The sequence below is a fragment of the Plectropomus leopardus genome, chromosome 19 (assembly GCF_026936395.1).
Source record: "Plectropomus leopardus strain MGB_pleo_1.0 chromosome 19, ASM2693639v1, whole genome shotgun sequence".
Classification (NCBI taxonomy): Eukaryota; Metazoa; Chordata; class Actinopteri; order Perciformes; family Serranidae; genus Plectropomus; species Plectropomus leopardus.
Window position 1 is genome coordinate 21361687 of NC_142194.1, and position 56937 is coordinate 21418623.

Consider the following 56937-nt stretch of genomic DNA (forward strand, 5'->3'; position numbering starts at 1 on the left):
CTCAGTAACAGCGTTTGGCCATTTTTAGTCGGCAGGTGGCTCGTTGTTCTTCGTCCAAACAAACTGTTGAAACAATCTTCCATCTTCACTCGGAGAGAGTGGGAGTCCGGTCGGTGGTAGTGTGAAGAAGGAGTATTGTGGGTAAATGTCACAGAAAGCCTTCTGTTCCAAATCTGACTAAGTGAACGAAAAAAAAAATCCACGGGCAAATCCACGACTCAAACTACAGTCTGAAAGAAGAAGACTGAAGAGCTGCAGGATTTCTGCAGAGTGATGACCGTCAGTCTCACCTGACACATGCGTGCAACTATTAAATCATTTTCTAAATGTTTATGCTCCAAACATGGATACTTTTTTGGGATTTACATTCCAGATTTCATAAAATTTTACGACATTTCTAGGATTTCCAAAAAATTCTGGGACTTTAGAACATTAAGGATCTTTGAACGTTTATAGGATTTTGGGAATTTTTTTGGGATTTCAAAAGAATTCTAGGATTTTAGGACAGTTCAAGGATTTTCAAACATTTCTAGCATTTCAGGACATTTCTCAGATTTCAAAACATTTCTAAGATTTCGGGACATTATTAGAATTTTAGAACATTAAGGGCTTAGCTAGGATGAGGCGTGCAGGGGACCCTCCACTGGCATTTTTTAAAACTTTCATGCTATTTTATGCCCTCTGGCACCTTATACTAAAAGTAGGGGGTCTGCAGGCTGGCTATCGGGGGCCAGATTTGTTTTTGAGTATCACTGTTGGCTGACAGACCTAATCCACATTGACATTGCTGCAAGTCCTCACAAGCAGAGCCACTGCATAGCTAAAAAAGTTGGACACATGAAACAATCCAAAGGTCAAAAAACTCACCTGAGCTTTGTCGGATCAACATTCAGTTTAGTGTCTGTTGTGTCTGCAGGCCGTCCTCCTGCAGTTCAGCGTTCGGCCAGAGAAGACGTCTCCAGCCTGGTGGGCAGCGTGATGTCATGAATGCTAAAAGGCACTTCCTCCATGGGATGCTCTCTGCTTCAGCGTGACATTTTAGCTGAAAACTTTTCCCTGGAATTCAGATGAGGACAAAAAAAAAAAAGCTTTCAGTTCAAGCAAGAAGACAATTATCATTTTAATTTTCTCATCACAGCCGGTCTCCACCTCTCAATTATTATCCAGTGAACTCACTAAGTTATGTGCATGTACTTTTCTGTCAACCATGATTAGTGTAGCCAGAGGGGTTTTAAACTCTCCTGCATGTAGTGTCTCCTCGCTATCATCGCCGCCTCACCCTCCAAGAAAAAAAATGTCTCAAAAACACAGGAGAACTGTGATCACAGGTCAGTCAAAAAAGTGCACAGACAAATCATGACTACGTTCTATCGACATATGCATATTTATGTGAAAATATGACGGGTTATTTAATGCAACAGTCTGGATACATCTGTGACCAGTCAGACTGCGTGGCTGAAACCAACCCGTCGCTTTAAATAAAGTGACTCATGCACATCTTGACCCCACTGAATGCTGGAATCATCAAAACATGCTCCATCTTGGCGAGCGAGCGAGGAGCGCTGATCCCCGCCAGCTCTCCCAGTCTGTCTCGCTGGCTGCTGGCCCAGAGGGCAGGGCACAGCAATGGATGGGCCTGTCGCCGGCTCTCTGCTGCCCAGATGGCTCGCTCTGTCAGCGGGCTCACTACCAGGAGGGGTGGCGCCCTGACGTCAAGCCGTGATTGGATACGCCAACTTTCATTTGCTTCCCCCCAACACCTGTGGATGGCGTGGAGAAATGGAGGGGTAGCGGTGCTGGAGCCGGGCCAAGTGTGTGTGCATGTTCTACTTCTGTCCTTTTGAAAGCCAATTTGAGTTTGATACTTGCAGACGAGCATATTTATTAAAAGCCATTTTGGCTGAATTTACGGTGGCCACGAGGGTCGAAACACAACAGCAACAACAAAATAGCAACTGGGAAATTCTGTGTTTTCTGAAATGTAGTGTTTTGGGAAGAGTTGTAGTGTTTTTATAAATGTTGTAATATTTAGTGAAATGTTTTGATTTGTGAAATGTTGTAGTGTTTTAGATGTTAGTGTTTTGTGATTTTTTTGTTTTGTTTTGTGAATGTTTTTTTTGTTTTGTGAAATATTGTAGTGTTTTCTAAAATGTAGTAAAGTTGTAGGTTTTATTTTCTTCCTATTTTTGTTCTGTGAAATATTTTTGTGAAATGTTGTAGTGTTTTGGGTAATATTGTAGTGTTTTGACCCTCAGGGCCACTGTATATTTAAATGAATGCTAGTTTATTTTTAACAGAAGCTAAAAAAATAATCATCGAAAGGGCCATTAATTGGCCATTCTGCAGCTTTTGACTATAGAACACCATCTTCTTCAGGAGATGGCATTTATTCAGATGTCACAATATGATAGAGTTCAAATTTCCATTTCTCTTAGCACTTTAAATCTGCTGTGATAAACATTTTTATACCAATAAAAGATTAAGTCAATACCACCTGCCTCTGCACTTCACCTTAGTTTTACATTTCGTTCTACTGTCGTTCAGCTCATTGTTTTGGTTTGACACCCTCAACTTTAATGTTTGGTAAAAACTAACCATAAACTTCCTGCTTGGCGTCAAACTGCAGACTGACAAAGTTAGTTGGTGAACAAAATGGAGCATATAGCAATTAAAGCAACTTGTTCTTAATCCAGACTTGTCAAATAATGACACTTGGTTAGTGGCGCTACACGTCAAACTGATGCTCTAAGTACTCCTATAGAGTCAATTTTGGATGCTCAGGGACAGCAGGGTCAGTCAATTTCCCCTCGTTACATAGCGAATTTCGAGTTTCGAGTTTCATGGTGAATCTCAGGCCAGACAATAGTGAGGCGTACTGATGTTTTCAAAAGTCTTTAAATGTGTTCAGCTTTCATCTATGTTTGAGCATTTTTTGAGCTTTTCTTCATAAACACTGTAAGACCCAGAAAATACACAAGCAAATAAAATGAGCTTTTCACAAATGAAACAAAAAAGCTAGTATCACCATAGCAAATGTCTGCATGTCTGCTATGACAGTGATAGTCTTGAATAAATTAAAACACATATCTCCGCACATAATCACAAAGCATTTTAACTGACACGGTACCTTGCTCCCATTGCAGCCAGGCGCTTAAATGTAGAAATCCCAAGAGCTTGGTATTGCAGAGAAAAGCAGTCCTCCCTCCTTTGTACTCAAACTTTTTGTGTCAATATCCTGTTTCCTGCAGGAGAAGATGTCAAAATAAAGGTTCCATCAGAGTAATGCACTAGAATAAACAAAAAAGGGCTCTGCATCAGAGTAAAAAAAGGAAAGACCACTACCAAAATAAAGGCCCACATGAAGTAATTCACCTTATTAGGCTGTTTTCGACACCGTTCACTCTTTCACTCACTCACCGTTCTCTATGCAGTGTGTATTAAATAGCAAACTATATATAATAGGGAATAACTGAATGAGATTTGGGACACTATGCTGCAATTTTCTTCCTCTGGAAATACACAACTTAATCGCATTGTGGTATACATGAGTAAAATGTATGGTATATGGTATGCATCCTCAAATTTGCTGTGCATTGTGGGTATTTTATAGTGCACCTTATAGTGGATAAAATTAACTGCTGAGAATTGGTATACTACTACGAAATGTCAAACACACTATATAGTGCACTATTTCCATGATAGCTCTTCACTTACCTTTTAGAGTCATTTACATTACATGCATAGTGTCTTTTCAAAATAAACTTCAGTGTTCACAGGAAATGTGCCATTTTCACTCATCAAATGTATACAGTCTCTTTCACAATAAGCTCCCAATGTAGGCTTACCTTGTTTTTCTGTTTAGGCAACAAAAGTAAAAGGTTAGGTTTTAAAAATGATCATGTTTTGGTTAAAATAAGAATGCAACTTAATGCACGTGAAATGCATCATATGTGTCAGATAAAACTCTGCATTATGTCAATGTATTATGTTATTTTAAGAACATATACATTTTTAAAATGCTGTTGCTTTCTGTTTCACACGGAACACTAACAGTGGTCTCCTGAACAGCGGATCTTTCACTAACAGACTGTCCGTGGCAAAAAAAAAGCACGACCCCCACATGAATGCTTATGTTGCTGTGTATCTGCTGGGAATGTAAAAAAAAAACAAATTCTTAGCATGTCCACCATATTATTTTGTTAAAACTTGTTTTGCTGCCGCAAAGAAGCCAAAATGTTACTGTTGACACACTCTACACACACTCCTAATGTTGTCTTTGGGTTGACCATCACTGTGAAGACACATGGTCAATCACAGTTAATCATAAGACTGTATATCACTAAAACAACTAGTAAGTTATTCATTTGGCCTCTCTCTTCCTCACCTAACTTCTCTTGGGTCTCAGTCAATGATCTTGTGGATAATTTAGAATTATATTATTCTCCTTGCCCCCACTAAGTTGAAGGGAGTGTCTGGTGAGAAAAAAAGCACCATGCTAGCAAAAATTAATAAAAGAATGTGTCAAAAAGCTGAACATGGGTGCTGAAAAATAGGGTTTATTATAAGATCTATGAAAAGAGACTTCACACTTTTAATTTAGAAATGCCACGCGGCCCTTCTTTGACATCATTGCCAAAAACAAGTATAACGCATGTGCCTTATCTGCTGACAAACCCTGAACTTTTCTTCACTAAGTCATGCAGTGAATTTATCTCATTCTGCACAAACAAAGTCAGAAAATTAGACCATCTGTCAGTTCCTCTGTACAGGGACTGGGGTCTGCATTGTTTCCACTTAAAATAAAACTTAATAAACGAAATACAATTTGATTGTGTTGACTATAAAACATTGGAAATTCTCCTCTTGCTGCCCTCATGTTCGCCTTACTATTTTTAAGTCATTTCATGCATCAGATCTGCTGTAAACAGATCTCTACTCTCAAACTTTTTCCCACAGGCCCATGCAGAGGATAGGTGCTACACTTTCGTGACAATGCCCAACCCACAATGGCGGGCCAGTGATATTAGGAGTAACCACAGTGTGTGCGCAGTGCAGATAAGCTAGCCACTGAGACAGACTCACAGGGATTTGCGTGCACATGTGGCCCGACTGTCTACGAGAACAAACAACAGAGAAGCTCAGCTGACATCAGACACAGAGGGAATGTGACTGCATTCTCTTCTCAGGATGCCATCAACTCCATGAAACCTTTGCATAGAGAGAAATGATTTGCAACTTTATCAAAGCTATAAATGTCAGATAAAGCTCCTTTAAGAATACGTCCATAATTTCACAATGCTTGCAACAGTTAACATAAAATCAGCCAATCTCTCTGAAGAATCTCTGAATTCTGCGTGACCTTGCAATTTTGTCCAACCGCTGCAACTTTACAGCAAATCTGACTATTTAAAACAGATACAATCTAAAACTTTATAAATATCACTGTCCTCATACTTCTACGCGTCCTTTATGTTTCTATAAATACAGCCAGTAGATGGGGCTAGAGGGCAGAGTCAAAAGTTTCACACAACAACAAATGAGGCAACAGTGGAGGAGGTCGTAATAGTGTACTTTTTAAGAGAGGTGGTTTTGTAGACAGGGGTGATCTGTGAGGCCATTAAATACATCTCCACATGTGGACAGAAAATTCTTATACTATAAAAGTATTTTACTTGAACTCTGCTACACTGCCCCAACAGTCTTCGGTGGTTCTGCTCCTTTATGTCTGTATCTGTAAGGTTTCAGAAAACGTGCACAAATACGGAATAAATGAACGCATTAACATTGCAACATGCATCACAATGTTTTCAAATAGCTGCTGTGAAATCGGGTTTGTCAGGCTTTAACAATCTCAAAAACAGCCGCCGAAATCCCAGAGGGACAGAATATAACCGTAATACTTACTTAATGTTGATACAATAATAATAGTTTTAATACAATAATAATAGTTAATAAATTTCCAATCTTGTGCCCCACTTCAGATCATGTGAGACTGATGCTTACTGTCCTAAAAAAATCAAACACAGAAAATCACCATTCAGTTTTTAGTCACTGCTGGCTTTTATAAAATCAACCTTGGGATGGCTTATTTACAGCTTGCAATGCATTCTGACTGCTGTTTTTATTCACATGTCCTCCTCTCTTTTACCAGATTTTTAACTTCTTTCATCTTTTATTTTACTCTTTTGAATCCTATTTAAATGGTTCTTTATGTATTGCCTCCTGTTTCTCTTCTGTCTCATGTAAAACTCTCTGAATTGTTGTTGAAAGGTGTGATACAAATAAAGTTGCTTCGCCTCAACTCCAGCATGAGGCCATCTGAGAGAACCACACAAAAGTGAATTTAAGTCCTGGGGCATTATACTGCGGAAGATTTGTGTTGTGAAATTACTTTCTCTGCTCCAACAATAGGAATGGGAATCCTAACTCACGGAGCATGTAATTTTACTGCCTCAGCTGTCATTACTCTGAAAACTTTGATGAAACCTGGATGAAACTTTTTCATCAAGTTCAAGTTTCATCAGATGGCGAACACCACGGAGCCAAAAATATCTGATGGACAAATCGATGTAATGATCATATCTTGGACTCCACTAGGAAGCAAAACACTCGGCAAACATGAAACAAGCTCCTGTCTGTGTCTCTGGTGGAAATGTTCCTTTCGTATGTTTAAAAGCAGGTGACCTGTAACCCGAGTCGCCTCTACACGCAGGCAGCTGATGAAAGCGTCGCAGAGAGGCGCATGTCTTTCATGTGTGTGTGGAGCATCTTTATGTACATGCATCTTTACCTTTGTGAGCACTCGGAGACACTGCGTCAGGATCAATAAACAGGAAGTAGCTTTCATCTGTCACAGCAGAATATATCTGCAGGAGCAGAGCACAGAGCAAAGGTCACAACGCTGCCCTCAGGTCTGTTCAGAGGGCTGTCATCATATGAGGACATTTTTGTGTTTGCGACTCAACCATTTACCTGCAAATTGCAATTCTCAGAGACTCAGTTTCACAGCAGAGTAGCTCTAAATGTGAATGTGGATTTGTTAATGAATGACTGTCCTGTAAGCATCCGGTTGCACATTCAGTCTCTGCCGCTGTGTCCAATAACAGCCGTTTGTTGGACTGTAGAGTCCTCCAGCAAACAGTCCCCACCCGCTGACTCCTCTCCGGCTGCTTCGGAGTCAGCTAATCCCTGATTTAACAAAGACAGAGGAGAAATATGAATGCAAAATGTAGTGAGAAAGCATGATTTAGTTGAATTTACATCTTCACATTTGTGTCAGAATTGACAAGACAGATTTTTTAATCTGAAATAACTGATGCACGTCAAAATCATCATTCTTGTAGCAAACAGAATAAAGGAGGCTGTTTTTTGAAGCCAGACGCGGTTCTGCATTCTGAGGAGGATACACAACCTGTATTGCATGAATAATAAAACAAACAGACAAAAGGCCACATCTCCAAAATACTGAGTCGCTACAAAGTCCCCTCCTAAAGCCTCCTTTGCATTTTTACACAGTACCAAATAACAGCGGCATCATATCGATTCAGTGGGAGATTTTAGATAGCATGCCGGCACCGCACAATCAAGAGACGTGATGAAATTTCACATACACCTCAGCAGCACTTTGTAAACAATAACAATGAAATAATGTGCCAATAACAATCATTTAGTGTCACCGTTATATGGCGGCTAATCTCAACCTCTGCTCAGAGAATAAGGAGCTCCTCATTGTTTTCACAATTTATGGACATTTACAGCTGCTGCTCTTTTTATTTGAGTTAGTTGCTAACTGCTTTTTAATTCTCCTGCAGTGGAACCTAAAGCAAAACATGCTATCAAAACATGCCATCAAAACACCCATCCTGCCAACTTAAAAAGTAAGACATCTCTGTCCCTCTATTCTGTGATGGTACCTTTTATACAGAAGGGCAAGGTGACATAATGGTGCAATATTTCCGCTTGAACAGTATTAAAAGTTGCTAATAATTTTACCAACTCCATGACTTTTCTAGTCCTGAAATGAATGTGCTTATGAACTTCTCAACTTGTCACATGTTGCCGCTTTGCAGCGGACACCAGCGTCTACATATTACGCTCTAGGTATCCTTCTGCGTCTGCCATTTATTTTCCGGGTTGCCGCTACTGTGACGTCAACACAAGCACATGGTGGGATTAAGCTGCATGTGGTTATGATTGGGCAACAACAGGACACGGAAATCAACGCTGGGATGTCATCAAACACATGCTGGCACAGACGTGAGGAAAAAGAGGCACATGGTTAAGTGTGGAAAAAAACATAATGCTAAGACAGTGAGTGAATCCAGGACTCCCGCATGAACGGCCGTATTTTACGTTGTTACTGCCAGTGTTTCAACCTGACGCTGTTTAGCGGCATATCATGTGGTGGCGTTCTCAATTGACACCAACTGTTCTCTGATCATGCTGCTGTGGCAGGTGCCGTCCAGCTGTGTATCATTCTTAACTGATGACATTCAGCGGCGTACCATACAGCTGGGTAAGGTGGCTATTGGCATCAGGATCTTTACGCTTAAAGCACTGCAAAAGCGGTAATATTTGAAGACTTCAGAGTGAGAACGGGCTGGATGTTCCATGACTTTTCCAGGTTTTCCATCACAGTCTGAACCCTGGTTATCCTCTGGCACAAGTGACATAACAGAGCAAACTTAAGCTAAACATAAGCAGCAAGTGCAATTTAATGTTGTCATTCTTCAGGAGAGTTCAGAAAGTTTCCAGAAAAGTCTCACGACTGTTTAGAAAGACATGCACAAGACGTTGTTTGTGCAAGTCAAGTTTTTAAACAACGGCAAACACGCAACATAATAAACACAGTAACACACACTGTCATTAGATAAAATCAACATTTATTATAAAAAATACAACCAATTGTGTCACAGTCGTGGCGTCCCGTACGGTCCCTCATTAGAATTCAACACAGGAACAAGTCAAAGCATGTGCGGTTCCCTGATTCATTCACACACACACACACACACACACACACACACACACACACACACACACACACACAGATAAAGAACAATGTGATTGAGCTCGGCTACCATGAGGATATAAAAATAGATAAGGACATAAGGTTCCTCCTCAGACAGGAAATGAAGGAGATGGACTGAGTCGTCTTTCACACATCACACTCATTACCCGCTCCTCTCAGACGCCCCCTCCCCTTCCTCTGTCACATGCTGACTTTTTGGAAAAGAGACAGAATCCGTCAGTGTGAAATGAGGTCAGCGATCGCGACGCTGATGGAAAATCACCTACAGTACCCTCCAGACCACCACCAACACACACACACACACACACACACACACACACACACACACACACACACACACACACAGACAGAGAGAGAGAGAGACAGAGAGAGAGATGTGTTGCTAAAGGGTTGCCATGACAACTCTTAAATTCCCAGTCGTTCAGAGCGAGTGTGTGTGTGTGTGTATGTGTGTGCCTGTAATGGAGTCGAGTCATTTAGGGCTCACAGAAACTCATTTTGTTGCAGAAATGTCCGTCTTAAAGACAATTTCAGGACTGGGAGCTTCTGAATAAGAAACACTGCCAGTCAGGAAATACCGAGCTCCACCCACCAATAATCACATGACTGTCACTACGTTTATCAGCATGACACCACTCCTTTAGTTTGGCATTTAACACAATCACACGTCATTCATTTTATTTACCGAGTCAAGATCAGAAACAGTTTAACCTGATTCAATCAATAAGTGTTCCTTCACAGATTTCTGATTTAATCCTGGGTCCAATGATCAAATACTTTCATCGCAGTTCATCGCATCGGATCAATGCCTTGATAAAGAAGAAGCCGGAGCAAGCCAGGGAACTTTGCTGACGGTCTAATTCTGTAGTTAACACAGTCTTTCAAAGTAGTTACATTCTGTACCTTTTGAAATAATAGTTTTCCTTGTTAGTGGCGGGGTCTGCCATTCCTGTGCAGGATTTAAATCCCCTTCACACACACAGGGGATTATATTACAGTAGTCAGCCTCACTACTTTCTATCCGAACTTTGTATAAGAGTTGCAACACCTGAGCAGAAGTTTCTTTCAAAAACGTGGGAAGAAGGCAACGAGCAACAAAAGAAGATATGATCCAAATTTAGTAAAAAGGTAAAAGGAAATTACCTGAAAATTAGCGAGAAAAAATGAAAAAGAACATTTAAAAATGAGTTAATGACCTGTAAAACATGCTTAAAATATTATTTTCATTTTGTTACATAATTTTGAATATGTAATTACGATAATTATGAATATAGTTTTCCCTACCTTTTCTTAAATTAAAAACAAATAATTAAAATAATTTTCTAAATCTATGTACTTGTAATTTGCGCAACAGTTCTTTCCGCCTTGCTTATTGCCTTTTTTCATGTTCTTGAAAGAAATCGCACCAACTTGCTCAGAGGGTTAAGTTGCTGTTACTGTGAATTCAAACCGAACATTTTCTGCTGTTTTATTGTGAAGCAATCACAGGAAATAGTGTGTTTTGTTAATTATAGTAGATCAATTATAATTTTTACTTCAGGTATCACCCATAGAAAAATTCTTTATCAACCATGTTTGAATCCTTGCCAAAACTTAACATACATTCATGTTTTAGTCATTTCAGTCAAAAATGATTTGGATAAAGATTAATCTCACAACATCTATCAAAAGACGATCTAAAACAGTATATCGGTTGGACAGTTAAAAAAAAAAAAAAGCCTCTCAGTTTCTAAGTTTTACCTTCAGGGCAGTGTTAGAGGTTATATACAGACATCGCAAATCTGATCAGAGGTCAGCTCCACATCTTAAAAATCGCACCACATTTAACATAGAAAACACACAATATGTTGATGTGTACAGTTTGCATAGGAGAGCCAATGAGGCATCAGACTGAAGCAACAGCAAGTGGAGCAGAGACAACAGCTGGATACTGAAAGATCATTAAAGGAACATTCCACCCTTTAATTACAAATCACAAATTGTAATAGACTTTTTCCACAATTTGTGGACATTTACAGCTGCTTTTTTGAGTTAGTTGCTAACTGCTCCTAGCAGATTTTTAAATCTCTCATGTGAGTTGCACGCATAACAAGTGGTCAAAACATCAAACCCCCACATCCTGCCAGCTGTCCCTTTTACAGACCTTGTTTCATGCCGTAACTACCTCTTCTTCTGGCTTAAAAGCTAGACAACTCTTTTAACCCATTCAGTGACTATACCTTTTATACAGAACAACAAGGCCGAATAACAGCTTGATATTCCAGCCTTGAATAGGCAGAGTGAAAGAGACTGGTGTTTAAGTCAATGTTATTTAACATGGTTGACCAAAACATATTACTAGAAGAGCTGGAAAACTGTGTGGGACATTGACAATTCGATTGTTAAGTACACACCTGGACGGAGTTCCCAGAGGCTCTGTCCTAGGGCCTCTTCTTTTCAACACCTACATGCTTCCACTAGCTTGGATTATAGAAACCTGCAGTGTAAAAAAACAGACAGTGTAAAAGGGGCTGTCTGATCCATTTTTATATTCCTTAGTGCAGTGATACTCATATGGACCGTGGGCCAAATTGTGGCCCCTGATAGGGTGCTGGGTGGCCCCCCAACCATTTTCTTATTCACACTAGGTATTGTTTTTGTACATTTGGTATACATATGGTGTCAAAGTGCATAAAACAGCATCAAGATAAAGCTTTTTTTTTTTGTTTTTAAAGTACCACTGTAGGACACCCCGTACCAGGTCCTAGCTAAGCCCCTATTGTCCTAAAGGCCTGGAAATATCCTGAAATCCTAGAAACATTCTGAAATCCTACATATGTCCTAAAATCCTGGAAACTTCCTTAGATCTAAGAAACACCCCAAAGTCCTAGAAATATCCTAAAATCCTAGAAATGTCCTAAAATCTGAGAAACTTCCTAAAATCCTGGACACGTATGGAGCTGTTGAGATTGGCCCCTGGCCTCCTGCCATTTTGCAAAAGTGGTCCCCAGGCAGAGCAAGTTGAGCATTCCTGCTTTAGTGAGCATCTATGTCTCCCCTTTCTCCCCTGCTTTTCAACAGCCTTTTTTTATGCTGAATCATGCAAACAAGCCACATAGCTGCCCCGCCTAAAGAACTCTTTCCTGTTTCCTCTTTAATGATGAATTTCTGTTTGCACTGTTGCCACTGGTCTCTGCAGAGACTGGTGTGAATGACATTTCAGCGTTGTGGGGTGGAATCTTCCTTTAACGATGGAAAGGTTTGAATACATTTAAAGTTACAACATCTGACTGAGAACACAGTTTTCAAACACATTCAACGATCTCTGCGTGCCCCTCATAGGTCGACGGGGGCAGATAATAACATCCAGCCTGCCAAGAGATGCTCAGAGGAAAACACTGAGCAGAGAGAGAAACTAAATTCAGTTTGATTTTAGTGAGAGATTCTGTATAGTTTATCATGTGACGCTGGCATGTAGACTCATCTTTGTTAGTTAGATACATTACTTTTCTTTTCACATTCTTTTCTTCTTTCTGGTCAAACATACGGTGAATGCCTGAATATTAATTTTGTTTTTTCCTTTTTTCACTTTAATGAATAGGCAGAAATTTTGGAGAAAACCCCTCCTCTTGTGTGCCCCTAAGAACAAGGGCTCAACATGTAAAATAAAAAACAACTGACAAAAAAAAAGTTACATTTTCCAGACTTTAGACCTGCAGCAGCTTCCTGAGGTCCTCGTCGATGCCTCGTGCACTCAGCTGCTCCAGGCTGCGGTAGCGGTGGATGACATCGTCAGCGGTCACCACCACCACCCGGAGGCCGTGGGTGTCCTCGCCGAGCTGACACCCGATGGCCGAGCTCACGACCATGTCCAGGCCGCCGTGACAACCACCGGCGTTTCGGTGATAATGGCCGGAGAACACTGCTTTCACCCCTGTGGCGATGAGAGAGGGAGGAGAGATTCATTTTATCAATGAGGAAAACTAAAGAATCAAATAGAGTGAACGCAAACACTTAAAGCTGGCGGAGGCAGACATCTGGGGAAAACTAGAGTTAGAACCTTGCGGTTGTATGCCTCACTTCATCAGTCTAGTTTCTTTTACAGTTTCCATCTATATCTGCGAAAACATGAATACAAGATCTCTATAATCAGCACAGTTTTAAGATTAGTGTCATCAATTCAGTATCTGACCAAATGTTTTCCCTTCTCTTCCTGAGATTCGATGTTCAGTATATAACCATTATAATGAAACAGTGAAGCTGACCATTGACCTTTCAGGATATCTTTATTATCCCAGAGGGGCAATATTTTGTGCGGTCAGCAGTATCATATACACATAAACGAATAAAAATTATACAATGAATATAAAAAAAGACATCATGATAGTTCAAAAGAAAACAATAAAAAAACACATGAAATGCTCATGTGAGATGATAAGAGATAAGATAAGAAGATAAGACGCCAATGGCTTTTGGGACAATTTTTTTTTTTTTTTTTTTAGCCGATTGCCCTACAAGTTGCCGTTTTTTTAAATCTGTGGCCAGATGGAAGCAACTCGAACCTACTGAAAAAGTGACTGGGATCAGCAGGGACTGACCAGGCCTTCTTCAGCAATCTGATCATGTGCACATCAGTGAAATTGTTTAAGGTTGTGCCTGTGATCTTGCTGCAACCCTTCACATTGCAGAGAAACTCGTTCTTTGCTTTAAGCCTTTAAAACCAGAAGCGCCAACACTTTTTTTGTGCTGCTTACAAACAGCTTTTAAATTCTTGAACCTGAGCAAATTGGTGTGATTTCTTTCAAAAACATGGGAAAAAGGCAATGAACAACTAGGTAAGGAATGTCTCAAAAATGCAAGAAATTAGTATATTCAGAAAATGATTTTTTTTTTTTTTTTAAATCTAGAGCATTGAAAAAAAGCAGATCCACGCATTCAAATCTGTGAGAAAATAATCAAAAGGGGCTTTTAGCTCCGGTTAGCAGAGGGCTAATTTATTACCAACATTTTCTCTTTATCTCTGAAACACTGTTATTGGCATGTGTTTTGTTTAGTTTATGGTCAGACCCTCTATTGGACTTTTTTAATGAGTCTACCCTCCTTTGTTTGGGTTGCTTTGCAGTGTAGGCAGTTGTTGCCAATGCTAGAACTTTCTCTGCAGGATTCTCCAGCACTGAATCAGACTTTCACCATCTGAAGAGACGCGCACGCTCATCTACATCTGTAAAGCAGCCAATAAGAACGCCCTCTATCTAAATTGACCTGTGATTGGACAAAATCTCATGAAAACAGAGCTCTTATGGGAATGAAAAAAGAAGCCAAAATAAAACTGCCTACCCCAGCTTTAAATGTGTTTGTTTATTGGCCTGATTTTGTTTTCCTCTGCTTACGTCACAGATCTAAACTGGGATGTTTCTATGAATAGACATCAAGCTCTTAAGAGTTCCATGTAATTCACACCACGTCTGACCCCTCTGTCCCTCACGTACCCCAAATAAAAGGTGCAGTGCGTACAATTATCAACAACCCCATGGCACAAAATGACCAAAATGAGTCTACAAGGACTTTACATGGTTAGTCATTATTGTTTAATCCACCAGGAGACTTGTGGCTTTAAATAACTTTACAGACCAAACAAAAAGCTGCTGCCCAGTTTATTAACTAATGCATGTTTCAGTTATGGAGCAGCATCATTATTAGTCACAGCTGTTCAGTGTATACAAATACGCAACAGCAGTGCAATGTTAGAGTGTAATCTAGAATATCTTCCTGTCTATTAATATTTATCTCAATTTTCAGGTTTATTTACAGGCCTTATATCCAAAACAACAATTTGCTTCACGGGGCTTTACAGCATATGACATCTTGAACCCTCACAGCGGATAAGTTCAGATTGAATTTGCTTTGAATATGCTAGACAATTTTAAAATATATAAGAAAACAAAACAAGAATACCCAGCATGCATATTCAGTAAACAACATCGGTATTTTCATGTCCAAAAGGAGTAGAGAAATGAGAACTCATCAATATAAAAATTAGAGATGCATGATATTCAATATGCTGATATATAACAACAATATGGCCGATAAATGAAACTTAATATCAACATTTCAACTTTTTTCCCTCCACATAATTTTAGTAATCATCAAGTCTCCTGTAGTGGAATTAACTTAATTGTATGCATACTCTCATCGTGATGGCCCACCAGCAGATAGAGACATGAAATACAACGCTTTTTTCTTTTTTGCATGTAATATTGATTCATTTTGCAAAATATAAAAAAAATACATCAACCTAGGGTTGATGTTTTTCACAGGTTCACTTTCTTAAAAAAAAGTTTGTGACGGCAGAAATTAACATACAGGCCTTTCAAGCCACTATCTTCCGATACAGATGACGTGCCGATATTATCGCGCATCCCTCATAAAAATATTGCTGTTAGCTAGCGGCAAAATTTTCAGCCCAGAAATTCGAAATCGGTGCATCCCTTGAAGAATGGAAAGAGGCGAGGAGGGAAAGAGATAGAAAGGAAGGATGAAAGATAGGGAGGGAGACAAGGAGAGGGGGAGGGAGGAAAAAAGATGATATATATATATATATATATTCTTATATTCTGAGTTTCCCCATATGTAGCATATTTTGTAATCGTTGGGAACTTTCATCATTAAGGGAGACACAATTTTCAATTTATTTTCAATTACACACAAACAGCATTAATCGCGAGGAAGCCCTGCGGCACTCATGCTTCGTCACCACAGCTGAAATAATCACACAGTTAAAACGACATAAGGAAACAAGGCTCACTCTGAGTGAGGCGATCTGACTGTTCGTGAATTTGGTTCTTCGGAGTTTGGATTTCTGGGGTGTTGGTGTCATTTTTGCCAATTTACCCATGCATAAACAAGGTCAGGGGTTTTATCTCTGTGACACTTCCTCATGGAGGTATAGTGATGTGTGTATTCTACCTGTGCGTGTTTCAATCTGCAAGCATGTGCAGAGGAGGGGATTTGATTTTAAAATGAGTCTTCTGCAGGCTTTTGGCAGAGAAAATGAGCTGCTCTATTTTCCAACGGCGAGTGTTTCCACGGAGGGAAGTCTGGCTGCTCGCTGCCTCGTCTCCAGAGAGACACCCAGCCAAAAAAAAAATTAAAATAATAATGAAAACTGGCAACAAAAGAGGATAAATTGCAGTCTGAACATGAGAAAGACATCGGTCTGTCCCAGAAATCTGCACAACAAAGACGAGGAGGATCCCTCCGAAAAAACTATTCACGTGCTGATACTACTTCGATGTCAGCAGCGTGAAATTGCCCCAAACCATCAACGCCGCCACTCTGCATAATCAAACAGCGGCAGAATACAAATGTGACCCAAATTTATATTAATATTAGGAGCTATGTGAGGACAGCGGCTGCACACGCTGGACCATTAAATAATTAATCCGCCTCAGATGGAAACTGATGGTTTAGGCTTGTATGCATGCACGGCTGAGTTAAATTAATTTACAATCACAACCTGGGGCAGCGCCATGTGACACCCACCCTCCACGGATGTGCGGACGGGCCTGAAGCTTTATTACAGATACAGTCAGTATTTGTGGGAACGCTCATGAAATGTCATATTCTGTAATGCAGAGGGGGAAACAAAGTATTTGCTACTATGCTAAACAGTTGCTGTGTGGCTTTCTCTTAAAATCAAGAATTAAAGGGATCTTTTCATCTTATTATTCAAGCAACTAATGGAAACAATATTTTTTGGAAACTGGTTCAATATTGAGCAAGAGCAGCGGCCATCAGTGTGTATCACTATATTCTAGAATTTTAGGACATTTCTTACATTTTGGGATGTTTCTAAGATTTTAGGACATTACTTGCATTTTAGGTCGTTTCTAGGATTTTAAGACATGTCTGGGATTTTAGGATGTTTGTAGGTTTTTAGGGTAAGTACGTTTCTCAGATTTTAGGATGTTTGTAGGATTTTAGGACATCTAAATTTTTGGGACGATTACATTTCTCAGATTTTAGGGTTTTAGGACATGAAGGGCTTAACAAGGACCTCTGACAGGGGTTGTAGGGGATCCTGCACTGGCAAAAAAACCAATTCCCAGTAGGAATCACTTTATTTTTATTGTGGATAATAAAATGATTGTGGGGCCACCCAGCATCTGATCAGGAACCAGATTTAAAGCACATGGTCAAAACATATGCTAATAGTGTTAAGTTACATTAGTCCTACTATACTGTCTTGAAATGTGCATGGAATTCATTTAATGGCTGTAGGGTAATGATAGTTCAATTATTCATTTCTACAGTGAATATAATGGTGTCTCTCATGTGAGTTTAAACCGTGTCCTCCAGCATTACAGGCTGAAAGGACTGTTGTTGCGTTCCTTTTTTCCCAGAAGTCAGAGATGTCACACTGGAGTTGATGACAGTAAAACAAACTGGTAAACTAAGTTGATGTTTGCAGTTCCAGTTCGAGCTAGGTTTGCCAGTGTTGGCAAAACCAGCTGATAACATTTTGCTTTGCTGCATTTTATGCTTACAGACACTGTAGCAAAAAGTCCACTGATAGAAATTTCTCACGACTGTGTGTGACTTTTTGTGAGCCACAAGCAAAACAGAAGTGCTTATTATCTGTAAATTACTGCAGCCGTCACTACCATCTATTCCCTGAGCAGCCATATTGGATTTTGAAGTTGGGTTTTGTGAGGTTCATCCAACGAGTTGGAAATTTGACCTCAGGGGGCATTCTAGTTAAGTTCTCCAACTCTGACTTCCTCACACGTGTGTTCTTCGTATTATTTCTAGATTAGGGCCACAGATGACCTCTGGGGCCAAATATGTACTCATTATTCTGTGTGCACTGGTGTGTGTGTGTGTTTAGTCCCTCTAAGTGTTTTTATCTGTCCCACGAGGAATTACACAGCTCATCGACAATTATTCAGACTCCACGAGTGAAAACAAAGCGGCGGCAGCAGTAGTGTGAACCAGGAAAAATGTTCGATGGGATCACCTGATGACTCAGAGAGCGACGCCGACTGTAGAAGTGTTGGATCTGTTAAAGTGTAACTTCTTCGTCACCTCGGAGAGATGAGGTGGTGGGAGGAAGACGGCGATAGTAAAGAAGCGACAGACTGAATTAAACCTGGAGTAAGGATGACGAACAGATCGACAGACTGTTTGAAGCGGAGACGGTTTATGCTGAACCTCCTCTTAAATGTCCCAAAGATGCCGCGAATAATCACCAAATCAACTGCGTCGGAGTGTGTAAGTGTGCATATGTGTCAGCGCGTCCCCGATGGACCCACATACACACACCACATGACACCACCACGCAGCAGCAGTGAGCTTCCCCCGTATGTCTGTGACATGTTTGTGATGCATCCATGTCTTTGTGTTTGTTGCTTGTGGCTTTAAAAACGAGGTCCCTCTCAGGAGTCCATGTTAAGTTTTCACATTAACTACATTTTGTTTAAATGTTTTTTAAGTCTTTTTTTATAGTGACTTCAGCTCAAAAAATATGGCGATCGTCAAAAAGACAAACACAAGGCTTCAAACGTGGCATCACGGTGGCTACATATGTTTCTTTCATACAGTAAATGGTAAAAATGAAGCTACATCAAACACAAAGCTTGAGAGAAGCTTTTGTTTTTTTGTTAGTCACCTAGTTGCTTCATCTCTTTGGTCCAGGCTGAAATATTTCAACAACCATTGGATGGATAAGCACGATGTCTGGTACATTTATAGTCATTGCTCTCAGATGATGAATCCTAATGTCTTTGGTGATACCCTCATTTTCTGTCTAGCGCCACAACGAGGTTGCCATTTGTGGTTTGGAGTTAAATGTCGTATAAACCATCAGATAGTTTGCCATGAAGTTTGGTGCAGGGTTAATAAACTGTTTGCATATGTGTTCTACCACTAACAAAGTTTGATTCTTATTTAAGCTTACATGTTTTTAATATTTCTTTTTTTCAAGTGTCAAATACAAACAAGAACATCACCTCGACAATGCTGGCGGGCTATATGACGACATGATAACACGACTCAGAAAAACTGCGGTCCAGATTTCAGCTTGTTAACGTCGCTGTGGTTCTGTCGCTGGTGATTCTCTGTCAACTAGCAGCCAAACATTAGCATGCAAATGTCGTCACTGTAAGCATTTTAGCATGATAACGTCAGCATTTAGGTCACAGCAACTGCTGTGCATTGTTGTAGCATCACAGAGCTGCCATCATGGCTGTAGACTGTTACTGCCCTTTACCGACATGTGCTGTCTTGGCTTGACTCTGTTTGACTCGGCTGGTCAGCCTAGTACAGCAGCGATTCACATCTCTATACAACAGGTTTACCCACCCAAAAATGTCTTTAAATTATGACTTGCTTTTCTTGAGTCCATGAGGTTTAAAAGCAGCACCCTCTTAAGCGCTGTGCAGGGGTTGTAAGTAGCCACCCACTTATCATCATGGAATTTACATGCTGTTGTCATGAGATTGCTCGGCATCTACCATTTATTGCTTGAAAAAAGATACGACAAAAACATTGCTCAACTGCAACTGCATGTTGGCAAATTGTTCCTGAATGATGAAGACGCACATCTGACATCACTGCAACCCACATGGAGGCCTTCAGCCACATTTTGACCAGACTCCAGAAATTGTCAATGTTGGTCACAACTTGTCAAAACTCAGTGAGTTTAAGCTAATAATGAAAACACAAATTAACGGAGCATGGTTTGACTCAGCGCAGCCGAAAGTGCCAAAGGAAAACCCATATTAATGATATTTCTGCAGTTGTTACACATGCATTTCAGGATTGGTTACCCCAATGTGTAACCACAAAAAATGTACTGTTTCTCTCTTCCCTCTGTGGTGACATCAAAGCAGAGCAAGAACATGGGCTGAACTAGACATACTCTTCATAAACCTTAATAGTGTCTGACCAGCATTCAGTAATATCAGGAAGAAGGGTTTCTGGTGTAGGTTTAACCCTCTTTACTGTGTGCTGCCAATAAATAGTCATAAACAACTCCAAGTCTTTGAAACATTGCAAGGATTGTTGTGGGTTAGAAAATGTTTTCCTGCTTTATTTTCTGTATTTTTCAGTTTCATGCAGCCATTCTCATCCTCGATCCCTGCATTCATTTCATGGCAGACAATTTCAGAGGTCAGCTTCATCTTCTGACTGCATTGCAAAGGGGACCACTTTTTAAACTTCTGTATTCTCAATTGTTTATCTTTTATTCATATAGAAAATCTTCTGGAGATTGAAAATGCTCTTCTTTCTCTGACAGACCATTGTCTCTCTCAGAGAGGGCCCAGGTGGAGTGGTTTGACTCCTAAAGCCGGCGTAATGATGGGGCTCTGAAAGGGACGTGCTCTAATGAATTCAGGTCAGGGTGTTATCTCTGGGCCTTTGCTAAATTGTTTCTATGAAATCGGTTTCGCTCGGTAAGAGCTGGTGCAAGGAGCCAGCGGAGGGAGCCGATTCATTTCCACAACATACAAATTGTCTGTTGGTTCAGTCCACCTCAGTTGTCAGTGATACTTGAAAAACCTTGAAAGAAAGCCTGTCGTGAGCTGCAACGACTAACGGAGATCCATTCTGCCTGACAGACATTAGACAGGTTAACCAAGCGCAACTCTCAAAGACCTCTGAGCCTCAGGGGAGAAAACTAGGAGATGATGCTCAAGATGACTCATATACTGTAAAACTTTGATTAAAAGTCTGAGCTAACATTTGCTTAAATCAAAATCAACAGGCTTATATCTGGGACAGGTGTCTATATGGGATGAGCTTTTAATTTCTTTATCAAAAAACTGTTGCTCAGCAAAGATGGGGAAAAAATTGAGGAACCAGTGGTGACATGAAGTTTTCATACTCTTTAGTGACTTACCACTCAGAGTAAACACATACAGTGGCTCCTCTGGCAGCAGCACATTGTCTCTCTCCCTCTCTATTTTCTGCCGTGTGCACGCAGGAATTAGAAATCGGGGTTGTCAGGTAATTTTGTTATGAGCTTGTTGTAATGTAAAGCTATGTGACGCTGGCAGCTCTAGAAAAACTATAAATATGTGAACGTACAACAGTCAATGTAAAATAAGTGCAGGTCTGTGCGTGTGCAGCTGGGTCTGATGGTCAGTGCTGAGAGACTAATGTCACACAGATTCAATGGTACTTTTTTGTAGTTGGCAGTTGTTTGGATGTGTAATTAGTGTTTGATTTTATTTGATTTGTTTGAGTTGATTTTTGATTTTTTTTTTGTGCAATTAATATTTTAATAGGGATCTATGGGGTTGACTTGCTCTTGGAGCCATTCTCATGTGGACGTTAGGGGAACTGCAGTTTTTGGCTCTTTGCTTAGGCTTCATTTTTCAGCCTCAGAGGTTGCCACTTTATTTCTACCTGGTAAATAAAGACATTGTCATTTTTTATGTTTTTAACCTTTTCATGAAACACCACAGCAGTTAATTTCCCCAACATGTTCACCATCCACCCCAAAAGACATCCTTTAGCTTGTAGCTGCTGATTTTATTCAACTCAACCTTCAACTCCAAAGTTGTAGCAGGATCAAGAATAATTGTAATTTAGTTTTTTTTTTAACTTTGTTTAAAAAATGACCAATAAACTTACCTTCTACCTTCATTCTACCTTCTACTTTAAGAATAACCAGCAGCTGTATGATTCACTGATCAAGGCCACCACTGCCTCCAGGATAATGATAGCACCCTTCTGGGATAATGGTCCTGACTTGACAATGACAAAATACAATACGCAACTCATTTCACTCAAATTAGCACACGTCGTCTTCTGCAAATTGTTATCCAGAGTTCCTTGGAGTACAATCAGCGTGGGCGGCCATTCACTTAGGTAAAGTTAGTGCCATGGTTGGAGCCATTGAGCTACATCAAAAATAAAATCCTTCTTCTGTCAAACCCATGAAGCCATACAGAAAACAGAGCATTTAACTATGTAAATGCTTTGAAACCTGGATCAATCAAATTATTAGAAATTGATTAATTCATTGAAAAAAATAGGAGAAATGATCAGAAAAATATTTATAACAATTAAAAGTATAAAAACATGTAATTTACAGATTTGCAGATGTTACAGAAAAATGTATATTAGGTGTATTAGCACTTTTTTAAGGTCATTTCTATTATTCACAGTTCAGAGAATGTTAAATAGCAGTATCACATTCAGCCAAGGATTTCTAAGTCCAAAATTGTTGTGTCTTGGCCATACTTTACTTTATTCTTGCCGAATGGGTGCCCTCGTGAACAACATGCACTCTCTGTGCCGATAATTCTACATCTTGTCTCGCCCTCTTCGGAAATCCCATTTACCTGTCAGCCTTGAAACAGTGCTGGTTCTTTTGTGCTTTTCTTTGTGATAAAGATTCCCATCAGGGGACTGGCCTTTGCTTTGACAGACAGAGGTGGGGAGGAGGAAGGAGGGAGGAGGCGTCAGAGCAATCAGAAAATACCCAGAGTAAGCAGTCAGAGTGATGAAAACATATTGAATGCTAACGGAGGAAAATTACCCTGAGTCAAATTGAATTTTGGTGCAGAAAAATGCACAGAGAAGAGAGAGGGGTCCCCGGCAATATAGGACTCTGTTTTGTTTTTATGATGCTGTTCATACGCTGCAGACATTTGAGACGTGTTCGCCTTAATTGCTGGATGTGTTTGAATATTCCGGAACACCTTTGCTATTTAAATGCTAATGGCGGTCGCAGAGGTAGAACGCAAAATAAAGGAAGTAACGAAATAACGTTTGATGTGCCTTCATTCAATCTCTCCTTCTTCCCGCTCTCCATCATCTCCCTTTCATCTCGTGGTCACTGATTTCGCCAGCTACAAGATTGGATTTGCTAATTGTGAGGTGCCCCACGATCAGTGATTACCTACAGGAGAAGCCATTTCCCTTCAGACCTTACCTCCCTTTTCTCTCCCTCTTTCTATTTGACACAAACTCTGAGTCTACTTTGGTACAAAGCTGTCAGCGGCACATCTGTGAGAGGCACGGGATGCGTGGGAGTGAACACGCGACGCTCGTATTGAGGGGCGGTTGTCATTAAAGTGCAGGTCTGGGGAATAATTCATCATGAAATGGTTGCTGTTGATCATTTGCATGACAGAGGGATACAAAATGATGCAGCCGCGGTGAGGCATCTTGCAGCCACAACTACCCATAAATCACTCTCACTCATCAGTCATTGTGCAGCATCCCCTTCCTGTGTCCTCCAGTTACACACACACACAAACACAAAGGGTGCTGGGAAATTAAAGGAGTCAGCATGTCATCTATCCCTCTGAGAGCGCACATGCCTTTTGGCCATTTGGTACACAACATGGTACCTAATCATCCTGATTCACCGAGTTATGATCCGTATGTTTCTCTGAGGATGACAGGAGGGGAGAGGGGTCCCCAACCTGGGGAGGACCCTCAAGAAGCCTGAAGTTCAATAAGAGCAAAAGCAGCAGCTTGAATCCTCTGACAGTCTACACAGGAGGTGTTCAGGCACAGCATAGGCCAGTCTAGTTTTGGCCACACTCAACTCAGAACATAATCACTGTAGATATGAGAGTTAAATACCTCGAGGTGCCACTTCAATCAAGCAGGGGAGGGAACTTTTAAAGGGGTCAAGGAACTCGTAAATCCGACTTCATTTAAACAGACTGCAATCATCCTTTGTGTTGTGGCGTTGTGTTGTGCAATCAAACTTCACATTTACAGTGGTGCCTTATAGTACCTTCAAAACTAGGCTTGGGTGGTATCCTGTGTTTACGGCATACCAGGGTATTTAAATATCCCAAGGGTGTGTGTTAATGTCGTCACAAATACAGAAACTCCTCTTTCTATTAAACTCATTGTACGAGTGCGCAGCATGCACCTCCAGAGCTCAGTCTCTAGTCTCTACTGGTGGAACAGGCAGCTGAGTAGAAGGACACTGCCACGCCTTAAGGCAGAGGGATAAGTTACAGGTCTGTAAACAGCCAGCAGCCAGCAACGGCAGAGAGATAGAGAGAGAGTTATCTAAATAGATAACTAAAAAGAGTAACTAAGAGTAACTCCAACGGACATGTACTTAGACCCTAGATTCGTTTTCGCCACAGACAGTACTGAGTCCTTTTTGGAGCAAGAGTGACAATTATGTATTGACCAACAAATGGCCTGCAGTTTATAGCTCCACCTTTTAGTATTGGATCAGTGTGCTCTGTTGAGTACCCCAACAGAGGGGTGACAAAAAGTGGGCACGGTAAGGAACACTGCTAACGATACTATCCATCAAACTGAACTGAACTTGTTGGGAGAGGGGCTTTATTGTTACCATCCTAGGGCACACCTGTGTAGTAATGATGCTGTTTAATCAGCCACACCACACCTGTCAAGTGGATGGATTCTCTTAGAAATGGGAAAGTGCTCACTAACACAGACTTTAAAAGAGAAAAATATCTATTGAGGGCATGAAAAAGTCTTATATTTTCAGCTTAAACCTGTGAAAAGTAAGAGCAAATACAAAAGTGCAAAAAAGGGCAACATTTTTGCTCAGTATATATCAATATCCATATTGATAGGGCCTTTCTGCTGCACAGCAGAAGTCATATGCATCAACAATTACCCATTAAATCTTAATGACCTTAAACTTGGCTGCAGAAGAAAGAAGCGCTGGAATCAAGAAACAAGGCAAGACCTTCATCAACAGTTCAATCAATAAAACAGCAAATGAACAGGAGGTGGTGAGGATCATCCACTCTAACAGATTGTTTGAACCATGAAGACATGACGGATCAGTGCACTGAGGCCGTGTTCAGACGTGCGTGAAGAAACTCTACTATGATGCCACAGCTGAGGTACCAACGCAAAGGACAGTAAAAAAAGCCAAGCATGGGTGAACTTCTAACGCAGTGAAATGCAATGTCATTCAGCACAATGAAATACCTGCAAGTAGATACTTGTATTCTTGGTCATAACACCAAGAATCCATGACTCAAGCTGGCCTTCCTAGACAGGATCATCTCACCGGTACCTCAAACAACACAGGCCGTCTTTCCAAACTAAAATCCCGGTGAGCTGCCCCCACCACCCACCACCTCTGTTCACACTCAAAAGAGATAGTAAGACAAAGACAGAATACCAGAAAGCAAAAGTGTTCTTCCCTCTCATCATTAAAACAATGGGGTTAAAGGCTTAACCGTGGCCTCTTATCAAATCCCCAGTGGGTGATGAATGTGTCTTCTCTTTTGAACAGCGTAGGACCCTTGCTGATAAAGACAACCAGCGGCAAGAGAGAGAGGAAGAGTGAGAGACAGAGGGGGAAAAATTGAGAGACTATGCAGAGCGGAGCTCGGCTTATCTTCGCCTCTAATTAGCTACTGTATGTACAACTCTGCAGCCGGCAGCAATGTTGGGAATCCCAATGACTTTCTCAGCTTGTTTTTTTTTTTTCTTTGGTTTCGGAGGCATTGTGGAAGTGTGTGTATCTGTGTTCACTTGGCCTTGTTTGTATGAAAGTATCCTGAATGTAGGATATTAACCTTGGAGGAGGAGGAGGAGGAGGAGGAGGAAAGAAATCTAATTACAGTCCTCCATCTACGAGGAGAAGAGAGGCTGAGAGCACTGCTGGGATTTCTGCTCGCCTCTCGGAAAGGAGACACCGGTCTCCAGCAATTCAATCTTCTCTGAAGAAATTCTGGATGTGCGTAAAAAAACCTGCTCTCTCTAAATTCCTCAACAAGCAGGCGACCTACAGTTTTTTACACATCTTTCTTCCTCTGCTGGCAGTAACTAACTGCTGGCTGCACTCCTACACTGGAAGCTTGGCATAGGTTGGGGCAAAGAGAGCGTTATTTACTGTGATTACGGGTATGACAGTGACGAGGAAGCACAGACGATAACAGTAAAGAACTTCCTCCAGGGTGTTTTGGGCTTTGTGTGATTGTTACCAACAAACTGGCTCTGTTGTACTGACTAAAAAGTTTTCTACCAAGTAGTAAATATCCCCAGAGAAGTAAGAACAAGTTGTGTTGTTGTTTTGTTTACTGGTTGTCAAAACAGTTTGCAAAGCAACAAATAAATCACAAGCTTATTTGACAAGGTTTCCCATACATGGATGTATTTGCGGAGCTGGACCATTCATAAGGCGCACTGTTGAATGTTGAATACCGTTCGGTTATTCACTGCACCACAATCTGAGTGCAGCGCATACTCTGGGCAAGGGCTGAGTGTCACCATCACCGCTTTCCTGATTCGATTTTGATTTACCACGTCCCATTTTGAATTCTGATTCGATCAGGGATATTTCATTTACAATACCAATTCTGCTTAAAAGTCAAAGAGATTTTCTGAGAACTAATGCTGTTAATTGTACAAAGAGATAATTTTTTCGAAAACGAATAAACACTGAATAAAGTTTGTCCGCCTCCCTCTGCTGCTGAGGTAATCCACCGCTTGCAGGTAAACATACTGCTGGTAAATTTAAGATACGCAGCAAAATAAACAGTTTGACATAAACAGCTGCTGTTGATTTAGCTTGTTTGCAACAATTTGCTAGCTCAGCTTGCACACTGCGCATGCACAAAAACATGATGTTAGAGGCGGTGGATGAAAGAATGTGGAGGATCAGCCCCGACGCGCACACAGCAGTAAGAGAGGCTACAGCGCGATATTAATTACACCACAATGTTAAAAAGCAAGCAAACAGTTGCAGATAAAAGGGCCGGTAATGTCGGATCTTTTTAATACTACTGTCTTTTATAATTTAGCACTGGGGCTTATCTTTTACCAGTGAGATAAGGGGGTTAAAGCTTCACAATTGAAAGGCATATATTAAGAGGATTGGTCTGGGATTTTATGAATCCACATCGGATCATTCATATGATCACTTCAGATCGATTTGAATTGGAAGAATCGATTACTTTAACCAAGCTCTACTCCAGGCACAGACGGAGCATCTGAACGTCAATCGCACTGAAGGTGAAACTTACGTAAAAGTTTGCATTCACTCCCATCAGCAGCTCCTTTCACTGGTGGGCTCTAACTGCTCAACAGATCAATAATCCATCCTGTGACTCACAAACTGCTGCCGAGGAAAAAACGAACTCATGATGTGCACTGCCTGTGATGCATTCACAGACTGGCAAAGAAGTCAGAATTTAGAGAGAGAAACAACAACAAAAAAAACTCATCGAAACTCTGTTGAGTATTTGAGACATGTATTTTTCTAATCAGCTCTTTTTGTTTTAACTCAAAAAGATATTAAACACAGAGCAAGAGCACAATTAAAGGCCATATTGACTATCATCCAAATCACTGTCAAATCACAAACCATAGTAATTGCTAGTGCAATTAAAAAAAAGGGGAAGCACGTAGTCTAGTTGCCCAAGAGGGGGTCATCACGCAGAGACAGTGTGTCATTAATATGAGCAGAAATGCAGTCAACAGTTCCCTGGGTGGAACCGCTTGCTCTGATGAGCCACAGGAAGACTAATTGGTGTCCCACCTTTGCTATGTGCGCCTGTGCTGCTGAGATAACATATAGATACTCAGCATAGAATATATCATGCATACAAAAATGCACCGCTGCCTGACGATTTATATGCAAAACACACACAGAAACATGTACCAAATAAACACAATTACTCAAACGTCTCCCTAGAAAAAGGAGTAGGGAGAGAAATGAGAAATACCTCAGTGAGGGGAAAAAAAAATCAATTAAATGTATTTCTTTGTCTGCAGGGGACGATATTCTCTATTTCCATCATACGTCCCCGGAGTGGTGGGGGGTTGCAGCAATGACAACCTCACAAATGCTGAGCTCGATCCTCGGCTGCAAACACAGAAAGACACTTTTGGAGTGGTCGGAGTTACACACAACGGTGTGTATGACAATGATTTGATGCCAAAGACACATCTGAGCAATTAAAGGAAGCTTTCTGTCTTAAATCTTAAATTACAAGACAAAGGGCAAGGAAAGCTGTCCAATTTTACCTCTTTGTTCTCACCGGCTGCGGTTTCACTTCTACTAAAATAAGAAGTTTGTGGCAGCCAACTAAAAAGATATCCTTTTTGAACAACATCCATGTGTTCTTGGTACAAAGAAACACTGTTTAAGTATCATAAAGAGCTTTCCAAACTAAATTCTTCTTACACTATAGAACACATAATCCTTCCACTGTTGATAAAACTACATTTGTCTTCCAGGGACGGTGATATGAGAGCTGCCAGCACAAACACACATAGAGATTTATCCCTGTCAGCTGCTTACTTAATGAAAATCTCAGCAGAAAAATGACATTCATGCTTCATAGTGCCGATACATAACTGTTCCTGTGACTGGGAACTGAAGTGTGTGTATGTGTGTGTGTGAGAGGTTAACGACGCTGCCCTTTCCTGTAATGACAGTAATGATCAGCAGAGTATAAGAGCACATCTGGAGGCTTCAGATCTCAGTGGCGAAGACAGGCCAATACGGGAGAGACATGATGCATGAATAACGTAACGCAAAGAGCCGATGTATGTCCAGAAGAGACATGATTTCGCACGGATGAGAGGAAGCAGAGGCCCCTCACCGCACACTTGCCCTGGTGCTCGTTTCTCTTCAATATGCAGTAAATAATAAATCCTAGTTTTCTGCAATTCCTTGCTTGCTTTGTTTTTTCCTCTAAAAAGCCTCCAATTTCTCCACAGGGATATTTTTTCCATATATGGGAAGTGGAGGTTGACCCACTTTAGTGAAAATACAAAGATTATTTGAGTTTATTGGGCTGTCAAACCACTTATTTTTTGTTAAAAATTGCAGATTTGTGGTCAGTTGCAAAAAACACACCTGTCCTGCCCGTGGTCCCATCCTGCTGGCTGTCCCTTTTACACACAGACCTAAATTTGACGCTGTTATTAGCTTCACTGCCAGCTTAAAGGTGAGACAAAGTCTGTCCCCAGATTCTTTGATTGTGCCTTTTGAAGGGCGAGGTGGCATAATATTTCTGCCTTGAACAGATGGTGTATAAGGGGCTATAGATTGATTGGGGCCAAGATTTCACAGCTATAAAACTATATGTTACTGCTGGCTGTGCTAGTGTTGTATATTTTGTTTGGCAGTGCTCATGTTTTAATGAGAGTGAGAGCTCCCTCTGTTAGGATCTTTGTTTCCCTCCAGGTGCTGCGGGGTGACCCCTGCCTGAAGTCGCTGCTTTGGCCTGGCTAATCTAGAGCCTTGGCTTACCTAATGCTCTGGTAAGCCAAAGTTATGCTTTGGTAGTAAATTGTGTGATTTTGTCAGAGAAGTGAGCTGAGTAGTCGCTACAGTGGTATTTGTTTGTTGTCTGATTAGCTGCGTGCTAATTAGATTTTCTGTGTATGCGTTAGCATACTAATAGCCCCATGCTAACATTTCTCTAAATACTGTAAATAATTGTACTAGTATTTCACAAAGCTGTAGGGGGAAGCTGCTGAAGCTGAACACCTCAAGTTTTTATGTAGTTTATGGACTCTGGCTTAGCATTGTCTTTTTTGTTTGCTTCTTTTGTTTGTAGGGCTAGGCAGCGCTCTGGGGAGGACAGGTGGGTTTTGTTTGTTGTTTTGGCCTTGGTTCACCCTTAAATCCTTGCTTCATATAGTTGTTATTCACAGCGCTTGCAGATGCTGATTGTTGTAGATATTCTTCATATCCACTGTGATTTAGCAATAAATTGCTCAGTGTTTTTCACATTCACATTCTCCGTTTCACTTCTTATTATGCACTTTGCAAACCCTAGACTGGGGCATGATATCAAAACAGCCGATGACAAACTCTCACAGAACTCGTGCAGTGTTATCCAAGTCTCATTTATCCAGTTATCAATGCTACAAAACACATGACTTTTCACCATTCTCACATGAATATATTATAATATATTCTTATGGAAATGTAATGCGAAATGTATAATCCCAGCTCGATCATAAGTTGTCACAGAGCACAATGATGACTCCAGTCAGTTTCTTTTTGCCTCCAGGACACACTACAGTAGACTCAGACGTCACAGCATCAGTAACCAAGACACTCCTTGTAGCAGATGAAGGAGAGAGCAGAGGGAGCGTGAAAGAAAAACCGAGGGATCAGAGGAGAGAAGACAGAACTAAGAGACAGACAGAGGCTCTATTGTCCAGTAACAACTTGTTTGATTCCCTTAGTTCGGTCATCACATATTACTCTTGGATTTCCTTCGATCTTTACAGTAACATTGAAATTCTCAGCAGAAACTTCCAGAGAAATCAAGGACTCATACTTGACATTTTGCTTGAGCCCATCGTTATGTACAGGATCGTATGGGACAGAGAGGCGATGAGTAAAATACGACATGATAAATCACAGACCATCCGAATCACATCCCTCCTCTCACAGTAATTGGAGGCACCACATCGTGTACTTACACATATGTGCATAGAAACATGAGAAAGTCGTGTAATGTGCGCAGCTTTACAGCGCGCGGCAGCATGTCTGTCATCAATTATTAATAACCGTGTACATGCCCTGTATATAGTTCATACAGTGCAGTATGTAGTCTGAATTTATAATTGGCGGCAGGACGTGTGTGAACAGGGGTGGATGTTCTTCACATACAGTAAGACCTTCCCGCATATATAAAGCGTGTACGGAATGCCCTTTAAATCTTTAAACATATTCCTCAGAGGAGCAATCAGTTATGAGAGCGAGAGGTCATCAGACCAAAACACGATTAAATACAAGCTGGAATAATGAAATTAACACCCGACAGTCACCTTGATGCATGATTGAGAAGCATGAGTCCGTATGAGCCATCCTGTCAATCAGCCGTGCACAAGTGGACGGATATTGTGCATGTGTGTGCGTTCTTAAAGACTTATTGTCCTTGTGAGAGTTTCCCGGCCTGATACTCTTGTATCAGACTGTTATAAGCCGACAACAATGGCTTCTGATTATGGAATTATTCTCCTTACAGTGACTGAATGCATTAATTAATTCAATTGGGGCTCCTCCTGTGGTTCTGGCTAATGGCACATTAATCCTCTGTGCTGGGATCTTAACTGTGCTTATGATAGATATGCTGGAAATGAGCAGGTTTAACAGAAAAATTAGCGGAGAGGTATTAAGACAAGAAATTAAAGACTACTTCACAGCAGACAAAACCCATCATTAGAGAGTATAGGGCTGAGATTTTAGAGTTTTGGAAGCTGCTTGACTTTCAAAACAATAAAACAACACACACACAAAACAAAACAAAAAAAGAAACAAAGTGCCCAACCCATTCGCCCTAGACACCATATGTCCTTGATGTAGCAGAAAGGAGGACAAATGTAATTTCGTTTTTTAACCTTTGTTTAAAAATTTTAATTTTAGAAAAGGGGGTAGGATTTGATAAGTATTCACGTTCTTTAAGTCCTTTTTGGACATGAAATACTTATGAAAATCATAAAGGTCATCATTTTAATTATTGTTTATCATTGTTGTCGCCCTAAAGTTATTTTTTCTTCTGCATTTGTGAGAATGTGTAGCCTCAAAACATTTTTATTTGACATTTCATCACTTAAAATGTGCGTCACACATCTATGTCCTGGCACCTTTTCCTCTGAATCTTGTCAGACCTCAGCAGTGGTGGCTGGTCTCCCCAGCCAGGTTAGCTTTGCATTCCAACTCCAAAAAAGGGAAAATTCTCAGTGGAAAAATGAACAGTTAATAGTGCATGGGCACTGCCACGCTGCAAAGTTTAAGCACCAAATAGTCAGAAATAGTCCACTGAAGATGAACTACCATGTAGTAAAACATTAAGGGATGCCCATTTAGACCTGTTAGTGATCTTTTAACACGAATTTAGACTTAAAGATAAACTATAGTACTTTTGAACCTGGATCCAACATCCTCATGTTATCCTGAGAGACTGATAGGAACACAAATGTTTGAAAATAGTCCAGTATTGAGAGAGAGCGCTGCAACAGGCTGCAATGTAATCTTTACAGGCAATTGTGCACCGCTGGTTTATGTCAACAACAAGTGTTTATTTTTTGCCAATAATCAGGGTCAGATTGTTATTTTAGGTCTCCGGATGATCCCTACAGAGAAATTAAATGTTTTTCCTTACCTTTCACTAGTCTGTTATTATTTTGTTTTGTTCTGAAATCTTGAAGACTTTTTCACATTGTCAAAACCAGCTAAATATTCAGCCATGACATTGAAAATCTTTCAGATAACAAGAAGCTACACTTTCTGTATTCCAAAAAACAAGCTCTTCCCAGCACTTCTCTCGAAAACTCTTTCCACCATAGTTTTCCTGCAAAAAGTCACCTCTCAGATTTCAGAACAACATTTTTCCTTCAGTCAGATTTGGTCACAGTAGATTGTGATTACTCTGCACAGCATGCATGGGAATAAAATACAATAAATTATTCCTGAATACATTTCTTGCTTACCCTGATGAATAAGTCACTCAATTTGTCATTCGCTGTAGAAATTAGGTTTCAAAGAGGGTCTGAGAAGTCGCTAACTTCTGTTTGGACCTTTTGGGGAGGGGCTGAGCACATCCGCTGGGAAGCGGTGCACTTTATTGACAAAATAAAAGACAAAACGGGACCATTATTAGTAGACTTGTCAAGCTACACAAAATCCTTGTATCTTGATTATTTGTTTTGAAAATTGAGGGATGTCAAAATTGTAACTGAAAATGAAATCTGATTAATCAACTAGCCCTGTGTGTTACCTTCATTATAGAAATAATGGGTTTTGAAATTAACATATTTTTTTCTTTTGATAGTAAATGTTGCCGAACTCTGGCAAGGTAACATAGCAAGTCGAGGAAACAGGTGTAATGAGCCTTGCTGTCCTACCTGCCCTCTTGAACCTGTCTAGCAGGTTCTGTCTGACTGTCCTCTGCAGGTTGAAGTAGTCGTCCTCCTCATCAGGACTCTTCAGGTACAGGGGAATGTGCTGGAACACCAGCACGTGTTTGGGTTTGGGTTCCTGAGTAGAGACAAATGTGAGGGTTCGTCAATGATCTCCAAAGACAAAAATTCAATTGTTGTGTCAAATGGCTGCAGCAATTACCCAAAATGTCTAGACATTGTGAAAAGGGAGACATTATCTGTCTTCATAAATCAGACGAGAATAGAAACATGTTGGCGATTACCGTCGAGGACGAGGCTCTGCTCAGCTGCTCCTCCAGCCACGTCTCCTGGGCCTCCTTCTGATGAGGGCAAGCCGAGGCGTCGTAGAACAACTGGGAGTTCAGAACCAGGCAGAGGACGCCGCCCACCTGAGACAACAGGATAGAGGAGATGTTAGGGACCTATACCTCGTTCATCTTTTAAACTTTAAAAACAACCTACACTGAAACAAAGGGTTATTTTTATAGTGCTTCTTTAAACCACACTTGCATTTTTGTTGTCTACAAACACAGGAGATCAACGACATATCATCTCATTTTAAAAATTCTGCAACTTCTGCTTCTACACAGATCATCACAGGGGCGGAGTGAGCAGAGCCCTGGAGTTGAGGGGGGTGTACAGCTTTAAAGGTGGGTTTCAGTGTATGTAAAAGGACTCTGTGGATGAAAGTAGGCCTATATGTATGTAAATGCTGAGCAGATTTTACGTGATGCCAGTCGAGTGCAAACTATTGCCCTTATACTACAGAGACGGTGTTAGAGAGCCGCTACAAAGTCCCTTCTTTAAGAATCCTTTGTGTTTCTACACAATATCAAAGAAAGACGGCATCATGTCGCTTTAGTGCCTGATTTAAGATGGCATGCTGGCATCATGGAACCAAAAGAGGTGTGACGTTTAAACACAACAGCTTCGGCCTCTGGTGTGACATGTAACATACGCCCCAGCAGTGATTTATATACAATGACAATGACATTACATTTCAATATAGCTGTTATATAATGGCTGATCTCGTCTTCTGCTCCGAGGGTAACGAACTCCTGGAACTCATTGTTTTCACTATTTTGGACATTTACAGCCGCTATTCTTCTTTCAGATAGCTGCAAACTAGGGCTGTACCCAATTCAGAATTATGCCTGTCATATCGGATTTGGCTAAAAGGGGCTGAACGTTCTTCTGTGTGGGCTTACCCAGAAGCTGAAATAGTCGTCGCCCCAGGCACTGCAGTACTGCTCCAGAGACCTGGGAGTGGGGGTGTTGCCCAGGTCATGGTTCCCGCTGACAAACACCAGCGGTATGGAAGGATCCGTCCCCTTCAAGGCTGCCTTCAGGTCTTGCTCCTGACCCTCTCTGAACGGGGTGTCTGGGGGAAGAAAGGGGAAATTATTTTATCCATGTGCTGGTTTCAAACACCCACACAGAAAAAACAAAATCAGGAAAATCAAAGCTTGATTAATGATATTAGCGTATAACATCTTACCTAGACAAATGAGAGAGAAATTGATATAAAATGTTGATGAAAATTGTCAGAATGTGAGTGTGAAGGGTGCTACAGGTGAGAGCCGCCTGAGGGAAGGGGGATTATTTCGATGATAACGATGACAGCCCAGAAAATGATCAATAGTCTGTCCAGCTCGACTGTATATCACCATGGTTACTGACATGATGAGCGGTGGAAGCCTTTACCGCAAACTGCTTCGCTGGTCCAAGACACACAAAGCGATTGGTTTTACAACATTTGTTTGTGTTAAAATGCTGAAGGACGAGCCGTCCCTGTGTCTATAAGACAGAGAGCCTATTTATAATTTAGAAAGCATATCAAACAAAGCTATCAGCTCTTAAGTTATTCCTTCCTCTCCCTCTTTTATTCATCTGAGTAATTATTTTACTGGCCTACTTTTGGAGCAAACGTTTCCTTGGATGTTTGGATAGGACTCATTACATAAGAGCCGTTTCCCGTCAGAACATCTTGAGCATGACAGAGCAAGAGAATGCCGAGTTAAAACGCAGCACAGATAAAAGGTAAAACGACGTTTTCACTTGTCTCTCTTCTATAATTAAGCTGGCCTGTCAGGCTTCAAATTGTCAATACAAACACACAAACAGGAGCTCAGATACAAAAGGAGACACGACGGCTTATTTTTTGTTATGTAAAACAGATTCGGTGTGACACTTTGATTACTGCGCCCCGACTCAGGTTTGGAGAGCTTCTGTGTAACACACGTATATAAAAACAGGTTGTATTTCAACAAGAACAATGAGATAAGTGCTATAAAGTGTTCAAAGATCACCACTCACAGTCAGCCGTGTCATAAAGTATTGCAGCTGATTGGCGAGCTGAACACGGGCTGATGACACCTGAGGGTAAATCTTGTAATTAGTTGAGCTGCTCCAGTAAGTCTCTCGGTCAATATCTACTACTTGGGGACGCAATATGGAAGCGATAATTTACAACATGTCTTAATAAAAAACAGGACACCTTGAAGTGTTCTGTGACATTTACGATCATTCCAATTATGAATCGTGACAACATTAAGATCCCTTTGGACTCTGCATCAGAAATAGTCCTCTGGTGCCTTCGCTGGTGCTTTTGCTTATTGTGATGGTATTACTTATCTTTAAATGCTTCATATCCCTAAAATCTGTACAACCTAAGCTAAACGTTTATGGAAGTCAATAAACCATAATAATTGAGAAAAGTATTGAAACTGTGCCATTAACAATTGAACAAAACACACTTTTCCTAACAGAATGCTGACGTCACATAGGGTCCAGCAGTATACCTGTTTCACAATATACCAGTGCTCATTTCTTGCTGCTGCGCTACACATTTTTCTGGTTTTTGGGCGCACATAAAAGTTAAAAGTTTTTCAACTTTTCCACTAAAGGCGCAGAGTCGCACTGCTGGTCAATGTCACTTTTGGCCATGCACACGCAGCCCCGCACCACAGGCGATCCCAGCTGTTTTTCTAGATGCACTACCAAGTCTTTGGAATGGCTGCGCTTGGCGCGATAGGTCTCAGTGTGATCGCCCCTTAACACCCTTCATCCCTGCCTGAAAAAGTTGAAATCAGCTGTTTGGGCTCATTTTGGATATCCCTATAATGAACAGTGCACTGTCCTCAACAAAAGAATTCCAGCATGCAAGAAATGTGGACGCAAAGTGGTTGCTGTCTCTGATCCCTTCCTGCTGGCTGTTCCTCTTACACAGACCTTAATTTGGCGTTAATACTACCTTCGCTGCAAGACAATTCTGTCTCCACGATTCCACATTTGCACCTTTTATGCACAGCGCCACAGTTCCTCCCTTTTGCTCAAATATGGTCACTTCTGGCTCTGAAAGCAAAGATGGCAATGGCCAAAATGTAAAACTGGAGGTTTCTTACACGAGTCCACAAACTAATGGGCGATGTCATGGTAGCTATGTCCATTGCTTATACAGTCTGTGGTTATGAATGATTATAAATAAAAAGATAAGGGGTGTCCAGTGGATGATGGCTAGTTTGTGCTCCGGGGAGCTGACAGTCTGAAACTAGTCTGAAGGAAAACAGTGACAGCCGAGGCCACAACAATGTGGACTGATTATACACAATCACAATATTTGACTGCAGCCACAATTATATACAAACAAAGGCAGCCATGCTAATGAAGCTGGACCGAGAGTCGGGGGCACAGAGGTTGTCATTTGAAATGCTGCTGCAATTGTTGCAGCTGATAGCTCTCAACTCCCCCGGCTTTTACAGACAATTGGATTTCGACAGATTTGAGCCGTTTATTCTCAAGTGGAGTTTTTTATTGCTATGAGGTCACTTTCTCCAACGAGCTTAGATAAATCTAAAAGGGACCTTGTTGGCTAAAAACAGAAAACATGTTTGATGCTTGACACCATCCAAGTGTGAATGTATGTCATTAAGTGCCTTTGAAAGCAGGGTGGTGCTCAACGAGACCAGGCAGCCACATTTGACTTTTTTTGGATACATAAATGTGAAGAAAACAGCACTGTTGTCCACAGAGAGTAGCAGGGACGCTGCGCTGCCTTCTGCTTCCTCACACCTCCAGCTGCCCGCCCTCAACTACAGCCATCCGCTAACATTTCCATGAATCATCCTTCAGCAGTACACAGCGTAAACCAATCCTCCACCATACAGTGCACCATCAATCTGCATCTGAGACACCTTGCTTTAGATAAATGGGGAGTGGTTGTGGGCATGACAGTAAGGACCAAGGCACTGTCAGGTTAATCTTTGAGGGTTGTTTAGATACATACATCTTGATGCAGTTGGAAAGTGTAGACTGCTTATTTTGCAGCTGTATGCGTCTGCACACCAGTCAAGCTGCAGTTACAGTTTACATCAGTGTCTGGAAAAATAAATGGTTCACACACATCTTACCCCCGGTAGCACAGAAGATCTATTTAATCAGTGCAGTCTCAAGATAAGTGTCACCAGTTCGGTATCTGATCAGAGATATGACTTTGGGCATTGGCCAGAAAAGTGTTCTAGTGGACGTTTGTGCCACATTTAAGGGAATCCCAAAATAATGCAATATTGTGTTCACAAGATTGAGATGGACACAAGGTCAGTGACCTTCGATCACTAAATTCTAATTAGTTCATCCTTAATTCAAAGTGGATGTTTTTGCCAAATTCGTAAATATTCCCACAAGACGTTTCTGAGATATTGCATTCACGAGAATACAACAGACAAAGTAACAGTCAACTTCAACTTTGACTTCCCAATTCTCATCAGTTCACTTGAGTCCAAGTGGACCTTTGCGCTAAATTTGAAGAAATTCCATTCCATCTCGGCATCGACCTTCAACCACGAAATTCTAGTCAGTCAATCCTTGACTGAAAGTAGATGTTTGTGCCAAATTTTAGTTAATTCCCTCAAAGTGTTCTTTAGATATCCCATTAACGAAAATGGGATGTTTGCAAGGGCATGGGGATCTTAACCTATGACCATAAAATTCTAATCACTTCAACTTTGAGTTCAAGTAGATGTTTGTGCCAAATTTAAAGAAACTCCCCGGAAAAGTTCAAGAAACTACGTCCACTAGAATGCGAAGGACAGGGTTGCAGTGACCTCCACTGACTAATGGCCAACAAAATCTAAACAGTTCATCTTTAAGTCCCAGTGGACATTTGTGCCCAATTTGAGGAAATTCTCTTAAGGCATTCTTGAGATATTACATTCATTAGAATGAGACGATGGTACGGATGGATGGACTGACCAACAGACAACCCAAAAATACAATGCCTCTGGCCACAGCTATCACCAGTGCAGAGGCATGAAAAAGTCAGCATGCACAAAAGAGTAATTAACTGCTGCAGGTTAGTTAATTTCATAAATAAGCAGGATACATAATGAAGGCTCATTGTATGAAAAAATGATGTTTCATGCATACATTTTCTTACCCTGCTTCCCTCTTTTGGAAAAAGCAATATATGTACAGAGCAGTGTATACAGAAATAAAAACACAATGTGGCTTTGCGCTCTCTCCAGGGCTCTGACTGAAAGGCCTCGTTCACTTAATGAGATTTCAACACTATGATTCTCAAATGTTGACAGCAGACTTTGGCAGGTTCTCCTTGAGCCTGTCCAACACTGTAAGCACTTCTCTCAATCCAGACTGCACACAGGCCTCGGTGTGTGGGGTCTTGCTGTCACATACATTTTCTACACTTAAACAACTGTATTTTCCAGCGTGTAGGGGACCTCTGTGTATGTGACTAACTCGAGCCTGTACAGTACTGGCGCTGACAGCTTGTGCTGATGCGGCACTGGCCTACAGTTCATGACAAGGTGGGAGCTCGGATGAAGTCATATTAAATGCATCCCACAACCTCTCACACGCAAAGCTTTGTTACAATAAAATATGCATCCAAAGTACTGTAAACTGTAACATCCTGTGTACTGTCACTATAAAACTGAAAATGTCCTGAGCAGAATCCTTAGAGCAGAGTTAAAACAAAATAATTTTAGTTTGGATTTTCCACTTGCCGACAGTTTGTGGAGGTTGCCGTCAAAAAACAGATGGAAATCAGTACTATGACTGCTATTAAGACTGAGATGTGATATGAGAGACGCGCTGACATGTCGCAGGTGTCAGAGAGATGTCTATCAGGCTCAGTGCCCGCCCCAGAATTATGGCAATCATATTGGATTTGGCTGTGTAACACTAATCATCTATTTGTTCCTTTTTTTCTGAGTTTAAACAGGGTTTGGCAAGAAGTTCAGGGCGTCAACAAAGTTTACATAATATAGTAACAAGGCAAGTTACACCCCCACCCCTCCAAGGTAATGCATGCTAATGATGCATCAGAAATGTGCAATAACATATTTTGCAGAGATTAACTGTCATAGAAAAGCCAAAGACTGTATCGTATTAAGTTGCTGTGAGCTGTAAATTTACAATTACTAAAGCATGAAGTCAAAGAGACAGAGAGGAGACAGAGAGGAGACAGGAGGACAAAGAGGTCCCCAGCTGCCTATACCAAAGAACAGCCTGAAAGCTTGGCATCATAATATCTTTGCCACATGACATTTAAGTTATTTTTAGGTATACACTAAAAAAAACCCTCAACAGTCAGTACTTCCATGGCAGCAGCACTCAAAATGGAGTGGTGGGGCCAAGTGGGAAAATTGGGATTAGGTCTAAATTTACTTTATAACAATTCGCCACTGAAATTTGCTGTGTGTAAAGTTTTTTTAAATTACATAATTCTTTACATTATAATATGTCTACATGATTTAAATGTTATTCCTTCATTTAGTGCAGTAGATTTCATTAGTGGTATATATAATTTTAGAGTGGCAGGAAAAAAGAAAAAAAAAAGTCTTCCTCACCGCCTGCCACAGCAGCAGGCGGTGAAGAAGAGAATTTCAGAGCCTGCATCCAAGTCTCCTTGTCATCTCCATGGCTGCACCATTTAGACCCAAACATGGCCGCCATCCATTTTCCCACGTCTCTTTCCCGTCTTGCTGTGATGTGCTGCATTTATAGGGCGCAGTGAGATCTATTTCAGATGCTCAGTGGGACAGTAGATGGTGTAAGTGTGGGGTTTAAACCTTGAGGCCTTGGGGACCTTTAAACGCTGCGGCGTCAGCCCTTGTTACTGTCAGCCCCAACAGAGCAGGTTGTGTGTGCCATCCTCATTACTCGCCGTGTCCGTCACTTGCCTGGCAACTGGGCTGCTGCATCAGTGGGGAGGAGGAAAGAGATATTATAGCTGGAGCAGCTACTTCCGTCTCCCAGCTGACATTTCCCCTTAAACTGTTTATTTACAATACAGAATGAATGGGTGGCGGCCAGGGGAAGCTGGCTGTCAACTGGTATTGTCAACACTGCTGCCTGTTGGCGACAGGAAATTGGCAACTGTATTTCTGTTCCAACGGATTTCTCTCTCACTCTCCCTCCTTTGCTTCACTCTCACACTCTGCTTTCCTGTCTGTCTCTCTCCTCTCCATCTTTCCCTCTCTTCTGTCTCCTTTCTTTAGCGAGCAGCTGCGGTCTCATGCCTCATACCTTATTTTGACAACCTTCATTTGCAAGTGTGACGCCGCGCACAAACACATTTATTCTGATGAATCTATTTGAAGCATCCACGTGAATTGAATCTAGTGTGGAGGAAGAGTTGTGTTTGTTCTTGTAGTTGTTCTGAAACAATCAATTAAACAAAAACATTAAAGGGATAGCTGCACATTTTTAAAGTGGGTTGAATGGGGTACCACAGACAGTACAGCGCATGGAGTCATTGTTAGTCAGCACGCCCCCAGTTTGAAGAAGCAGGTTGGAGTCCGACACAGAAGCTACGCAATATACCGTTGTGGACGGGTCAGCAACAAAACAGAGTATAGCCACCAAAAAAGTCCCACTTAAAAAACACTAGCAGTTAAGTGAAGACTATACTGAGAGTATTTTCATGCTGCCTTGATAAGTTAGTTTGTGTTATTGTTAGTTCTGGCAGTATCAATAATGATAATTATGTCAATATAATGTTCCTAAATGTTGGATAAATTCTAAATATAATTAAACCTCCACGCACCTGTAGAGAAGGACGATAATGCGCCTTAAATGCCAGTTACCACCTGCCATTAACCAGAAGACGAAAAAGCAGCATTAGTAGTAAAAGTGGAGACAGGTCACTAATGCGTACGGCAGGGTTTTAACGTTACAACGTTCAACATGCTCATAAAAGGTATTTTCCGTCTGATTATTTTGACAACAGATAACAGCCCAGCACTATCACATGGCTGAATTTGTCCCCTAACGTAACTTTAAACTTTCATGTATTTCCTTGTCTCTGAACATGATATCTGAGTCATGTTCATCTGTTCATCAGTTTTTCATCTGCAATAAGTGACCCAATGCTACTTCATGATGTCATCAAAGTCCATCTTTGTTGGATGTTAAGTGAATGCTATATTTAGGGTATTTTCAGTGCCTTCCTTTTTCATCAGGCAGCCTGTTCTGACGCAGAAGCCGTTAACGGCTTCAGTTCCACTTCTATGCTCTTTTCAAAGCCAGACTCCATACAGAAAAACAGTGTTTTAACATCACTGAACACAGGAGCCGATGAATCTGAACAAACCCTTTTACACACAAAACTGACAGAATAAGACAAATGCAATAACTAATCAAGGCGGCAGTAGACAGGCAGTGTGTTCAAAATACTTTTTGGCTCTAAAGAGAGCGCTATAACTTTAATTTTTCTGTTGGAAATCAGGAGCCTTTTTTACACAGAGATGGTGCGACAGAGCTGTTACAAAGACCTTTTTTATGCCTTCTTTGCATTTTTACACAGAACCAAACAATGGGGACATCATGATGCTCCAGTGTGTGATTTCAGACAGCATGCTGGCATCACAGAACCAAAAGAGGCGTAACGTTTAACACATGAGCATCTGCCTCTAGTGTGACGTATAACGCATCAACAGCGCTTTCTAAGCGTCAACAGTGACATAACATGTCCATAATAATCATTTTGCATCCTTTTTATGTGGTGGCTGATTGCGTCCTCTGCTTGGAGGGTAAGGAGCTGCTGGACCTCATTTCTTTCACGATTTGTAGACATTTACGGCTGCTGTTCTTCTTTTTTGAGTTACCTGCTAACTGCTGATAGCTGATTTTTAAATCTCCTGCAGTGGGTAACACACAACACACTTGTCAAAATGTCACACCCATCCCATCCATGGTCCCGTCCAGCCAGCTGTCCTTGTTATACCATAGTTACGCTGCTGTTACTACCTCTTGTGGTGGCTTAAGGGGAAGACAACTCTGTACTCGTATTTAGAGGTTGTACCTTTTACACAACGGCAAGGCAGCATAACAGCATGATATTGCTGAGCTTCCATGTTTGACTCCAGCCTGCTTCTCTAAACTGGGGGCGTGTCGACTGACATCTACTGTATGTAATATACTGTCTATGGATAAGTACCTCATAAAAACCCACTTTAAAAAATCCAAACTATTCTTTTGAGGTCATCGTGTTTCTTATTCACACGGGATGGAGAGGATCACTTGTGCTTCCCATCGCCTGGTGCACGAGCTACAATCAGCCTCCTCCCAAACTTAACTAGGTCATGCCGGCCAGCGTTTGCTCCCCCAACATCTTTGTGTCATCCGGACCTCTGCTGACAGAACGCTCCTTAATCCCAATTCCCCGTCTATTCTCCAGTCCCAGCTAACCCCCAAGAGAGGCTCTCTCATCTCAAGGACTTCCTCACTCACTTTCCCGCTCTCTTGTCTTTCCCTCACTTATTTTCAAAGCTGACAAATGAAGAGGATAAAGAGCAGGGAGGGGGGCGTGAGCGAGGGAGGAGGTGGGGAGCTGATTAGATTAGAGAAACATGCTGGACTTAACACTCTCCTAATGAGCACTACAAAGGATCCCAGCTCTGTCTCTGGGGGTTCGTGAGGGATGTTACGCATGATACGGAGGGAGAACTGTATCTGCAAAGTGTAAAACTCATAAAGGTGAAGTAGAGGTTGCCCTGGGACTTCCCCGTCCCCTCTCTCTAACTGTGGAAACCTGCTTAATTGCCATTGAAGGCAGATAAGATGGGACTCTCCATGGGGTTCTGGAGGAGAGGAAAGGCTAGAGACTGCTGTGTGGATGCGTTTCGGATATATTTATTCATTTATTTTAATTTTTGGAAGTGGTGGGTGAGCTGGGAGTTTTTGCGTGTGTTAATCTATTGGGATCGTCCAGTGGCTTGAGGGCAGTATTTGTTTTTAGTGGGTTTTGGACTATCAAGGGGTGTAGAAGTTTAGGAATGCCCTTCAAGGCTTCCAGGGGGATTGCAAGATGTTCCCAAGCCAGATTGATACTCCCAAGTTGCTCTGGGTTTTCCTGGAGGTCCTCTCTAAAGCCCTTTTCACACATGCAGGGCAAGTACTGGAGGTCCTGCTTCCAAACTATTCATACTCATTCACATCAGCAGTCTAATCATAAAGTAGGGCAGCTACGCTTGGACGGTTTGTAATTTTTCATACTTTTCTAAAATTTTACCTGGGTATACAGTATATGACAGTATAAGTGTGTACCATTAACACCCCTCTGCCCTGACTGTGCTATTTACTTTCAGCTTTTCAGACAATGAATACACAATAGAGACCCACAAAATGTTAAGAAAAGTATATTCTCACACCTGTGTTCCATATTAAATTGAGAAATACAACTGTACACCTTTCGGTCACAGAAGACTCTAGAGGCTTAACAGCCTCTTGAACTCATCTTAAAACACACTTCATTCAAACTCAATAGAAACAAAATAAAACTCACCCAAACTCCCTTGGTTACTGTTGTTAGTAATCTAGGTAGAAAAATCACTTCTGTAAAATCAACAGCTCTGGTTTGGTCGAAATAAAGCCTTCATTCACAAAGGTAGATGTAAAAAAACATGTTGTTATTTCTAACTGTCTCTCTTTGCCGTTGCTAGCCACCAGCTGTTTACAGATCTGTAACTTATCCCTCCACCACTAGGTGTCTCAGTGTCTTTCAGCTCAGCTGCCACCAGCAGAGACCGGAGACAGAGCCTTGATGGTGCATGCTGTGCACTACATACAATGGGTTTAATAGAAAAAGGGGTGCCTGTATTTATGACAGTATTGAAAAACATACCTTTGGGATTTCTAAATACCATGATACTGTCCAAGCCTAACTTGCATAAAATGTCTCCGTTTTGAAAATGAATAAAATGATAGTAAGAGTCTCCATACAGTTGCATTTTCTTTAATACAATAGGTAAGCAAATGCACATGGTATGATATCTGTCAATTTCCATACCACTGTATATAGCTGCAACTCTACGTCAGTGCCTCACCACACTTCCACCCGTCGTCTAAACCCAGGTTCTAAACCGGATGCACATTCAGGGACCAAAATTTGTCAGAAAAGGATTTAACATGAAGATGTACTCTGTTGTACCAACATATTCTGTTGGTACAAACATTACCGAGCGTGGTACCCAACCCTACTTGTAATTTAACACAGTTGTTTTACTACTTTTACTGAAGTAAAAGATTTGAGTTTTTCTTCTACCGCTGGTAAATTCCAGTATTCGAATAACACTGTGGCTTTTGGGGGAGCCTTATTTTACAAAGTGGGATGGTATTATAAACATGTACATGCATACATTATCAGCCCCCAATGTCAGTATGCAAGACACAGAAACTTTAGGTCTTGAAAGGCAGCAGCATATATTCAGGTGCTGAAATAAACCTTCAATGTAAATTTGCTTGAACAACTTAACTTCTCCTCTGCCCCCATTGCCATGACTTTGAAACAGTAACAAGTGAGCATGTATGTATTTGTGTGCCCCTTATAACTAATGGTTCCTTGGTAAGGACTCAGTGAACTTCCACCATCAATCTAAACAAATAGGCTTCAACGGCCAATACCTTTGCTTTTATGCATCAGTTACAAGCGACTTTCGAATCCCTTTCCTTGTCTGCCAAAGCGGCGCATGGCATGACGATTTTAACCGCCACTGCCAACAATTTACCCACATTTGGCGGGTGCTAATTCCAGACCCTGCTTGGACGCCTACAGCGAGACTCTCAGATGATCAGGCGAGACAGCTCCAGGAGTGTTCATGACTGTCGTTGTGCAGCTAAAATTGGTGGTTGTTATGACCCAAAAAAGAGAAGAGGGAGGCAAGAGTTGCTCTATGACTAAGCTGAGCTAAGTCTGTGTTGCATGTGTGTAGTTTGCCTTGAGTCAAACGAAATAAACAGGGGCCAAGGACATTTTAAATATGATATACAGTACTGATCCACATGTATCCAAATATTCTCCAAAATATCTTTAGATCAGGATCAAGGATTACAATCCAATCAAACGCAGAGAGACACTGACATGCAGAGATGGAGAGGTTCACCTGCAGACTACTTTTGTCTCTCGGCGCCCGTTCCTCGAGGCCATGGCAGCCAGGCAGGCACCTCATGCTACTCCCTAATTGTCATGCAAAGGTAGTTTGCATCGGTTGGTGGCTCGCGGCTCTTTCTGCTGAACATTAACTCTGCAGTGGGTCCTGCCAGCTCGTCCTCTTACCCTGTTATCAAATCAGGCAGCTGGACATCGAGAAACATGCACGCTGCGCCATACTTACTCATTTCATTAAGACTTCCGCCTGCCACTAAAGCTTGCCAAGCTGCACAGTCTGAGACATATGAGTATCGTCTACAGCTTTTAAAGGTCTTTTACTTTATAAGTGGAATTATTTGGCTCATGTTTACAGGTTAATCATCATATCTCTGTCACTGCCGAAACAGAAGGGAGCGACAAGTGAACACAGCGTGAGTCAAACACAGCGTGTCGGCTCCAAACAAGGTGGGAAATGAGCAGCAAAATGATTATTTCCTTTACTCAAACAGCCGTTTCTGGAGGTAACCAACTATTTCCAAACTCTGCTCAATTCTGAAAATCAGTTTGTCTGGCGAAACGCTGAAAGCATCTGGTGAAACGAGGAAACCAGCTGCCGTTGAGGCAAACTACGTCAGCTTGCTGTCTTTGTTCCAGGATATGTAACATGTCTAACTCCCGGCATAAGACTGGTGGAATGAAACCGACGTTCACTATTGTTAGAGATTATTCACCAATGACTGAATAAAATGACTCGTAGTCTCCACCTGCAACCATTTAAAAAATCAGCAACCACGTGTTTCACACTATATCCTCCTGAGACCCGGGAGAAAAAGGATTTTTTTTGGGATGTGAGAAACAAATGACAAAGATTTTTTTCTTAAGATTTACATAAATGTAAATTATTCATTGACCCTTGTTGTGGACATTGGGTAAATATTTTCCTCAAACACTACATTACAGTCAGGATGTCTACAGGTATCAGACACATAGAGTCAATGTTTTAAAACTTGACCAAGATTTTTTTTAAATAAATTTAAGACTCAGTGAGCTTTAGCGCTGCATATGAAAGTGCTATCAATTAAGGGGAGGTGAAATTTTAATATTTTGTGATGTAAATGTCTTGACTTTTAATTTTTTTTCTGTTGGCTTTGCTGACAGACAGTGGGTCAACCACTCTGCACCACACACTAACTGAGGTCAGGTAAGAGTTGACGTCATTTGCGGTGCAGTTCATTTGGCGATCAGATGGTAACAGCTTCCCGTTGGGCAGACTTGTTGCTGCAGAAAAATTAAGTCTACCCTCTGGTGAGTAAACAGCCTAATTTTGAGCTCCAAAACCCCTTTTAGCATTGTTATCTATGTTAACACCACTAGCAGTGCTGACACTGCTAATGGTGCTAACAGAGACAACAGTGGTAACATAGTCAATGATGCTAAAGCAAATGGCTCATCATTTACAGCTCAAAGCCCAGGGTGTCCTTTTGACAGCACTCAGGACTCAAATCAACTGCATCTATCTTGTTTGAAATAAAAGCCTCAGTGTCATGTTCTCCACGAGTCTCAGGAGGATACAGACGTATAGCATATTGCGTGATGTCACAGGACGATACGATGTTTACAAACTAGACTTTACTTTACTAACAGGGCAGATAATTCACTTTCTTACCTCCCAGCTGCAGCACCTGAAAACACAAGCCACTATCTTCTATTGATTTTAAGAACTAGATGGGAATTTAAAGCTATTTTGGTCAAACCAATGCCTGAATCCTAATCGGCACAGAAACTAAAGTTGCCTAAGAATGGCCAGAAGAGCTTTTCCATAGATAAATATCAGCTGCCGCCTTTGGGGAGTCCAGTGTTTACAGACTGTGGCTGGGAAACAGAGAGGGCAGATGTTCAAACTCACCTCAGTGAGGAATATTCTGTACAAAGCTGCTGTTCTTTACAGAGTGCGTTAATTAGATCAGGATGTCTTCAGAGGGCAGCTGAGAATACATTTTCAATTCTCTTTAAAGACTGATGAATGTCCGGAAGCTCGTTCAGCTTCTGCTAACAACATGACTGAGAGTCTGCAGTGATGGACGCAGTGTGGGGAATGTTTGCTACATTCTTGATATGCAGGAAATAATTTGATGTAGCAATACACATCTATCCACCTCTATATTAGATATTTAGGTCAAATGCCAACCACTATTTCCAGAGGTGCATGCATGCATTGATTCTCTGAGCTGCTGCACCAAAGTCACATATGAAACAATTCTGCCTGACCGCATCCGGACAATGAGACTCAGATTTCACTACACACTACATTATACTGTAACACTATCATGCTGATTCGGAATCACATGACAGAAAAAAAATGGCATGGCATTTTGATGGTTTCAGTCAGAAAAAAAACTCTTGTTACATTTTGCAGTTATGACAAATGTATCTGACAGTTGGATAATAGCTCCTTTCAGAGCAGCTTTCCTTCCTGATCAGAAAGTCACGTCCTGCTGAGCAGGTCACAAACTAAACCCCACTGAGGAAACAGAGCGAGGAGAGTCAGGTTTAACACTGCTGATCAATCTAACTTTGGCACACAGAAAATAATACAAGGTTGAAATATAGAGTACAAAGTCCTGATGAAATACAGATAAGTGGAAAGTTTAAATACTAACCTATTCAACTGAACAACATCAATCACCCTGCAAAGGCAGTGATGGCCGCTGGCAAGTGAAAAGCAATCAGCAGTTAAAACAGCTTACAGCTAAATATGCTGTGGGTAAAGGATGGAGCGTCATCAGTGTTGCATTTTCAGCTTGCAAGTATCCGTTATGGTGGATTTGCTGTCCGCTGTTATGTTGCTGACACATGCAGCTGATGTGCACCTCCTTCAAAATGTTGCTACAAATCGGGACTACTGCGGTCACATAGATACCAAACATAAACAGCAACAAACAAACAATTATTGGTCAGCCAGTGCTGCTTGTGGTTTTTTCTCCTCCAAGTTTCTGATGCCCAAGGAGATACACACATTAATTTCCTTCTATCGGCCCACATTGATAACAACATCTGCCACAATGTATTTAGGAGCTCGACTGTTCTTTAGGAGCACCGTTTCATCGCGATACAATGTAACGATTCTCTGGACAAAGATGCGATATTTGTATCACAAAGTCTGCCACGATGATTTCAATTCGATTCGATTTAGGGCCTGGGATTGATACAAGACAATAACATGTTCCCATTTCACACAGCAGATTACAGAAAAAGCTGTCACCCCTTTTTTTTTGCTCTTGGACATAAAATGTAAAAAAAACCAAAAAAACAAAAAAAAAAACCCACACATCTTTTAAAAAAACTGTAAATAATTAAAACTGGATTATTCTGTCAGAGAGCCCTTCCTGGAAAAAAAAGTGTTTTCATTTGAACCCAAATCATGATTTTTTTTTTTTCAAAAACTAAAGAAAAACTTCTCCCAACGGCCATAAAACAATTTACAACAAGATCATTTCACAAAAGTATGAAATTCAAGGATGCAAAACCTTCAGAGGTTTTCTGTAATTTAAATGCGAGCTGTGATCCCAATGACCCTGACTATGATCATGTAAAACCTGAAGTAATTTCTCACTCCAAACTAAATTAAAATGTTGGCAACCCTGACTGTAACCCTGACTGCAACCCCTCTGCGTGCTGCTACGGCTGCTCTGCAAGAACATAAACACACAGTCTCCACAAAAACCTCATCCCTTTATGTTCATACTGATGAAAATGAAAATGAAAGGGATGTCGGTCATATTAAAAAGCTATATTGTGTGTATGAAAGCAGGACGCAGCCTCACGCCCTCAGAAAACTTATATCCACTGGCAACAGATCTCAAAGGTCAGCTGGTATTTTCAGAGAGGGTAAAAGGTTCAATGGCTGATGGAATAACACATCCTTGAACAGTGTTTGGGTGGCAGCTGTTGATCATTTCTAACGTTGCTCATCCTTTGATCTGCCTGATAAAAAACAAGATATCAGCTGTGGGTGCCGAATCTGTCAACACTCAGCGTCTGGGAGTGCTGAATACAAACGAGACATAAAACAAGTTGATTGGTGAAACGGAGGATCGTGCGTGAAATCACAGCTTGTGTTCCTAAATAGTTTGCAGTTATCTGTAATTTGGGAGAGCCATTTCAAACACTCTGAAATAAATGCAGCATTTGCATTAGCTTGCGCGATGTTCCAGATGCCACCAGATAATGCTCGGAGTCGTTTGGTCTTCCTGAAAGAGGCTGAGCAGAGTTTAAACTTGCGCCACTGGCATCTGGGTGGTGACATTATGTCCTCCGACATTAGCAGGATAATTGGCAGCTTCTCCGATTGACGCCAGTGTCTTTGTTTGTCCGCAGGAACCTCTTTTCGCTGCTGTGTTTCTTTACAGCACTCAGAGCTCAGCATGTATTTATCGCTCAGAGAAGTTGAAAGTACTTCAATGTTGAGCAAAAAAGGGAATGCACTTCAAAACAGTGTTTCATCACGACGCAACAGCAGGACACGCATAAAAATAAGTTCTTTTCAAAGACTTAACCTGGTAAAAACTAAATGACGACCTCTTTATTTTGAGACTCCAGCAGTAATAATATCATGCATTACTAGGAAAATACAAATGTTATAGAAGTTTCTCTATTCCTACCTGGCATGGCGTGGACCAGATCACCACACAGCACCATGAACCTCGGCCGGGGCTGCAGCTGGTTTACGGCCTCCACGGCTTGCTTGGTGAGCTCCACCTCCTCAGCCCATTCGTCGCCACCGCCGTCGCAGTCGCCATCCCTCCAGGCCTTCATTAGCCCGAGCTGGGGGTCTGCGGCCTGGATGAAGCAAAACGGTCCTCTCCACTCATGCTCTGCATCTGGAAGAAGAGACAAGAGTGGACGAAGACAGACACTGGTTACTAGCAAGAACACAATGCCAAAAAGACTGTATTTAAAGGTGCATCAAGCAACGTCATGTGTTGTTAGTTTAAGTTTCCTAGTGGCCTTCGAACCACTGATCCCAGGTTTTTTTGCATTTGTCAGCAGGGTTTGAGACACTGATTTTGGGTATTTTTAACAACTCCACGTAATATTTCTCAGTGGCGTCTGAGCCAGTGATTCCCGGTGTTTTGACCAACCCTTGGCAGTTTTTCTTTGCAATGAAACCCAGTTGTTTTTCACCAGCCTGTATCTGCTTTTCCAGCAGATTTCGTGCGACCAAATGTCGGTGTTTAAGGCCAAAACATGATCTTTTCCTGACTCATAAACAAGTCAGGGTTTTTTGTGCCTAAACTAAGCCACACATTCACCCCCATGTTGTTGAGAAACATTAAGTTTTGATGTATCTGCTACAAAGTAATGTACAAATGTAACATTTGCCTGGTGTACAGAAATGTACAATGCACACATTTTTTTGGGTGATTGTGTTGTCTAGGTTGTCTGAGCAGTGGGCATTTGTTTTTTTGGAAAAACAGGCTGTAGAAGAATTAGAATTTTGGTCTAATGGGACATTTTTGAGCTTCAGAGTTTTATGTCTTCCAGAAAGGTCAATCCCCACTGCAACATGGATGCTCCGAAACAGTTTTTTTGTTTGTTCAATATGTATTAGACTGCAGAGTCTGATTTGACTAACATAATTCTTAGTCGGGTCAGCCCTTCATAATTCTGTTGAAATTATACAGAACTTGAGTCTCCTGTTGACAACTGATGCTCGTAACAGTTTTAATTCAACATTTAAAGCTCACAAACTCCCCTGGATGACTGGGAGAAAAAGCCACTTGCGTTGCCAACATGCATGCACATATTTTTGATAACATCCCTGTAAAAGGGTCTAAGTGTCACCTTACTTACTAATGGAATATGCATATAATTGGATACGTTCACTCGAAGTTAAACTGATTTAATGGATGCAGCTTTCCATAGTGGCTGACCTTCCGAATTATCCGCCAGGTTTTCACATCCTGAACATCTTCTTCCACATATGTTGAGGTCACAGAACACTGCACATATAGCGTACAGAAATATAAAAGCTTTAGAGATTAGGTGTCATTACAGCATTAGTCATTCAGCGGTAAAAGTCCTGATGTGAAAGTTTTATATTCATTCTTGGAATCAACACAATGCTTGATGAGTTGAAAGTGCTGTCATTTGGACATTGGACTGCTGGGAGTTGAAGATCAGCAGGGAAATGTAATGCACAGCCTTTTGTTAAAGCTGTACATGCACGCTTCATGAGTGGCTAAGTAATTAACAAACAGCTCCACATTGGAGCATGAATGGAAAGGAACAAGTGTTTTACATAATCCTGATATTACATAACAACTCTAATCACTCAAATATCCAGTAGAAAGAGCTGTCCCTGGGTTTCCCTGTAAAAAAATGGAAGCTGACACTCAACACGGCTGGTGATGACAAGGTCCGAGAAGAAGGACACAAGAAAAGGCCCGGCAAAGCAAGACAGAAATGGAGTCCTCTTGTTGCCCATAAACAGTTTCTGCTCCACTTGTTTCATTTCTGAGGATGTGGAAAGCAGCGCATCTGCATTCTGCGTGAAACCCCTCACAAACACTCTGCGGGAAGTACTCGCTGTTCAACATCCTCTGTGTTTAACATGCGCTCCGTGTGTCTCTCTCCCAAATGAGTTGATGATAATTCAGTCCTCCAGAGAGACGCGAACAAAGACAAGGAAAAGAAAGAGCGACAAAGAGCGTGTTGCTCCTGGGAATCAGGCGAGTAAAAGCTCAACAATGATCCTCTCTGTGTATTTGACATTTATAAAAACACAAGGGGAAACACATTCGACTTTTATGATTATCATCATTTTCTCTTCAACCACATTACTGCAGAACGCCTTCAATCCAAAGTGGCCCAGCCTTGATCTTAACTTGTGATGACACAGAGAGGACTGATGAAGAATGCTGAATCTGAACAGCTGACGTGACCACTGTGGTATAAAGTTCTCAGAGGTCGATGACAGTCGAGCAGGATTTACTCCTTAAGGAAACGCAGACCAGACGTGTTTATAAGCAGACCAAAAACTCACGTACTCAACCTTGCAGCTCAGAAGAGAAGGAATGAAATAATCCAATCTCAAAGATTGTTATCTGGGCTGATCAAGATGTTTTTTGACTGATTGGGATCACCTATATTGAGTTTATAGAGTCAGATCCAATCCTTTGTTTGATGTCAGCCGTCAAACAGGTGTTTTTGCTTTCATGCACAGCAACATGGAGAGCAGCCTTCGTCAATTCTCCAATTCTCCGCTGTTTATCTGTATCTCCACTCAGCTGAGCTCCCATGTGTGTAAGAGCAGGGGCTGCGTCCCACCCGCCGCGAAATGCCACACACCATGAACAAAATTTCAGTATGAGATTGTTTATATAATTTACCAAAGTTAAGAACACTAAATTAATTTCAGCTCAAAGGGAGAATCTGGCATTTTGCTTTCATCTATAGCGCATGGTGTTTCAGCCGCCCTGCACGGACGAGAGACAAATATAAGTGCAGAGACAATTACAACCACACCACTGAAGGTGCAATAATGAGCAAAAAGCCAACATGGCTAATTCATCAATGAAGCGTAATTTGTGCAAAAGATGCGAGAACAACAGAAATATACACGGAACAGAATAAAGTTCCAGTGTTAACCACAAAATTAGAATCGATGTGAATTGGCAAACTTCTCGTTATTTAATCTAGTGTGTGTGTGTTCCATCTTTAAAATTCGGTGTTCCCTTTCTAATTGCGAACATTTTTGCAGGTCAGTGAATGCAGCGCCAGCAATGCTCTTCATGAGAGCAGTATTCAGCTGAAGTCAGTGGAGTTTGAGTCGTGGGATGGATAAGTAATCTGTCGATACGGTAGAGCTAATCAGTTCTGATCAAACTAATGGATGAGAGGAGCAGCTGCTGCAGAGGCCAGTGAAAGCAAACTTTTAAACCCTGCGCAAATTAACGGTCAAGTTTCAATTTCACTGTGCCTGCCCTTCTGTGTCTCTGTCTGTGCCTGGAGTACGCTCTGTGCGCTAAGAAGTGTAATGAATAAGTCAACTAATACTTACCAATACAGCGACAAGGCCAAAAAGATTAAAGGGAGATTTGTAATTTTATACTTCAGTCAGTCAGTCAGTCATTTTCTGTAACCGCTTGTTCTCGTAAGGGTCGCGGGGGCTGGAGCCAATCCCAGCTGTCATTGGGTGGAAGGTGGGGTACACCCTGGACAGGTCGCCAGACCATCGCAGGGCCGACACATATAAACAAACAACCATACACACTCACAGTCACACCTGGGCAATTTAGAGTCACCAATGGGCAATTTAGAGTCACCAATCAACCTGAGCTGCATGTCTTTGGACTGTGGGAGGAAGCCGGAGACCCCGGAGAGAACCCACCCAGACACGGGGAGAACATGCAAACTCCGCACAGAAGGGCGCCCGCCCGGACCGAACCCCGTTTAATTTTATACTTTATTTTGTAAAATAAATAAATAATAATAATAGGGTCATACATTAAAATAACTAATAATAATAATATCAAGGAACAGCTTGGATGCAGGTTTTCTTTCATAACTTTGAAGAACTATGCACGGTGCAGCTGTTTTCAAGAAAGCAGAAGTATCAGATTGGGACTCTGTGTCGACAGATACTCAGTGTTAAATGACTCAAAAAAAACCAAAACAAAACGGGATTGGGTATTTCTACTGCAGACAACCTACTTTTATGTGAAGACCCACTTTGTATCGGTGTAATGTTTCTGTAAGATAATGCAGACCAGATCTGTCTTTTTAACAGGTCAAAAACTCTCATCAGCACATACTGAACTTCAAGAAGAGTCTCTAAACTCAGTTGGAGTGTTTGCATATGAAAATAACTAACTAACAATACACACATCAGTAAACAGGTTAGACTTGCTTGAAATTACGCATGCAGGTGTGCACACAAACACACATACAACAAATAAACGTGCATGAACACCACATGCATGTTTCTTCTACTCATAAGTTATTAGCTGTCTTCTTTGTGGGTGCCCTGAACAACAGATTTCACAAAGCTGCGAGGTGCACACACACAAAGCCCGCACATTTTTTGCCCCTTTACAGCACAATGTCTCTCTCTGGAGTCAGATGTGCAAACTATTTCACATACAAATAAAAAGAAATTAAAAAAGAAAAAAAAAACAGATGCCAACAAAGCTCCCGTGACAGGAGATAAGAGGCAGCTGCGTTGTGTGGCTGCGCTGGTTGAGCACAACTTCAAATATAAATCGCACAGATTTCTCAGGTGGCAGATTGTGCGCTCCAAACAAAATTAATCATCATCGGAGATGAAAGCACACGGGGGCTTGCATTTGCAGCAAATAATAAAAGACTGAACATTTCAATTTGCTCCCTTGAGTTCCCTTACACTAACTGTTTCATAGCGTAGGTGCTAAACAGATGAGACAGGTTGAAAGAGCAACAGAGAGCATGTTAGTGTGATTACTGTAATGGTTTGAATCCTTGAACATCCTGACTGCATGGCTCAACCACTTAAGTAATTAAACATTTTAGATTAATTTAATCTACTTAAATACGAGCTGCTACAGCGACAATAATTCAGGTTGTGCAAATGCAGAAATGTGGTTGAATGTAAAATTAGAGGTCCTCATAAACGTACTAATATTCCATTACAAATAAAAGTCCTGCACTGAAAATGTTACTTAAGAAAAAGGACTGCACTGAAACAGTAAAAAGTAAAAATAAAAATCTAGAAAAAAAAAACATGAAAAACTCAAAATTATATATACATAAATATAAAGATAAAATTTCTATAATGAAATTAGTCGGTAAAACATTTTGTATCAGCTACTACTCCACCAATAATTTCAGTAAAAGTATATATACAGCTAAATACATTAACTCATACTGCACTCAAGTACGAATATGAGGCACTTTTACTTCAGTAAATTTTTTCATGCCACTTAATACTTTTACTCCATTACATTTCAGAAGGAAATATTGTACTCTTTAACTTCACTAAATTTTTCTGGCAGCTTAAGTTTATTTTACAAAATAAGACTTTTGCATAAAAAACACAAGCAGAGTTTATAAAATATGATGTTTTGTTCTAAATTAAATTATCAAAGTCCAACTGCAACAGTTAGTTGATTAATAACTTTGCCAATAGACAGAAAAATAATCGGCAACTCTTTTAATAAACATTTGAGTCACATTATTTTAAATAATTTGAAATGTATAAATATAATACTGTGTTAAAAATTAAATTACCAAACCATTAATACAAATCCAGCTGCAAGGATAAGTTGATAAAATGACAGTGACAGAATAAACCATTAATAACTATAAGGATCAACAATTTGCTAACTTTTTTTTTAAGTAAAAATTCCTTCAACCCATGTTTAAAGTCCCCTGTGCAGAAAAATCTGAAAAAAAGAAAATCTCTCAAAATCTAAAATCTGGCTTTTTTTTTTTTTTTTTTTGCAAAAATCACAACAAATGATATATCCAACTGAAATGTAATGGAGTAAAAGTTTAAAGTAGCAGATAATGGATATACTTCATACACGTATGTCAATTGTGTACTTAAGTACAGTACTTTGATCATTATTTATTGTAATTATTATTACCAAGACATTTATTCATTAGTAGTACTACAAATTGGCGGAACTTACAGCTAGATTTCACTAAAAACATTCTTCCACAAATAAAATGAATTTAATTACATTGAGTTTAATACTCAAGTTAATGTAAATAATCTCATTCCACCACAGTAAATTACAGAACCTCGGGATTTGGGTTTGAGTTTGATCACAAACTGTCCCCTGTGCTCATAAACAATAAACTACAGTTCTTCTAAACAACAAACTCTAAGTTTAGTTTTCCTGTATTGATTTGATTAAGTATCGCTCATGTAAAACAGTGCTTTTATTTTGTAAACACAAGCTAGCACGCTAACCTTGCTTTAGCTGCTAACAGTGACCCGGTTCATTGAAACAAAGCCACACAGACGCTGTCCGGTGATTCTCTCTGTCAGACTATTAAAGCCAATAACAGCCAGTTGTGTAACAGCCAAGTTAAAGAGAGCTGAACGGTTAGCATCTGCTACCCGGCAAAGCTAAAGAAGCTAACGGAGCTAACGGGGCTACCTTCAGTGAGTCCTCTGAAAGTCCGGTGTTTCGCCCTGAGAAAGATGTCCTCACTCTCAGCCATATCATCCAAATGTGACAGAGTTATCCGAGTAAACTAGTGAGTGACTTGTGAGCCTGTCAGCGAATCTCCGAGCAGGTTTGTTGTGTAACTGTCGGGTTGTCCCAGATGTCTCTGCAGCTTGATGATTCTGTGGTGATCGGTGATCGACTGCTCTGCCTGCCTGCCTGTCAGTCCAGCGGCCCCAAGTGAGACTGCAACATGCACACTGTCCTCGCACTGATAAACACAAAATATACCCTCAGATCAGCAAATCAGACACCGCCTTTACTGATTTTAATTAAATATTAACTTAAACATTCAGGGAACATTCAGGGAAATGCTTGACCCTCCCTCCACCATTATTTAGTTATTAGAGTTTAAAATGATGTTCGAAAGTTCAAAGTTGAAGATGAAATTATGGAGTTGAAGTTTCACTGTGGTCATTAGGGATAACCATTACTGGATTTTTGCGAAT

At 41.0% G+C, this 56937-nt stretch overlaps 1 protein-coding gene across 2 annotated transcripts; it reads right to left on the minus strand.

The window, feature by feature from the left end:
• Nucleotides 1-873: 873 nt before the first annotated feature.
• cpped1 (calcineurin-like phosphoesterase domain containing 1) lies at nucleotides 874-56697 on the minus strand. Of its 2 annotated transcripts, XR_015774926.1 has the most exons (10): nucleotides 56420-56697; nucleotides 49937-50155; nucleotides 34096-34268; nucleotides 33151-33276; nucleotides 32852-32984; nucleotides 12703-12941; nucleotides 6973-7188; nucleotides 6791-6866; nucleotides 3128-3242; nucleotides 874-1056 (listed from the first exon to the last, which is right to left on the minus strand). XR_015774926.1 is itself a non-coding variant. In XM_088069708.1 (7 exons), the coding sequence occupies exons 1-6, from the start codon at nucleotides 56481-56483 to the stop codon at nucleotides 12715-12717; spliced, it is 942 nt and encodes a 313-aa protein (XP_087925834.1). In that variant the 5' UTR covers nucleotides 56484-56697; the 3' UTR covers nucleotides 8866-11504; nucleotides 12703-12714. The 2 variants fall into 2 exon arrangements, 1 of the variants encoding a protein (XP_087925834.1); XM_088069708.1 differs by lacking the exons at nucleotides 874-1056; nucleotides 3128-3242; nucleotides 6791-6866; nucleotides 6973-7188 and adding an exon at nucleotides 8866-11504.
• Nucleotides 56698-56937: the final 240 nt, after the last annotated feature.

Excerpts from the sequence above, each read along its gene's own strand:
- cpped1 (XM_088069708.1), bottom strand. The coding sequence starts at position 56,483 with ATGGCTGAGAGTGAGGACATCTTTCTCAGGGCGAAACACCGGACTTTC. Across the intron at positions 50,156-56,419 it reads TTTCAGAGGACTCACTGAAG|ATGCAGAGCATGAGTGGAGA; the intron begins GTAGCCCCGTTA and ends CTCTTCTTCCAG. Across the intron at positions 12,942-32,851 it reads AGACAGGTTCAAGAGGGCAG|GGGTGAAAGCAGTGTTCTCC; the intron begins GTAGGACAGCAA and ends TCATCGCCACAG.